General features: G+C 36.6%; 1 protein-coding gene across 1 annotated transcript; it reads left to right on the plus strand.

Annotated features, from left to right (window-relative positions):
- The first annotated feature begins 21,496 nt into the window (after positions 1–21,496).
- On the plus strand, positions 21,497–58,388 carry rad50 (RAD50 homolog, double strand break repair protein). Its single transcript, XM_030154023.1, has 28 exons — positions 21,497–21,563; positions 22,964–23,101; positions 23,362–23,445; positions 25,446–25,597; positions 25,752–25,937; positions 26,980–27,184; positions 27,677–27,805; positions 28,614–28,779; positions 29,169–29,227; positions 30,158–30,292; positions 30,877–31,083; positions 31,279–31,461; positions 32,617–32,774; positions 32,861–33,036; positions 34,015–34,252; positions 35,930–36,119; positions 37,000–37,126; positions 38,517–38,710; positions 38,942–39,052; positions 39,479–39,571; positions 39,814–39,927; positions 40,300–40,427; positions 43,431–43,532; positions 43,721–43,843; positions 53,928–54,013; positions 54,128–54,270; positions 54,644–54,777; positions 57,887–58,388. Exons 2-28 carry the CDS (start codon positions 22,973–22,975, stop codon positions 58,071–58,073), a joined length of 3,939 nt encoding a protein of 1,312 aa, XP_030009883.1. The 5' UTR covers positions 21,497–21,563; positions 22,964–22,972; the 3' UTR covers positions 58,074–58,388.
- The last annotated feature ends 2,560 nt before the right edge of the window (positions 58,389–60,948 follow it).

Genomic DNA, 60,948 nt, shown 5'->3' on the forward strand with positions numbered 1-60,948 from the left:
ACCAGTAATGTCTAAGTCAGGAACACCCAAGCTAATTAGCAGGCTAGCTGACAGAATGTAATTCAGTGAGTTAATGCTAGCTAACATCTACAATGCTATTGATGCTAATATTGCACTTACTACTGTAGTTAAGTACAGTTGAACTTAAAGGCAGAATCCTCAGACAGTCTTGTTAGTGTAACTCCTTAAAGACAGCTACAGCTGACCAAATTGAAAAAAATAAATTTAATTCAACAAATAAGAGCTTTCTTTCCTATACCACAGTTTTGTATGTAAAAGGTCATTGTCTCTCCATTCCTTTCTGTGTTTTAACTTTTCATAAAAGCCCATCTAGGGACCGGTGCTGCAAATTAGCTTTTGCTATAAGCACTATGATGCATGCATGGGATTGCTGTGTTGCAGTTGGTCTATGTCTTTTGTATCTGTCCCTATTAAATAAACCAAATAAATAAATAAGTGTCTGACTCAGCAGCCAAGCTAGCGCTAGTAGGCTAAAGGTCACTTCCTGAATGTACACCGTTTTGGTTTCAGATCATTTGAACAGTCACGTTATATCAACATTTACAGCTGCCGCAAATGGAAATTAACTTTCCTAAACCAAAAACTTTCTTTGCACCAGGCTGTAAATAGATTTATTTTTTTATTTAGAATTTTTTGCTCTAATGTAGGCCATTTTAACAAGATGGTATACTCAGTGCCAATGAAAACGCAACACTTGAAGATTCTTACATTTTTTTAAATCGATGAGGATTTTTATTCCATAAGCTCTTTGGAATTAATCATAGGCCATTTCTATACAGTAAAAATAAAAAATCACATCCAAATTTGTTGACAAAAAATAAGGATAAAGAAAGAAACTCAAGAATCCCCAAAACCAAAAGTCACAAAGTGGTCCCAGAGGTGCTGCAGCTCAATGTAGCGATCCTGCTGTGGCATGGTCACACGTGCTCGTCCAGGGCGAGGTCTGTCTGCAGCTGAGCCAGTTTCTTCATGCCTCTGTTGCATCCTGACTATGGTGGACACATTGCATCCAAAACGGCGCGCCACCTGCCGAGCAGAGATTTCGGCCTCCAGGAGCCCCATAGCATGGCATCTTTGGTCACGTGTCAGTCTAGGCATAGCTGAGTTATTGCAAATGATTTTCGTGCTTTTCAGCTTGCCTTTATATACAGAACATGACCACTCCTTAACTGACCACAATTCCTTAAGCTGAGCAGTTCATTGCTGAGCAATGAGAAAAACAAGTCTTATGAATGCAGACAAGTTCATTCAAGCGTGACAGTAGCTCAACTCGTCTCAGGTTGTTAAGAAATTGTCAGGGATTATCTTATACAGGTGAAACTTAAACATATTAATGCAGCTCAGGAACAATAAAACACATTCAAGTTTTGTGTTTTCATTGACACTGAGTATATATATGTATTGTCTTTGTTTTGGAGCCAGTCCCCAGTGGACATTCAGTTTTTTGCATATTTCAGCTCTGGAAGTTGCCACTTTACAACGTGGTAAAGTGGACAGTCTGAATTGTCCAAGATACCTTATTCAATGTGCTTCAGTCAGCTTAACATTTTTGGAAAAATCACAAATAATAATCTTTAATTTAACGGAAATGTCAGCTTTGTAAAACCACCCAAAAACACAATGAGAAGCATTTGGGTAAACATCTGTCAAACACCAGAGAAGTTGTATTTCAAAGGCATATTGGGTCAATGTAGCACAAGATATCTCATTTAAAAGGAGCTGATAAAACACATGTTCTGAAAAAAACAAGGCTTCTGTCAATGTGATTGCTGCAAGAGAACACTGTTTTTCAAGTTTTTCAAAGTGTGTTAGATATTTATTTGACACTGACCTGTCATTAATGAGTCATCCTCTGCAAAACTCTCACCATGTAGCAAGCCAGTACTGTGTGTGTGTGTGTGTGTGTGTGTGTCTGTTGTGTGACAGTTGAGAGACAGAGAGGGCAGAGATGAATCAGAGATTAATCCACAACAAAGATGTCCCACTTCCACAAAAATGGGGACCCAGCTTATAGCCTCCCTCTCCCTAAGGCTCACACATACGTACACACACACACACTTGTTTCTCTTCTAAATCCTCTTTGTCATTGTGGCATCTATCAGGTCCCAGGTTGTTGTTGTTGTTGTAAGAACCTCACTCACTAGACTCTGGATGAGGGAAATGCTCTGTACTAATTCCACCACTAAGATTCATTACACCCATAGAGCAACTCTCATGATATTTACCAATGCTGAGATGATTGTGACAATTTGAAGCACTGTTATCAAAACCAATGATCTGCATCATCCCTTGTATTTACTAACAGAATTGTCCTTAAATGGAGAATCCCCTACAAACCTAAAGCATGTTTATTTACGCTTATTAATAAAATGAAGTGAATTAATGTAAAGTAGAGGGTGAGATGACTTTGTAGGCAAGGTAAGTAAAAGGAAATACACATACTGTATATGCACAGACACAATCCACTCTTCTTCTCAATGTCTCTTATTACTGAGGATAAAATGATTTAGTTTTATGATATTTGAACCATCTGCCACAGGCTTCATTTGATAAAGTAGTTTTACAAAGAAATGGGAGCTGCAGTCATGCAAAAAAGGTTAATCTCTATCTATCTATCTATCTATCTATCTATCTATCTATCTATCTATCTATCTATCTATCTATCTATCTATCTATCTATCTATCTATCTATCTATCTAGATTATAGTGCCTTGAAGAGAGATATTCACATTTTTGAGCTATTTTTCCTATTTTATTTTGAGACAGAGCAGGTTTTTTTAAACATTAAAAAAATGCTCCTTAATATTACAACAATTTCAATATTCCTGTCACATTTTATTTCTTATCACCAAAATTGTTTTGGTGAGAGCATATTTCCCCCAAAAGTATGATCGTGCCTGTATTGTAAATACACTTGACGTGCATTGTATAATCAATAATGGTCCTCAGTCAGTTTGTCTGAGAGGTGTCCTAAGGCACGCCATATGCTGGTAGATTATACCAAAGGATCTGACTACTAAGTAAAACCTTTTTCCTTGATCTCACTGTGGCAGTCGGGCAGGACAGCGACATCTGTTTTGAAACTGTTTCATGGCCTTCCTCTGAATTTTAATTGCTAGAGGGAATTTATTATTCTACATATTTCATCTGTCCTTCAAACTTTTTGTAAGTGCAAACCAGCAGACACTTCATATAACACTGCATGCTTTGTTTTTATAAGGCAGGCTTTGTAGTTCATCTCAAATGCACACATCTTTAAATCATAGCCAGTGCGCCTTATATATTGAACACTAGAAGTGCAAACTCAAAACTGGAGATGGTCTTTTTATAGGTGGCGTGTGTGTGTGTGTGTGTGTGTGTGTAATAGTAGCTCTAATGAAGGAGACAACCATGGGATGATATGAAACAAGGCATTGCGCACAAAACGATGATAAATGAACACCCGCTTCTGTTGAAATTTTCTTCGTGGGCAAGCTTAATATTTTTTCTTTCTAAGAAATTGAGGAATCTTTACAGCGTGGCTTCTGGCTGTACACACTTGAATGTAATATGAAGTCTGTGCCTCTGAGCTGAGGAGATGCACCCTTGGGGTATAATCAGGCGTGAGCAATCAGAGAAGAAAAGACAACACTGGGCAGTCATTTAAAAAACAAGCAAACAAACAAACAAACAAACAAACAAACAAACAAACAAACGCCGAGTTGCAGAAGGTACAGGGTGAGAATAACTTTGATTATCGTCAATGGTACTTTATTACAATAACAAAACAGAAGGGACTTCAGCTGCAAGGAGCTGGAGGCCCACCAGAGAATAATTGCTCCATCAGAGATTCTAGGCCAGTGACATGAGGAGCAAATGAGCCTTAGAAAGAAGCAGCAGTCTGATGGTGGAGGATGACATCACTCATCTACGTGGATTCATCTCCAGGATTCAGAAAACAAAGATTCAGAAATAACACATAAACTTACACAGGAGATCTAAAACTAAACAAGACACAGTTCTCTGGAAAGCTTTGATGAATAATATACAATATTTACACTGAAATTATACTGTGTGGAAATATATCACCTGTAAGAACCGTTTGCAGTCATAGAATACGAAGTCAGAGATTTAAACGTACACCATCCGTCCAGACACCCTGCCATCCATTTGAATTAAGAAGCTTTAAATCTGTCACAATGATGGTGTTGTTTTTAATGTGGCGCAAATTGACTTGACAGAAGAGACTGAACCTGTCTAGGCGCTGAAGATCAAATCAAAACATCACTCAAAAAGACATCAGTCGTTGTTTTCATCTTCTGTTATATAAAAGCTAGACTTTCATCAATGCTGCTGTCACTCTCTTGCAAGAAATCTGACACTGCCCATGACAGTATGTCCTGCAGTATTGTATTTAATATAGCTTCAGGGACCTTTTAATACCTGTGTGTCCAGTAGAACAGTAATCAATAGTTAATGAATATTAATGACATAAGTTAACAGATGTCAATAAGGTGCAGAATAAAATCACAACACACTCATTGTACCACATTATGATGGTAAATGTGAATGATATGTCTCTTTGGGGTCACAAATTATCTATATTATAAAAGCTTAAGTGGCCTCTGTATGCATGCGTGTATGTGTGTCTGGGGATTCAAACAAAATCTGGAAAGAGCTGACTGCTGCAGTTTGGTATACTTATGTATTTTTGGTCAAGGAACAGACTAATGAAAACAGCAAGTTGATAGGACCAATATTTTGGGAGATATTAGTAATTTTGGAATGCAATAGCCTTAGCCAATCACGTTGCTTTGGCTAGAACGCTTTGGCGGTGACTGCTGGACAAATGCGGTACAGCATGCACAAATACACAACAGCATAAAAACTACCACATCAAGAACCCGTGGATTCTGACGGGTCAACACGCTAGTAATACTATAATGTCCACTTCACAAAAAAAATAAGTCGCATATATGCTCAGTAACTGAAATAGGAAAAAAAAAAAGCGCTTTATCAATTGGGAAAAATTTGAAAATCTAAATGACAAATATAGAAAATGATAAATGATAAGAAATAGACACATTTAATCTTAGGGTGGAAAAGTAGAAGCTGATATATTAAAAAGTGTAATGAAATCCAAGCTGGGTTCAATATGTGAGACTGTGCATGCTTTCGTACACAGAGTTTGTGTTGGTGTCTGTGTTGTGCGGGTTGTTAATTTGTTAGTGTTATCCGACTCCACTGCGAACATAATGGAGGCCAGTGCTACACACAAAGGGCAACAGCTGCAGCTCCAAAGTGCAACTGATACAGAATTATCTTAAAATTAATTCACTCATTCCCATTTGTTTTCCAGGACTCATTCGCTTTATTTTCCTCCAATAATTATATTGATGGTCCTTTTATTGCTCTGTATAATTATTGCTCCGTCAATGAGATTTATGGACTAATAAAAGCAAAGGGGCAGAGTTGCAGGAGTGGAAGGGGTTAAAGTCATCTGTGAGCGTCATGGGTGAGCTAATGCTAAGTACCAGATTACTGACTCAGTTAAATGGTGAACTTCATCAAGCACTGTGTAGTGATGTAATTTCACAGTCCTGTTACCCACAGCTACTGTCAAGCTGTCTGTCAGCAAAAATGCATTTTATTTAAACGGAAACTCTAAAAGTCTGACTTGAGCTAGCTGTTCCAGTTTTTTCTCAGTTGCTTTGGTACATTTCTCAGATCAGATTTTAAATTCTCAAAACTACTCGTTCAGTCTTCACATCATTGTATCACTTGTGCACATCAAAAAAGCAGTTTCTCATTTCTTTGAACAAGTTACAAATGCTTTGGTACAGCCATGCAAATGATTATGTACAATTCTCTGTTGTATTCTACATTATCAATTGTTTACGTTGATCAAAATGTATTATAATGGGTCTGTGTCAGTGGCGGCTGCTCATCTTTCAGAGAGGGGAAGCTCATTGTCATCTTACATTAAAAAAAAAAAAAAGTCAAGCTATTTAAGCATAAATTCAGCCCTCCGTTCCTTTTTAAGAAAATGGTCAGTGACCTTATCATACCAAGTAAACAAGAAAACGTCAAAATTATGTTAAATTGAAACAACAAAGTCCAATGAGTGTGTTTTATTTACAGTGCAAGAAATGAACAAGTAATTTTGTAGTGGTTTCTCTCTCGATTTCACAGCAGAATGCAGGACGGTATTAAATTGAACTCTGTCAAGTGAAGGAGTAGAGCTCAAAATAGCTGTCAGTCAAATGGGATTCAGCCTTTCGACTGATCCTCCAATCAGCACGTGGAAGCCTGGTGTCCAGCCCGGCCGAGCTCCGCCCACAGCTCCATTCACCCCCAGAGATGCCAAGCGTCCGGGGGCGGGACAACATCGTGGCATTTATCCAATTACCGTCCAGTTTTGAGGCAGTGAAAAAAACTGTTCCACTCAGTCCCATTGCAGTCCATGGACGCTGGGCTTCTACAGGCAAATGCACTGAGCAGAGATCATATGAGAAAACAGCGCAACGGGAATGTATGAGAAGTGAACAACATCGAGTCCAATGATTTGTGATAAAGCTGATTCTGAACGAACTCGTTTGTCAGATGAACGTGTTCTAACACATTTGTAGTCAATGAAATGTCAACACAACCGAACATATTTAACCATTTAATTTTCGTAATTTTAGGTGAAGACAAGCTTCCCTTGCAGTCTATGAGAAATCGCCTCTGGTCTGTGTTGAATAGTCTCACTCCCCTCAACATTTAGGCATTAGTTCATCGCATAAGTCTTTACATTCCAAATGGTTGAACAAGTTATCATAATACGTCAAGTAAATTTATATACATTTCCACTAGCCTTTCTTTTTTTCTAAATCTGTCCTGAATTGAGAAAATTGCTCCCAGGTGAACCTTGACTTTGTCTAACGAAGAGAATATAGGCTCTAAATGAAATTTTAGACTGAAAGTCAATGTAAGTCTATGAGACCCAGGACTTATTCAAGCTACCCATAGTGGCCATCAGTAGCATTACAACTTTATCATATTTCCACATTTATTTCATACAGGAGCCAAGGTCCACATCCCTGACTTTTTTGTTTTGTCCACATATTTTTACTTCTAACCACAAAAAAAAGTAAGATGGTGAAATCCAAAATGCTAGTTTCTGACTGTAGCTGTGACATCACAGTAACCCCATCCACTACTTTTACAGTGTATTTACTGTTAGTGGTGTAGAGGAACAGAAGGGAAATGCTGAAGGACTTGGGAACAGCCTAAGAACTTTTGTGGAAATCCAGCCTCAATAGTTACAGAGAAATGGGTGAACAGGCTGTTATCATGGATGTGGGCAGAGACAATTATTAGCTTTGAAATTGAGTTAGTTTACGTCAACAAATTGTCAGCTGCTTGCACAACTCACACTCTGAGACACACTTCATAGAAACACATGAAAATGTGTAAATTTTAGATAATGAACAAAAGTTTTTTTTGTGCAGTCTAATACACTTAAAAAAAATTATGCTTGCCCAAAGTGTTAAAATATTGGAAAATATTTTGTGAAATTCAATCATTCATATGCAGTGTAGAATTTGTGCAGACTCAAACGTTATCATTAATTTCATAATGCTTAACTCAAACACAAAGCAGAAGTATGCTTGATATCGGTGACAGCCAGAGCCAGAGTAGTCACCTCTCTTGTTCAGAATAATTGCTCCCTCACTTGCTGGCTGTCTTGGCTGAGCTCACTTGGCAACTTTACCTCTGCTGATTTCATGCACCAGCTCACAGCTGAGATAAGATGGAAGGAACAAACCAAACACCTTGAAACTGTTAGTCAATTCGCCTATATCTCTGTTCAGTAAACCATGTTGAAAGGCATTTTTGCCGTCATGAGTCAAAACAAATGCGTTAAAAAAATAGCAACATAGCATCAACTCAACTGTTGTTCACTTTCACGTCTGATAGAATTGGACATTTTGAAGTAAAAGAAGTTTAGTAATAGGAATGCAGTGACTACTTATGTATCTGTATAAGATGAACATATTTTAAACCAAGAGCTGTTGTAGGTATTCTGTTTCTGTTTCTTTTCTTATGTATCTTTTAGGGTTTAACTTGCACTGCATTATCATACAGCTGAAACCATGATGACACAAAATAGGACGCTGAATGTGACAGTTTGCCTCCCTCAAGCAATGTCAGCGGCAACCAAGGTCAAAGAGACGTGCAGAAAAAAACAGGTCTTTGTAGTAAAAGTAATTTATATTAAATGATCTTTCGGTGCACATTCATACAGTCCACCATCCACTGCTGTCTCTCCTCCTCTCTTCCTTCCAGTGGCCCTGCCTTTGTTGTGTTGGTCCAGTTTCTCTCTGATGTGCCATCGATGCTGTATATCTCTTGAAACCACTGTGCTCCAGCATTGGGAGGTTAATTTATCTCCTGTTACCAGGTCCGGCACATGTTCCCACCCCTCATTGTCTTTGTGAGCCTGTGTCTGAACCTGCACTATCTCTGTCTGCAGTGGACTCTCCCTGCATTTTTCAGGTATTCAGAGCCATACAGACTCAGAGAGGCTTATGTGTGTGTTAGCCTGGGTTAGTTTGGCAATATGTATATTTACATCATTTATTAAACAAGATATATATATATATATATATATATATATATATATATATATATATATATATATATATATATATATATATATATATATATATATATATATGAATTTTAGTTTGTCCTAGGACAAACTGAAATCCTATCTGTCCTAGGGTTAGGGTTAAGGTTAGGGGTTAGGGTTAGGGTTAGGGGGGGTTGGGGGGTTAGGGTTAGGGTTAATCTTCAGATCCTAATTTCTTGTAGGATTTCAGTTTGTCCTAGGACAAACTAAAATTTCAATCTGTCCTAGTAGGATTTGTAATCCTACTAGGACAGATAGGAATTGTCCTAGGACAAACAAAAATTCCTATCTGTCCTAGTAGGATTACGAATCCTACTGGATTTCAATCTCTACTCTACTCTCTCTCTCTCTCTCTCTCTCTCTCTATATATATATATATATATATTACAATAATTACATATCTGTTTTAGTTGTGGCAAATGCAAAAGGTTAATGCAGTCACATAAATACAGTGATGGCCAAATGTATTAGAGCACCAGACAGATCTGAAAATACTGACCTTTTTTTTTGCTTCCAAAACATAATTTAATTTCTTGATGTTGATGCAGATGTTTGCTCTGACCACAACAAATATCAGATAAAGTGAGTCCTACTGTTTTTGTCAACTTTCATCTTAAATATTTATCTATAGAGCAGGATAGGCATTCTACATTAAATAGAATCACACATCTGTGTCCTAAAACTGTTGTATCACCATCTATTTAACCACAATCACACATGACAATGATCACACAGGGAATTTGGCTTCTTCTATGAAGGAACATGATTGTGTGACATTGACAGTGAAATAGGCGTAGCTTGTTTTTTGGAAGGAAAATGTTCTAAATCTCCTAACGATGGCTCTATTTTGTGGTTTATATAGCATAATGATGACTTTTTAAATATTTAACCCATAATACCCAAAGCTAATTTAATGGCAATTCCCTAATTAATTTTTCTCTGTATTTAACTGTATTTAAGTGATTTATCACCTTTTTTTGTAATATTGTATTGTGGGTTTTATTTTGGTGTAAATTATGTATTTCTCTATATGTAATTCACTTGTATCATGTAGATTTTCATAAAAACTCAGAGTAAATTCAAAGGTTATTATATCAAAACAAAGCCATTCATTCATTAACCCAGAAAGACCCAGTGTTACTTTTCTGGCAGTTTCCAAATGAGTTTTTATCTATATTTAACCTTTTCTTAAGTGATTTATCACCATTTATTGTAATATTATCTTCTTTATTTTGTGTTTCTTCAGTGAAAATCAGGAGCTTTCCTTCAGTTTAATTCACTGATCATGCAGATGTTCAGAAAAGCTCAGAGTAAAGTTGAAAGTTATTATATCAAAAACATAGAAAACTGAAGGAAAAGTGACTTTTTCAGTCAAATCTACCATTAACTGAACATAAACCCAGTGTCTCCATCCACTGTCATTGATCCAACTCCATGGGTTTTACTGGTGAATCAATGTTGTAGAAGATGAAGGTGTTTCCATGGTAACTACAGAGCCTCTGAACATCCAAATGGATCAAATTTGATGACCATGAAAAGATGAAAAACTGTATTTTACCTTAATTATTTAAACATATTGGTAGGATTTGTGGATTGACAGGTATTAAACATCATAGATCAGTAGATGCTTTTGGTCGCCAGTTGATGTTTGGGTCTTTACAGGTTAATTAATTGTATGAGTATTTTAAAAATCAATAAAAAAAAAAAACAACATACAGATGAACCTAATTTGACCACCACTGGATAAGTAATATTGTCATAAATACTCTAACATTGTTTTTGTTTTATCATAGAAAAGCTATGTTTGCAGATTTTGTTTGTTGGCTGTCTGTGAATGTATTACATACGACATCCACTTTTAGTTCTTGATTTCAGGTGATGTTACATACAGTATGGTATATCCCAGTAGGATTAAACTTGCATGTGATGAACTGGCGGCTAAAGACATTTAAGGAATTATTGTTGCTCTGGAGGTTTTCATAATTCACAGATATCATTGCATAATCAAGAATGGGCTTCCTAAACTATGTGCTATGAGCTGATTAGTGACTTCTGTTATTGTTAACGTTTAAAAATAGGTTAAATACTTTTAAATGAAGATAGTCAAAGTAAATAGAGTTAGAGCAACAATACCACATCTATTAGCTATGACGTCAAATTTTCAGCCTTTAAGTTGTTCCCTGTAAAGAATATAACACTGTCCTGTTTTGCATAGATTTGTCATAAAAGAGTCAGTACAGCTGCAGCCCATCAGGTAATACATGGATTCATATTGGGGTGTACAAACACTGACAATAGACAATTGTCAAGCAAATATATTTAATTGCAACACTTAAATGAAGGACACCTATTATTATTTATGGGTTGCAGCTGTGATATCCTGCCTAATATCCGAGTTAAATAGACTCATTATACAAATCATGTGAATTTGAGATTATGTCTACTAATTTACACAAAGAACACACACACACACACACACACACACATACACACACAGGGACAAAGGACACCTAAGTGACTTCATTATTACTGTTAAAAGCCACAGTACACTAATTATTACTCTTCATCTTTTTCTTCATCTTTTTTACTTGTTTTCATCCACTATGCTCTCTCTCTTTGTCTCTGGATTCTTTGTCATAATTGCTAGGTTCAAAATCAATAGCCACTTGTCTTTGTGATAGGAAAGTCACCCGCAAAGTGGAAATACACTCAAGGGCACAGTTGGGAGCAGACTCGCTTCTCAGTCATTTAATAAGAAGTGTGTAATTGTCATGCAGACACAGGAACACAGATACTTAAACAGTGCCATACATGCTGAATTATGGATTTGACCTTATTTGGAAGCAAAGGGCGTCTTTGTAGCACAGTGATGAAATAAAATCAAATTTTCACTGATAGAGATGCCATCAGTTGATGATTGTTACACCACACAGGTTTTGTCTACGCCTTTTGTTGTATGTGTGCAACAAACACACTTTTTTTTTTTTTTTTCATTTAATTTAACCTTTATTTAACCAGGCAAGACAGAGGGTGAAGGAAAGCAGAGCTGTGGTTTATATTCATGGACTCCTCTGTGTGCTACTTACTCCTATTTTCAGCAGTGCTTAATAAACTTAGAGGTCGTCTTGCAGAAACATTACAAGAAACATTTTTTGTAATAGCTTTTTTAATCCATAAAGACCCAAACATCTATAACTTACCAAAAGCACCTACTGAATTAAAATGTTTAATTCCTGTTGATCCATTAATCTTATCAATCCATGTAAATAATTGGTGTAAAATGCGGTTTGTCATCTTTTCATGGTCATCAGATAGATATGATCCATTTGGATGTTCAGAGACTCTGTAGTGAACATGGAAACGCCGTCATCTTCTACAACATTGATTCACCAGTAAAACCCATGGAGCTGGATCAATGACAGTGGATGGAGACACTGGGCTTTATGTTCAGTTAATGATAGATTTGCTCAACTTTACTCTGAGCTTTTATGAACATCTACGTGATCAGCGAATTAAATTGAAGGAAAGTTCCTGATTTTCACTGAAAATACGCAAAATAAAAATACAATAACTGGTGATAAATCACTTAAGAAAGGTTAAATATGGATAAAAACTCATTTGGAAACTGCCACAAAAGTAACAGTTGTCAATTTTCTGTTGGCCCTCAAATTGCACAAATATAACTTGCACATTAAAATTTACCTGCTGGAAAAACAACAGTTTCGCCCAAACTCATTTTTTGACGAAAAGTTTTTGTGCTGGCAAGAGATGGTTTTTCGGGCATAGCGCAATTGGTATATCACACAAAACTGCGATGGAAAGACCATTTTCCTCAACTAGAGTCATGTGAATAAATAAAACGGATGTTGACAAACATTACAACAAGTGAAGAAGAAGAGTTTTAAAAGAAACATGGCACAGTATGTGTGTACACACCAGGAAATAGACTATTTTTTTTTAAATTTAGTGCAGGGTAGAGGGGTAATATATAATAATAATGAATATATGTATAAATCAACATGATATTTACATTCGTCACCATGTTTATGGAATAACTTCTCATGTCATCTTACGATAATAAATAAACAAATCATTGCATTTTTGATTTAATGGAAAAACTGACATTACGCACTTCTGTGTTTTTTGACATTTAGTAAATATTGGTAAAGTTTTGCACAAATGTCCAGTGGAAAAGCCACTACTGGGTCTTTTTGGGTTAAGTAATGAATGTTCCACATGACCATTCAAACTTCTGGACTTCCTTTTATTCTTTAACACAGAATGAAAAAACTAACATTACTTTGTACTGAGTTATATAGTATGGTGTTTTACTCCAAATTTCTGTGGTATAAAGTGTGCAATTTTTGGAAATAAAGGGCACAATCCTTAAAGAATGAAGAAAGTGTGGCCACTGCAGGGAATGGCAGTGTTTTGCAGAAGTATGGATGTATTCACAAGAGATTTTGTGCATGTGATTTGCTGGTCCAAACATTTCCATAGTGTTTTGTAGGTGTTTCACTACATTTCAGCATACAGACTGGTCCATAATGAAGACTGCAGAAAATGCAAAAAGCCTCACATATTTCATGTATTTCATGTACACACAGAGCTCTCCACAATCACAAACCAGCTAGCATGGTTCTACTTCACATCTATAACAAAAGTCACTTTTCCATTGACCCTCAAATTGTGCAAATATAACTTGCACATACAAATTTACATAATGGAAAAACGTCAATTTCGGCAAAAGTCTCATTTTTAGCTTAAAAGTTTTTGCGCTGGCAAGAGGTGGTTTTTTGGGTATAGCTCAAATGGTATATCACGCAAAACTGCAATGGAAAGACCTTTTTTCGCAAGTAGAGTCAAGTAAATTAAAAAAAAAAAAACGGATGTGGACGGATGTTACAAAATACGAAGAAGAAACATGTCGGAGTATGTGTGGACACACCAGGAAACAGAATAATTTTTATATTTAGTATGGGATAGAGGGGTAATATATAGTAACAATGAATATATCTGTAAATCAACACTATATTTACATTCATTGCCATGTTTATGGAATGACTTCTCGTGTCATCTTGCAATAATAAACAAATCATCACATTTGTGATTTAATGGAAAAACCGACATTACGCAATTCTGTTGTTTTTTTTTACTTTTAGTAAATATCAGTAAAGTTTTGTGCAGATGTCCAATGGAAAAGCGACTAATATATACCAAACTATTGAAAGGTTTGTCAAGACTCTGGCAGGCAGTTCTGAAAAAAGTTTTATAAATGTCTGACTCTTAAAATAATGCTATATGTGGCTGACTCGGCACAACTGAACAGACTGGTGAGGAGGGCTGGCTCTGTTGTGGGCACAGAGCTAGACTCACTGACTACAGTGGCAGAGAGGAGGACCCTGGAGAAACTTCACTCCATCCTGAACAACACCCAACATGTTCTGCACAGCACAGTCACAAAGCAGAGTGTGTTCAGTGATAGGCTTCTGTCCCTATCGAGCCACACAAACACACTTTTAAACTCTTTTGTCCCCTTGGCCATAAGACTACACAACACTGCCCAGTCAAAAAGTAGGAAAGAATAACAATGATAACACAGACTGTCCTTTCTTTTCAAGGAGCCCCATATTTTATTTTTCATTTTATTTCAGCAGTATATGAACTTGAAGTTCTTTTTAGTCTTTTATATATGGGTGCTTAAACTGGTCCCTAAAAACAGGACATGGGGGCTAACCATTCAAACCAGATGTAGACTAACGTTATGAAGCAAGTTTGGAAGCACTTTGGGTCTATTTTAAAAATAAATATTAACTGAGATAAAAGAGAAACTATTTTTCAGATAAAACACATTTTTTATACTTTTTAAATATTATTTTTTTATACAAAAATCTGCATGTAACACAATAAAAAGGACACAAAAATTACACTATACTGTTGTTTCAATTATCTTTTTATTCGTTCACAGGAATGTTTCTGGAATCAAACTAATTATGCAAGGCAGAGTGTTTCACAAAAATGACCACTGTTGCAAAATAACTCACGATTTATTTGCATTTAAATGGGCTGGTTCTGCATGTAACATGAGTGGACACGATGGGTTGCGTGCAAAACCTGTAATGAGACTGAGATTCATGAAAAACCCACATGTCTGGATTGGAAAAACCACTAGGTTCATCAAATTTAACACAGTGTCTTTATTTATAGCACTATATAAGACCATTTCAAGCCATATTTTCCAGATCAAATGCACTGACACCTACTTTTGTCCCAATTCTGGTCCTATTTTTACCCCAGTATTTGATTTAAAATTCATTCATTTTGGGATGACTCAGAGCAAGAGTATCATTCTTTTGCATTTATCTGGGGTCATCTTGAGGTCCATCCTGGGGGGAAATATGTCTACATTTCTCTTTTATTATTGGGTCTAAAAAGCTGGCAAAGTGTCAGATACCAAAAAAAAAAAACAGTTTCATAGAAGCACCCATATATAGACTTAGGAGTAAGAGGGTATATTTCTATCTTATATATTTGCCTTTTATTTATTGTACTTTGTGTATTTAGTGTGTGTACTGCTGCTGGATGCTTGAATTTCCAATCAATATATAAATCAATAAAGTATATATAAATCAATAAAGTATATCTAACTAACTAACTAACTAACTTGTATATCATATTTCGCAGAAATACTGGTACTGATGCTCTGTTTTGCTGATAGAGTTGGATGTGTATCAGAATGACACCAGATCAGTAAGGAACTATACATGAACATTTGTAGTCTGTTCATGGTCATAGTCTGTTTTGGACTATAATAATGTAATTAATGTTTCCTGCCTTAAACCTCTGTATAGGTTCATTATACAGTACAAAACACATCATTTTCTCTTCCATATGAATGTTTGGCTGGCCACCATTTAGTTTTGTTTATTTACAAGCCACTGCTTGGCAAACGACTGGATATCTTACACATCTCTTTAATTAAAGGTCAAGTTTGTAGTGAACCAGGTCCCAAGACATTTTATCCCCTAAAGGTCAACATACTAAAACCAAGATTGCAAAACAGGCTTTTAAATTTTATTCTCCACAGAAACTGAACAATTTACATAAATTTGTGAGATTGCACAGAATTACGCATATGCTTGGCTTAAATTACTCCTTGCTGACTTACTTGGAGCAGTGTGGGTGTACGGCTGACTGATCATAATATTCTTATATATTGTATGAATTATTTAGTATGTTTGAATTGCTTTTGTGTATGTATTTATTAGCTTATGGTCCTGTTTATACTGGTTCCCTAAAAACGAATGAGGTGCCCCCCCCCGCCTGCATAAATGAAGGTTATATGAAATTATGAATGAAAAATAGCAGCAACAGTCAGTACAGATAAACGAGTCTAGATGTGTCCTGTCTATATGTTCTTATTTTTATAAAATCATCAGGTGTATAGGAGATTATCAAAACTATTGTAAGACTATTACTTTTTCTTTATTCATTCATTCATTTTCCATAACCGCATAATCCTCTACAGCAAGGGTGTCAAACTCATTTTAGTTCAGGGGCCACATTCAGCTAAATTTGATCTGAAGCGGGCCGAACCAGTAAAATAATAACATAATAATATAGAAATACTGTCAACTCCAAACTTTTTCTCTGTTTTAGAGTGAAAAAAAGTACATTTACATTATGAAAAGGTTTACATCTACAAACTATCCTTTCAAAAGATGTGAATAACATGAACAAACTGAAAAAAATAAGTGTTATTTTAACAATATTCTGCCTCAGTTTATCATTTCCACATGTACATTATTTCTTACAGATCACAGCGGGTCTACAAACACAAAATATTTAGTAACAGGCAGAATCTTGTTAAAATTGTACTTAGTTGTCTTAAGACATTTCAGGTTGTTCATATTTGTTGCAAAATTATACTTTATTTTAGTGTAAATACATGACAATATTTACATTTGCAAAGAGAGAAATTTGGAGTTGTCATTATTTGTATGTTATTATGATAGTATTTTATTGAATCCTGCCCACTTGAGACTGAAATGGTCTGAATGTGGAACCTGAACTAAAAGGATTGCTAATATCTTAGTGTAATTTTTGCATTTCACAAATTCATTCAGAAATATTGAATTGAGATGGTAGATGTGTTTTTGTTGTTGACTTTTTTTTTTTTAAATTTTGTTATTATTATGGTGTGAATGCTCGAGGTTGTACACATTTAAGTTGATGTAAGCAGTGTATTAGTTGAAAAGGACAGGCAAAAAAATAAGCTTTTGCTTCTAGCCTATTCCTTTTTTGTTTTTTTTTATGTTCATTACAATTGATGTACTGAGTACAATGATTGATGTAAAACCAAAAATAAATTCATTCATTCATTCATTCCAAGGGCCAGACTGGACCCGGATTTGGCCCCCGGGCCGCATGTTTGACACCTGTGCTCTAGAGGGTCATGGGAGGGGCTGGACTCTATACCGGCTGGATAATACACCCCGAGTGTGTCACTACTTCATCGCAGGGCGGACATATAAAAACAAATAATCATTCACTGTCATATTCACACCCACAGCCAATTCACACCGACCTATTAACCTATTACCTTTTAGTCTGTGTACAGAAAGTAAACATATAGCTATCTGATCTATCTAATGCTGTATTTCATTGAACTGAAACATATCAAGTAACTTCACCTCCCCAACTGAAATGCAGTTTGACAATTCCTGAGTGTGTGGGAGGTGCTCTACTAGACAGGTACAACAAGCAATGAGACTCAAAAAGACCTAAACATCGACCACTGAAAAAAAATCATCTGCTGATATAAACTTTTTAATACCTGTTGATCCTCAAATCCTATCAATACATGTGAATAACTGGTGTAAAATGTAGTTTGTCATCTTTTCATGGTCATCAGATATGACCCATTCGGATGTTCAGAGGCTCCGTAGTTACCATGGAAACACTGTCATCTTCTACAACGTTGATTCACCAGTAAAACCAATGTAGTTTGACAAATGACAGTGGATGGAGACACTTGTTTTATGTTCAGTTATTGATAGATTTGCTGAAAATGTCACTTTTTCTTCAGTTTTTTCTGTTTCTGATATATTAACCCTCAACTTTAATCTGAGCTTTAATGAACATTTAAACGATCAGTAATTTAAATGTAGGGAAATACGTGATTTTCACTTAAAAAATGCAAAACACACAGTATAATATTCTAATAAATAGTGATAAATCATTTAAGAAAAGTTAAATAGAGAGCAAAAATCACTTGGGAACTGCCACAATAGAAGTACTGGGGCTTTATTAGTTAAAAATCTAAAAGAAGGAGATGTGCTAACATTAAAGCCCTGAGCACATTATACATGTGAACTCAGTAAGTTGGAAATGTAACTTTTTTGCCAGATTATTTTCTTGTTAGCTTTGAACCAAAAACCACACAAAAGCAAAAATGTAATATTTGTTGTGAGTTTAAAATAAGCATAAAGCCATTTTGAATAAATAGCAGGGTCTCATACTGAGATATTGTGATGCTAATTAATGGGCCGGTAGTTGGTGCATTAGATGTGGCAGTTATCGCAACGGAATTGTGTTAAATCTTCAGTTCTTCCATACTTGTGTGGCTCAGAGAATAACAGCCTCATACATTATGACTCAGGAAGCGGATGTATAAAGAAACAGCAGAGAAAGCAATACTTAGGGTGGCAAGAAAAAGACAAGACACTTTTAGTCAAATGAAGGAGTGGTGAGAGGGGAAAGCTGCATTTAATAATAATAATAATAATAATAATAATAATAATAAATTGCATTTATAAAGCACTTTTCATTCAGCGGAATCTCAAAGGTTCTGTGATCAATCAGTCTCTTTTTGTGGCTTAAACCCATTTTAAGGCACACTGGCCAAAATGGGAGCTTTTCAGAGCAGTCAGAGGTGGATAAGTCCAGTTCTTTGAATAACAAAAGATGGTTAAAATGAATAAATAAATAAATAAATAAAATGCTCCAAAAAGCATCATTTTTGGGTTACATTGCTATATTTTCAGTGAAATGTATCATTTCAGTTCTTTATAAAATTCTCTGCACCATGTAACGCTGATGCACCGTCAAAGCCTTTCTGGTCTTTGGGTTGTATACTTCTTTTTCTCAACCAGCTCTTTCTTTTCCAAAAATATCACTGAGGCTTTCTACTGAGCGAGCAGCACCAGTGTCGATTTGCCATCCAAACAGTCCCTCAGGATTAAATAAAGTATTGGCTGCACAATTTTTCTGAAAGGAGTTTATAAAACGTCAAAAACTAGACAGTTCAATGAAAGGTAAGTCTGTCAGCTTCTGTCCCTTCACCTGATGATTGCTGTTGACTGTCATGGCAAAAAATGTTCCTTTATTTATTCAGAGGAAAAAAAACAGCTTTTTCTGACAACTTCATGTGCTGTTATTTTGTATGCACTCACTGTCCACTTTTGTTGCTGCTTCATAGTGTGTACGGTCTTTGTTTGTTGAATGTATGTAAGTCTTTGACCATTTTTGTATTTTCTGTCATTTGAACAATAAACCTGTGGAGAACACCAAGTAAACTGTTTCATTAGCCAGTGAGACAAAGGGTGACCGTGGGCATGTTGGAATAAGTGTTCACACCCAAAATATACACATAACAATGTAGACATCCACATTTACCTCCAGTGGTCCAACAAAAGACACAAGGTCACGGCATTTTCATGTCAGGACAGGATGAAAATAGAAAGAGGGCCATGAGCTGGACAGACTGAGGCACAATGAGTCAGTGCGCTGATACAGACAGACTGATTCAGTGGGCTGAAAGCAAAAGGCAGTTTGTGGTGTGTGTGTTTGTGTTTGTGTGTATGTGTGGTGAGAACAGAGAGATGATGCTCTCTGGTTCTTAGGGGGATGGCTGCAGGTAGTTAACACCAGGCCTGCAGGTCCCTGTCGACGCCCACAAACTGTTCTTCAACCCCAAACACATGCTCTGAATAACTCCTGTCCCTTTATCTCAATTAGATTCATCCTCCCCCTCTCTCTCTGTTTCCCACATATACAACACATACACGCACACACACATTTCCCTTTAGTCTTAGAAGCAGTCTGTTCTTACTCATGCCATCTGTACCCACTCTTTTTTTTTTTTTTTTTCAATACAACCACATGGAAGAAATGGGCCTGCAGAAAATAAGATATTCTGTTATAAAATTAAATGTTCCAGCATGTTTTTTCTTCATCAAGTTAGGAATAAGTGTTTATTGGTCCTGCTATCTTTAATTCATATTAAATTCTGTTTGCTGCTTTGTCATTGCTGAACATTGACTTAAAGGAGTGGATGATGAGAATTAGCAGGAAATGCTTTCCCACAGACAAACACTGTCCTCTAGTGGTAGGTTACAGGTTGGATAATAAATGTGTTTACAACATGCAAGAAGAGCACAAACACAATCAGAGATGTTTGTCTTGGAGATGGAGGACTTAAATATCTTAAAATATGCTTGAGATATTGCAGCTGGTCATGATCATGATCATGAGCATTGTAATATAGAGAATGTATTTGTCAGAATCATAAAACTGTCAACTTGGTATAATTCAACAAAGAGTCAGAGAGTTTGTTGTAGTTTATTCAAACTAGTGATGCTGATGACCTCCTACATAATGCTTATGTAATGATTTGTAATTTTGTAGTGCCAAGAACAGTTAACACGGGCAGATCATGGACTATATGTAAAGTATAATTATAGTTTATAAAGTATAATAAAAAAAGTATGGTACTGTATAAAATCTGCACAAATAGTTAAGTTAAAATTTGCCAAAATAATTGATCACAGAAACAGTCAAATAGAAAAGATTTACATATTCACAGATATTATATAATATAATATCTATTTCTCAGTGTCGTTATTAAAGCACACCCACAAAAATATAGATGACATGGCTTCTACAGGAAACAGTATTTATGATCTCTGTTCTCATGACAAAAAGCAGCCAAACAATAAGGAACATTGGACATATGTTGAATTAAACTTGGAGTTATGATGTCTACAAATATGAAAAATGGAAAGTCACATTAAAATATTAGATACTTCACTGGATTGTTTTTTGTTTTTTTCTTTTTAGCTGAAATTAATGTTTTTATTGCGGTTCTAAATTTTAGTTGTATCTGTGACTAAAATAATGCTTTTGTGCACTATAATATAATCATGATTCTCTCACCAAAAGAACAAACCTACATGTGGCCTAAAACGTTTGCAGATCATTGTATATGAACATTAATTTCACTAAGGTGATTAAACAGACGTAGATAATAATAAAAATTAAGTGGTTATTTTCTTTGTGTCTTTTTTTTTTTTCGCTTTGCTTTTTTTTTTTTTGTTTTTGTTTTCCAACTTTATTAACAACGTTTGAGTATACAGTACAACATTTTAAACACACAACAAGATGTCAAAAGGGAAAAAGCATTTGAACATATAAGTTTAAGAAAATAATGCATAGATTTAAAAATACAAAGCATAATATATAAATAATAGTAAAAAAAAAAAAAAAAGATTCTGACAAATATAAATAAATAGATAAATGTAACAGAGAGTTCAGTCAGTATTTAAAAAAAATGTTTATAAATAGCCAAGGTGTTAGTGCTTTTTTTATTATAAATGAGTTCTAAAGATTTAATATAATTTCCAAATTCTAATAGGAAGATTTTAAAATTTGGGAGTGTTTTAGTATATTTGTTTTTATGTATATGAAATTTTCCAAATAATATTTTCTTTGTATGTCTGCCGATACCGGAACTTACGAGATGACGTCATTATGTCACGTATCCCACAGCGCGAAAGCGACTCGTTTGGTTTCATGTCTGAGCTGTACATGATAACAACACTGTAGGGTGAGTTAAACTGCGTCACATTTCTCACAGTTGAACATAGGTTTTATTATGCATTTTAGTCCACGTGTTCGACAGCAGTGCGATGCTAACGGACGTTCACTATTCTATACTATAAATGTAGCACGAGAGCGAAACTTAAGTGGTTAGCTAGTTAGCTGTTGAGTTGCCAGGTAGTTAGCCCAGATAACAGGTAGACCTGCACGAGTCAAGTGATGTGAAGAGGTATTAGCTTGGTACACAGTGGCTATAGTAGCTAACTCTGAATCCTATGGGCAAAACACGGTCACTTAAAAATGTAGACTACTCGTAAAGTCTTTATTTACCCGTTCTAGAGAAGTTAAAAAGCTTAGACATAGCTTTACAAGTTATTTTAGGACAATAAACTTTAGCTTAACTCTCAAGAAACGAGTTTTTTTAAGGAGTTTTGTGATCCTATTGAACTAGACCAGACCTGGAAAGGTAAATAGGTAGTCCTAAAAGGGTATAACCACATAAATGAACTGTCTGAACAATTATGACTTGCTTGCAGAAATATTAATTTGAAGAGTAGTGATAATTGGACATAAGGCTTCCTGTATGTAGTATAACTTACAGATCAAGTTGGAGTCAGTTTCCTACCTTTCTCCTTGTTGTGTTGCATCACTGTTGATAGAAAAGCCCATCAATACTAGATTTTACATTCAGCAGCTGTTAGTCTTATATTGATCCTATTTTTCTAGCGTATGTTCACATGTTTTTCTGAAACTGTAGCTTTTACATACAAATAAGATGTTTCTCATGTTATCTCTTTGAGACAAGAAAGTACATTTGGCTATAATTGATTATACACAGTTTTTTTTTATTTTCAACACTCGCTGCATTGACATTATTTAATTATACAGTGTTATCTTGTTATGGTCAGTGACTTCTCAGTGTAAGAACTTACAAATATAAAGCAAACAGATGACACCACAAAGCTCAAAGATGTATTCAACAGATAAAGTGATACTGCACCAACCACCATTGTGTGAAGTTCACCTTTATTGCCCCTCACTGTTCATTTTGTCCATTCTAATACACACACAAGGAACAGTGGGCTGCAACAGATGGCACACTGGGGCTATCTCCAGATTTATTCCAGCATCTTAGTCGAGAGTACGGCAGGAGAATTAACCTAATATACATGTTTTTGATTACAAGGGAAAAGGAGAATGACCTACATGCAGAAAGCTGTGTTATGGCTTGTTTTGCTCAGGGTGACACACTAAAAGTATTATGATAGTATTTCTCTTTTGAGACCAATAATTTATGTCTCAATCAGTGTTTGTTGTTTAATCTGTGTTGGCACTTCCTCTTGGTGTCTTGGTGTCACTTTGCTGCCAGCTGTTGATTTAATATATCTTCTTCTCTCTTTCTCTCAGCAAGCAAACATGTCAAAAATAGACAAGATGAGCATCCTGGGGGTGAGGAGCTTTGGGATTGAAGATAAAGATAAACAAGTCATCTCTTTTTTCACTCCTCTGACAGTACTAGTTGGACCCAATGGAGCAGGGAAAACGGTATGAAAACTTTTGTGTGAGGCCAAAGGTTAATTCTGAAGCATGACCCATATTGAATGAACAAGAGCACTGACATTTTGCCTTTGACACACTAAATATATTTTGGGTTCAGACTGACATATGTGTGTGTGCTCTTTCTTTTTGTAATGTATTCTGGAAGTGCACATGGTAAAAGTTGATAAAGTGTACATCTTAATTTGGAAATATAGTTCTAATGTTTTGTATATTAACACACATGACCATTTTTTCTTTGCTTCTAGACTATTATTGAGTGCCTAAAATATGTAACAACAGGTGAATTTCCCCCTGGTTCTAAAGGAAGTGCTTTTGTCCATGATCCAAAGGTGAGCATCACTGTAAAAATTTGCCTTCTACATACAAGTTATATCTTTTAACAATAATATTTTTGTTTCAGTTTGTAAGTTTATGTATTTGAAATCAACATCTCCACTTCCTGGTTACTGGTCTGTGTCAACTTCTGGTGGCACTTAGATTTTTTACTACCCTCTAAAGTAGTAGCTGACCAGTTACTGGAACGGGTTTTCATTTCTGGCCCACCTTTATGACCCACAGTCAGTCATGTCTCATTTCTCTAAGTGTTCTGTGTATCACTACTTATCTCTGGCATACAAATCTTTCTGTAGCTCATTGTAGAAGGGTCCAGTCTTTTAGCTCAAACATTGGGTACAATCCTCCTTCAAGGTGCTGTCCTATTGGCTGAATCCATACATGTGGCAACAAGCTTTTGGTTTTGTGCAGATTGGTCATTGACATCAGTGTGTGTTTTACTTGAACTCTATAGTAGGGATTCAGACATATGACCTCTAACCTCACACATATATGAATTGAAATCAATTGAGTCACCACAAACCTATGACTTCATTTAACAGGGGCTATAAAAGTGCTTTATGACACTGAATTACTTGATCAGATTCTCAGCAAATCAACATTCACATGGATGGAGAGAAAAGAAATTAAAAATAAAAGACAAATGTCTCAGTTTAGAGGATGGATTAGCATATACCTCATTCCCAGTCCAGCTGTCCTGGAACTTAAAATGCTATGTATTGACATTAACAGTTATAAACAGCATTATATACACTCAGTTTAAGAAAATCTCACTTATGTTGTAGCTTTCACCTGATCGAGCTGATTGCTTATAGTTTGCTCATAAATGTTTGTTTTTTAAAAAAAATCTGTGAGATATAAAATCTTGTATGCGGTTTTTCTTGGGACCATTTTGTTTCACTTTAGGTCTGGTACAGATTTATGATTTGGTTTGACTTATTTATTCCATTAGTAGTGCTTGTTTTTTTCATGTCTAATGGTTTTGTTTTCTTCATAAAATTCACAAAAACAAAGAAAAAAAAAGTCATTTGAAAAATCATCTCATTAAGCTTAGCACTTGCACAATATGTAGCAGTAACTAACCTTTCAGTCTGAGTGCAACTTCTATGAAATCAGGATTCTCATCACTAAAAATTTTTCCTCTCATTTGGAGTCCACCTAAGTCAAATTTATGTAAAATAAATACGAGGACACCAGTAAGGTTGTTTTTTTTAGCTCACTGGCCAATAAGCCATGAGCTATTGTGAAGGCGCTGTCTTTGTTAGCAATTTCTTTGAACATTTTCCCCGACAAAGCTACTGGTTAGATTCATTGTGAATTTTATATGTTGCTCCCTCGGGACAATTTCTCAAAATTTGTTCATAGTTTTGAGAAATGTTGATTTTTGAAATATGAAAAATTTGCTTTTACTTATAATGCACCATATTTTGATGGGTTATAACATGAAAATGCTTAAAGCTGTCAATATAGTTACTATTGAGCTCTGATAGGAAGTCATATGGACTTTCATTTGGTACCATGACCTGTGACCTCCAAGTGTCAAAATTCAAGGTCACTAATGTCTAGATTTCAACAACCTTCTTTGAAACTACTGGTTGGATTCATTTCAGTTCTTTTTAATGTAGCTTCCTTGGGACAATGTCTAAAAATTTGTTCACAGTTTAGAGAAATTTAGATTTTAAATTTTTTGTAGAAGGATCTCCACAGTCCACAACTATTCACTATACAGCATGTCTTCCACTAACTTAGGGAGAATGCCAGAAATGTAACAGCACCTAAGCCTGAAAACAAAGGGATAATTTTTATCCCGACATTGTGACAGACTTATCATGCAAAATCTGCCCTCTTCATTACAAGTGAAACTGAGTATCGCTGAAAACTCTTCAAAACTCAGCAGTTTCTGTACTTGCTTGATGATCCTGTCAGAAAGCATTAACAAGGAATATTACTGCAGCTACATTTCTTCGTTAATTAAAAATATGCTTTTCCATATCAGGATGCCCACGAGACAGATGTGCGAGCACAAATTCGACTTTTATTCACTGATGTCAATGGAGTGAAAACGACCATTCATCGCTCCATGTCCTGTACTCAGAAGGCAAAGAACTACTCCTTTAAAAGCTTAGAGCAGGTCATCAGCAGAGTGATGTAAGTCTGAAGTCTCAAGTCTTGTGCCATTGAAAACCCACTTTCACATAATGCATTAAATGTGTGGTGGGTTTTACATGTTTCAGTGGATGGATATTTATGAAAAATTACCACCTTGGTTTAAAGTGAGTTCTTTTTGTAATCTCTCATGTAGAGACGGTGAGAAGGTGAGCTTGTCAGCTAAGTGTGCTGACGTGGATCGGGAGATGATTTCTGCACTGGGCGTATCTAAGCCTGTGCTGAACCATGTTATCTTCTGCCACCAAGAGGAGTCCAACTGGCCACTGAGTGAGGGCAAAGCTCTCAAAGAGAAGTTTGACTCCATCTTCGCTGCAACCAAGTATAGCCAACACATACATTTTTCTGTCTTTAAGAATCAGAAGTCAAAAATGTACAGCTCTGGAAAAAAATAAGAGACCAGTGCAAAATTATCACTTTCTGTGATTTTACCATTTATGGGTATGTGTTTGAGTAAAATGAACATTTTTGTTTTATTATCTAAACTATCGTCAACATTTCTCCCAAATTCCAAAAAAATACTGTTATTTAGAGCATGTATTTGCAGAACACAACACATGATTGAAATAACAAAAAGATGCATGTTTTCAGACCTCAAATAATGCAAAGAAAACCAGTTCATATTCATTTCTAAACAACACAATACTAATGTTGTAACTTGGTAGAAGTTCAGACATCAATATTTAGTGGAATAACCCTGATTTTCAATGACAGCTTTCATGTGTCTTAGCTCTCCTCCATTGCTGTTGGATGACTTTATGCAGCTCCTGGCATAGAAATTCAAGAAGGTCAGCAATGTTCCATGGCTTGTGTCCATCCATCTACCTCCAGAAGTTTTCAAAGTGGGTTCAGGTCTGGAGATTGGGCTGGCCATGACAGGGTCTTCATCTGGTGGTCCGTCATCCACACCTTTATTGACCTAGCTGAGACCAGGAGTGTTGTCCTGTTTAAAAAAAAACAGTCCTCAGAGTTTAAGAACATTGTCAGAGCAGAAGTCCAGTAGTTTTCAGTAGTTATTTTTGGATTTCAATTACTTTTACGGTACTAATAGCACTGTTTTTACCTAATGTAAGAAGATAGTGATGGCCACAGTAGTGGTTTTTATACTTCTCCTTCTTAAATAAGACATGGATCAGGTGTTTATTTAGTAGAATAAGGTGTGCTTGTGTTGGAATTCAACAGACACAGGAATGGAATAACTGTCATACATGCACACATGCTGATGTAACAGGAAATTCCATTCCAATGGTCTCTTAATTTTTTCCAGTGCTGTACATCAATAAATACAGACATGGACATTCAGTTTCAGTCGTTCACTATTATTTGGGAGACACTGAGGTTTTCTTCTTTTGTTCTTTTCCCAGGTACATTAAAGCTCTGGAAACAATGCGTCAGCAGCGTCTAAAACAAGCCCAGACGGTCAAAGAGTGTCAGGTGGAGCTGCGTTACCTGAAGCAGAACAAGGAGAAAGCTCAGCAGATTAGAGAAACAGTGGCCACCAAAGAGGCTCAGCTGATGGCCTCTAAAGATAACGTCCAGCAGATAGAGGGCCAGATTGATCCTCTGGAGGTATGTCGGTGATGTGTTCTAATGCTATACAAACATTTTTCAATTCTTCCCAAGGAAAGAGACACTTTTTACACATGATTAAAGTACTTTATGAATGGGAAGGTGTGACCAAAAGTATGGGTTTTGCATCCTCCCTTTTGTGCTAAAACTGTTACAGAAATGCATATTGGGAAGTGGGGAAAAAACAGGTGATGTAGGAAGAGTTGCTACATTTTACTGCTAATTAATCAAGTTAGCAGTTATGTCACACAAATGAGTTTACTAACACAACCCACATGAAGCTCATCTCAGGGTTTTGTTCATCTTGATTACTGAATAAAATTTTGCTGAACAAATGTTTTTAGGCATTAAAATTTCAACATTTAATTTACAATGGATGAATTCAGTGTTCTACATATTTTATTATTATTTGGTCAACTTCGGTCAAGGCTGATCCACAAGTACAGACATTTGGACTATGAGAATATGACTCCTTGATCATTTAATCTTCAGAATCGAGTGACAGACATTGATATGAAACTAAGCAAAGTGATGAAGCTGGACAACGACATTAAAGCCTTGGACAGCAGAAAGAAACAGATGGAGGAAGACAACAAGGAGCTTGAGGAAACAATGGAACAGGTGCCAGAATTTTTTTTTTTACCTTTTTTAGAAAACAATCTTCAGTCTTACAGAGATCTTCATTGGAAATGAAGGACAAAAATGAGTAATTATAGATGTTCAACTGCGCATGTTTTTCAGCACAAAATGTCCCTGCATGCCTTCAAAAGAAGAAAAACTGCCTGTCAGTCCATTTGTCTTTTGTTTGTGGGTTTATTTAGGTAAACACCTGCTTAATGGTACTCCAGACTCCACTCTGTACTAAGAGTAATTGCCCAAAACGAGGAATGGGATTTGTGCAGATGGTGAATGAGGCTGTAATGACAAGCCTGTTGATAACTGGCCGGTACTGATATCAGTGTCATTTACAATTGTTGGATGTTTCTGCTGCTTCAGAGGGGCTTGGAATATCCTTCCTTCCATCTGTTTGGTGTTTTCTAGTCATGTTTGTTTTGAGTTCTGGTCATTTTTGTGGTACTCAGTGTGTGTGTGTGTGTGTGTGTGTGTATTGGAGGGGGTTGTTTCTTTTTTGTGAATCATGTGTGTAGATTATAGCTTGAATACAATGTTTGATGTAATTAATATATTTGTGTTTAGAAATTAGTTATCGGTTATACATGTGAATGTATATAAATCCACACATATAGTCGGTGTGTAGTGTGTGATGTGTTCTTCCAGATCATTTGCATATTGCCACTTCTCCCATCATTGCTGACATTTCTATGACTAGAGGCCCCATTGGACCTGGAGCCTCTGACCCTTCACATATGCTGAGCCGTTCTCACTGAGCCCAGAGCCACGTTTAACCAGTGAACTGTAAATACTGCAGGTGTTCCAGGGTTCAGATGAGCAGCTGCAGGACCTTTACCAAAACCACCAGAGGACGGTGAAGGAGAAGGAGAGGAGGCTGACAGACTGCCAGAAGGAGCTCGAGAGGGCTGGCCGAGAGTGTCAGAGGCTGACCAGAGTCAAGGCTGATCTCCTGGTAGAACAAGGTACACTGACACCTGTACTCATCAGTATGATAGCACCTCTCTTTTTTTTAATGTGAAATGAAGCACAGTTCAACCCTGTATGGCCATGCAGGTGCATGTGTTATGTTTGTCCTTATCTTACTGCAGAGTAGGACTGTATGATACAGTGAAAAAGTCATATTAGGATTATTGTGGATAATATTGGGATCTGGAATTCTGATTTAGGTGTACATGCTTGGTTAACTTAAATGATCACTTTGTCCTAATTCTACAGTTAACTCACTCTAAATCCTCCAGCATCTGGACTTCAACTTTTTAATCTTTTTTTAATCTCAAGTAAATAATTGAAGACAAAGGAATATTTAAATTTTTCTTAAATAAGTGACTGCAACCCCAGTTTTCTCCTCCAGGTCGTCTTCAACTTGAGGCTGATCATCACACTCAGAACATCAAAAATCGGGATACACAGGTGACTTTTATCACAACAAGCAAAAGAGTAATTGAGTTGAATAATTGAATGTCTTTATATGGTTTATGGAAACTTTTATTAAGTCGATATCAAAAAGTGACAAAAGAAGGCAGTGTCTGTAATGCATGATTTCTAATTTATGGTTTATGGTGTGGAAGAACATTTTCACATGAAAACTTCTACCGAATTCATGGAGCTTCAAGTCCCATGAAATTGATTTCAAGTCCTACAGCTCTACTCTTACAGGGTTCCCAAAGGTTCTTTAAAAGTCTTGAATTTACAAATCTGCATTTAATACCTTAAAAAAGTCTTTAAAAAGTATTAAATTTGATATGGTTGGTCTTAAGTTAAGTAGGCATAACTTGTTTGCTGTCTGGGAAATGTCCAAACTGCAAAGAAAGTAATGTAAGACTACTCAATTCTACCATTCCAACCCAACAATTTATATTGAAATTAGGAACCAATTATTGCTAACTTTGCAGAAATGATCACAGAACGTTCAGCCCAACACATGTGCAGCCGTTAGTCACACTGCATCACCTGAGAAAGCTGACCTTGGGGACTTTAAGGGATGGCTCGCAAGAGAAAAGTAGCACGAGGAAGTGCAAATTTAATAATAAGGCCTGGCTGGAGAAAAGATCATTCTCGACCTGGTTGACACAACTGGAGGGGAATGGCTGTGAAATGGGCATTAAATTCAGTTCTAAGTAGTCTTAAAAAGGTCTTAAAAAGTCTTAAATTTAACTTGTAGAAACCTGTAAGAACCTTGTCTTTATACCTTTCTCCATTTGTACATTTTTTTTCAGTACAAATAAGGTTCTAATAAGGAGGAAAATCCTTAACATAATGAAGAAAAGTTTGGAATTAAAGGTGAGATGTCATCAGATGACCCATCTAACCTGAAATGGTGTTTATTTATCTTCCTCCCAGGTCCGCTCCTTGTCATCTTATCTGGAGATGGAGGGTTACGACCGACCGCCCTTCACCACTCTTCAGCTTCAAAGCTTTCATCGCCACGTCACACAGAGACTGGAGCAGGAAAAAGAGACTGTCAGTCAGGTTATGGTAAGAAACTGGGCTTAAAAAAGACCCTGCACCACATTTTATTTTTGTGACCCAGTATTTTGTATCACAACATGAAAGGGTGGAATAATCAGGAGTCTGTCAGCAGTTCTTTAGATCCTAAAGACTCAAATCAAGTCTTATAGATTAGACTATAAATTTAAAGAAACTTGTCTATTAAGATGTTGCATAAGAATGTGCTATCATTATGCAAATGGTTTCTCATCTGCCTTCAGGCTGCAATATAATCCATTCAGGCCAAGTGACAGTTTCTAATTGGATATTTTTTTTAATTAAAGTGTTTACAGATAAAAAAGCAGTTTTTAAATAATGACGAGCTTGAATGTCATAATGCAACCCTATTGATGTTAATATTGATTGATACATAAAGCTTTAATGGCCTTTCTGAGTTGAACTAATACGTAAAATTTTAATGAAAATTTGATCTCACAGTGATGTGTATTAACTTGTGCAGAAAATGCATTTTATGGTGTTATGTCTGGGAAAAATGTCTTGAACTCAAATGAAATATGAAATTCATACTCCTAATTTTTTTCACTCTAAATCTCATTTTTCTGTTCACTCAGTCTGACCTGCAGGAACGGGAGCATCAGAAGCAACAATCTATTGATGAGATGAGAGACAAGAAGACTGGCCTGGAGAGGACAGTGGAGCTGAAGAGGGATCTACAGGGGAAGAAACAACAAGAACTGAGGAATGTCAGAACAGAGCTGCAGAGGCTGGAGGGTTCATCTAGCCGACTGCAGGAACTGGAGAGTGAATTAGCTAAAGTGGTGAGTTTCGCAAATATTCCCACAACAAAGTTCTTTTATGGTGCGAATTTACATATTGTCCACTATTGCCTACAGTTAAGTTGTACCGTATGTGTTTCATGTACAAGCACCTTTCATTCTTTGTGATGAAGTACCATCTTCCTTGCGCGGTTCAGTAATTAGTAATTAGTTTTGGGTGTGTGTTTTCCTCCTCAGGAGCGTGAGCTACAGAGTGCCTTGCAGAGCTCTAACGTGGATGAACTGAAGGCTGAAGTTGTGGAACTTCAAAAGGAAAAAGCTGAGCTTGACCGCATACAAAGACAACTTGACCAGGAGATGGAGACCCTCAACACACACACCACTGCACGTACGCAGATGGACATGCTGAAAAAGGACAAGGTCATATAACACATTGTATCAACACTGCTTAATATTTTTGACCTTTTCAAAACATAACATAAATAAAGAAAACTTAATCATATCCTTTATCTGGTTTACCACTAATCTAATGTCAAATTTACTGCTAGAAGTTGACACCGTAAATGTTCTGTTACAGTGTATACCCTTTTGTTGGAAACTTTTGATGTTGCTAAATCTAATCTAATGAAAGCAGCTAATTTTATTGCACTTTACCATTGTGGAGAGTGAAAACATTATTTTCTTACATAAACAGACACAAGTTGCTTTTCCATTGACCCTGAAATTGCGGGAATATAACTTGCGCGTAAAAATGTACCTAATGGAAAATGACGATTTCGCCAAAACTCTCATTTTTCAATTTAAAGTTTTTGCGCTGGCAAGAGGTGGTTTTTCAGGTATAGTGCAATTAGTATATCACCCAAAACTGCAATGGAAAGACCTTTTTCAGTAACTAGAGTCATGTGAATAAAAAAAAAAAAAAAAAAAACAGATGTTGACGGATGTTACAACAAGTGAAGAAGAGTTTTAAAAGAAACATGACGCAGTATGTGTGGACACATCAGGAAAGCCAGTCGTTTTTTATTTTAGTACGGGATAGAGAAGTAATATATAATTATATTAATATATCTGTAAATTAGCACATTTATGTTCGTTGCCATGTTTATGGAATGACTTCTCATATCATCTCATGATAATAAACAAATCATCGCATTTGAGATTTAATGAAAAAACTGACATTACGCACTTGTTTTTTCCACATTTAGTAAATATCGGTACAGTTCTGCGCAGATGTCCAATGGAAAAGCGACTACTGATGAGAGATACATGAAGAACTTGTAATCTTGAAACCTCATCAATAGAAATCTCAAGTAAAGCTGTTTTTCTACCACCTCCTGACATAAAATCACAAACTAAGTAATTAGATTTATCACAATATTCTAGTGAATTATAGATTATTAGAGTTGTGATTTACCAGATTGCACACTTACTCTGTGTGTCTCTGACTTATTAAAACTACATCATTGATCCTTGTTTAAGGTAATACAACCTACTCACCTCCTCTCTTTTTTCCTTACTGTCATCTTTCCTTTCTCTTTTGGCTGTCCTCTCTTCTTGCCTCTTCCATTTCTCCAGACCGAGAAGGAAGAGCAGGTTCGTAAGATCAAATCTCGTCACAGTGAAGATCTGGTGTCATTGCTGGGTCACTTTCCCAACAAGAGAGAACTGGAGGACTGGATCTATGCCAAGTCAAAGGAAATCAACAGTACCAGGGACAAACTTGCCAAACTGAAGTCAGTGACATATATTTACATTATAAATGCAATACTAGAAGTTGGCTTGATACTAATCAATATTTTCTTGTTCATGTTTTCCCCAGTAAGGATTTGGCTTCAAGTGAGCAGAATAAGAGCCACATTGCTGCTGAGCTGCGTAAGAAAGAACAACAGTTGGCCAATGATGAAGAGAAGTTTTTCAATGTGTGCGGGAGTCAGGATCTGGAGCAGGACCTAAGCAAACTGCAAGACGACCTGGAGAAGATATCAAAGCAAAGAGGTGAATCAAGCTTAAGGATGAGAGGACATGTTTTATTTTCAGAGGTTCTGAGGGCATGGCATAGATGTAAGACAAAAGAAATTACTGCAACAAAATAAGAAGACATTTGGACTGAATGGAAAAAAAAAAGCTAAACTAAAACCATGCACTTAAAAAGCTACAGCATTCATCACAGGTAGATACAGAATAAACCTGCTGTTGACCACATTGTTGCTAATTATCATAAATAAAACCAAATGTTGGGCAAATAACCTTACACATATTATGTTTATTTCATGCGTGACAGGATTCCCACAGGGTCTTCAAAATTCTTAAAAGTCTTGAATTTACAAATCTGCACTTGATACCTTAAAAAAGTCTTTAAAAGGGATTACATTTGATATGGTAGGTCTTAAATTATGTTTCCATAAACTTGTTCACTGTATTGTGTTTAAATGTATCTGGTAAATGTCCAAGCTGCAAAGAGAGTAACATTAGTCTACTCAGTTCCACCCGTTGCAACCTGACAATTTATGTTGAAATTAGGAACCAATTATTGCTATCTTTGCAGCCCCTGGTGGGAAATGATCACAGAACCTTCAGCCCAACACATGCAGCCATTAGTCAGTTGCACGCGTTGATCCAGAAAGCTGACTTTGGGAACTTTAAGGTTCAGTTTGGTCATGAAATGGGCATTAAATTCTGTTCTAAATAGTCTTATAATGGTTTTAGTAAGTCTTCTATTTAACTTTTACAAACGTGTAGGAACTCTGCATGTAGATTAGTTCACATTCAGGTTAAAGTGGTTGTGATGATAGACATAGATTCATTGTAGATTTGTAGATTCATTGCTAATTATCATAAAAAAAACAAATGTAGGTCAAACAACATTACATATATTTTGTTTATTTCAAGCATGCAGATTAGTTCACACTCAGGTTAAAGTGGTTGTAATGATAGACATAGCATAATTTAACATGGTGTCCTGACTTTGTATAGCCATGCTAGCTGGAGCCACAGCAGTTTATACCCAGTTCATCAGCCAGTTGACAGAAGACAGGGAGCCCTGCTGCCCTGTGTGCCAGCGGACTTTCCCATCAGAGTCCGATCTGCAGGAGGTGATCAGTGACATGCAGTCGAAACTACGCCTGGTGCCAGACAAGCTGAAAAACACAGAGGGAGAGCTGAAGCGGAAGGAGAAGAAGAAAGAAGAGATGATGGCTCTCAGACCTGTCAGGTATGAGTCACAGAAGGCATGATGGATTTTCTGAAGTATGATAAAAATAAGATGAATGTATAGAAATTAGGGCTGTCAAAATTAACACATTAACGCAGATTAATCCATTGCCATGATTAATCTGATTAAAAATTTTAATGCAATTAACCCATCTGCAGCACAGAATGACTCTGAATGTCTCTGGCAACACATTTGGGTCAGTTTGTCCAAGTAGAGGTACCATTGCACATGCGCAAATGGGCAGTTGATCCAACTGATAACGACGGAAGACGATAAAGAGTGCAGTGGCCCTCTCGATGGGAAATTTGAACATTCAACCGACATAAAGTATTATACACACTCTGCAGGAAGAAGTTGTCTTTTCACTGAAGCACTTCAGCTTAAAATACCACATCAATGCGAAGCATACATTAGTCGGGTATGCTGCTAGCACTTTGGCTAACGTGTCACCCAGCTTGTGACAAACATGTTAAGTGCATATATATTCCCTTCTTTCGTGAGTATGTTTGCTCATGCAAAAAAGAAATGCAATTAATATAAATTAAAAAGGAATGTTATTGAATCATGATTAATCAAAATTAATACACAGTTACCTTGTGATTAATCCGATTAAGAATTTTTATCGTTTGACAGCACTAATAGAAATATTGAAAAAATGTATTTTATACAAATTCACCTGGCCCTCCCACTTCATGTCATGGATTTTAGAACTTTGCATAAAGCTTTACTCCAAATACTTTTCTGGTTGGGAAAAAGGATGTGTCAACTGCTTCCAATTGTTTTGAAGAAGAGTCATCTGCATCATGCTTTCAAGTAATTCATGTTGTTGCTTAAAACAATATAACAAATACAGATTATATTACCTGAATAAAGACATTGACTAAATTAATTAATATCACCACTTTACTTGCAACCAATATTTTGATTCTGTGGAGAATTTTTTGAAGTTTTTTTTGTATCCGCAGTGAATATTAGCACATATTTAAAAGATTCATTAATATTTAAATGAAACAATGTGGGTTTATTGGCTTTGAAGCTATGCAATATATAGCAAGATCTGTGGTTGTTTTTAATGCAGGACCAAACTTTTTCTGCACACGATAGAGCTACTGTTGATTCTAAAACACCATTCATTCAGGTAACTAATTATTTATGTCAATTAATTTGATTTCAGCAGCAACTGCTTACATGAATCCATGTTACAGATGAACCTTAAGGTTTCTTGAATGTTCAGTACAAATTTTAATCAAGTTACTGAAAAATGAGCAGAAGGCTAGAATATTATATAATATTCATGCAGTACTCTTGGTTTCACATATATTTCATATATATGAGGGAAAACCAGTGTACAGTCTCAATTGACCAAAAAATGCTTTTAGTTTAGTTTTAATTGTTGATTTCCATGGAAGGATATTTCTTTCTTGTCTGTGTTCCCACCATCTTGAACGAAGAGCAGAATTTATAAAGTCATTCCACCAGATGGAGCTAAAGTCATATAACTTTGTAAACGTGGTGATTTTTCCAGCATCTTCTCAGGTTGTGATCAGACACAGTATTCAGAATTGAGCAGCCAAAAGTCAAATAGCTCATTGTATTTACCCCTTCATTTATCCACATGTACAGTGTTTGAATACATATAAAGATGCCCCATAAATCCCTTCTTTTTGTGTCTCCCAGGCAATCCATTTCACAGTTTCAGGAAAAGGAACTACCCGAGTTAAGGAACCGTCTGCAGGCTGTGAACAGAGAGATTGAAAAGCTGAAGGGTGATGTGGAGGAACAGGAGACTCTGTTGGCAACTCTAATGTCAGAGGAGGAGACGGCCAAGGCCTGTCTGCAGGACATATCTCTCATGGACAGATATCTGGTACCATCCTGACCAACACTAACTCTTTTCCATTTGTCTGTTTATGTATACTGGTCCTCAGTAAAGACATGGCCTGTCCCTTCTCATGGCCCTGCTGCTCTTATCTGCCGCTCTTTCTTTACCTCTAACTCTTCCTTTTTGCTGTCTCCATCATTCTTATATCCCCAAGTTAAAATTTTTTCTTCGTATTTTCCTTGTTTACCTGACATTCTTCCTCATGTTTTTGCAATATTGAAGTTTAAAAACATGTCTGAACAAGTTTCAAGTCAACTAATTAACAGAAACCATTAACAAGTATTGTCTGGAATATTAATCACAATCCCTCTCTTTTAATAACCAGATTTTTATACTCCCATGGTGGAGGTATATGTACCAGGAATTTCATCCATTCAAGATTTTTGTTCAACCCATTTCTCGAACACTATTCACTATTCTTTTCAAATTTCACACACATGTTCTTTACCACTAGGAAACATGTAGTGAACAGTTTGATGGCTGAATTAAAATTTTTTGATTTTTTTTTTTTTTTGTTTTTTTGTTTTTTTTGTTTTTTACAAAATTTTTGATAATTTCAATTTAGAACATTTGTCCAATTGATTTCTCTGACACGTTTAACCTGACTCTTTTCAGATTTGACACACATGTTCTTTCCATGTGCCTTTCTCACACTTTTTGCATTTTTTACAAATGTATGAAAAGTTTTAGAAAAAATAAAATTTAAGACTCAAAATCAATCCCTAGGGAGGTATAGCATCAGTAAGCAGGGGGAGCAAAGTTTTGTGTGATTGTGCGAAGTGTTTAGCAGGGGTATTAGTAAGCACTGCCAACTTTTTCACTTGTTTCTTTTACTTTATTGTAAATATTTTTATTGTGATTCCAGTTGGACCTGAAAGAGGTGGAGAGGAAAATAGCTCAGCAGACTGCCAAACTCCAGGGAGTGGATCTGACCAGAACCATTCAGCAAGTCAGTCAGGAAAAACAAGAGACTCAGCACAAGCTCGATACCAGTAAGATGATGTCACACAAGTACATTCTTGAAGTGAAATTCAGCTCCAAATTCAACTGGATGTGAAATTTTAACCTTAAAATGTGGTGTGGTTTATGGCCTAACTTGGCAATTTTAAAATGTCTAAAGTCTAGAAGTAATAAGTGAAAGTATTTTCTGTTAATATTATAATGCTTTGTGTGGAATTTCAGCAAGGTCTGGTTTGACAGCAGCACAGTTATTGCTAAGTTGTGGCGTGTTGTACCTTGTACAAAAGGCTTAAATCCAGGCGTAAAGGTATTACAGTGAAATGAACAGTTAGAATAAAATGAAGTCAACGGAAAAGCTACCAGCAAATACCTGCTGTCATACATTAATTACTGTTAACTTTTTGTCTTGCAAGTTTTGTAAGGGAATCTGGCTATCATTTGAGTGTATTTTTCATTTCACCTTCCCCTTTATTGTTCATATTTTTTGCCAGTATGAATAATACAGCACGGTAACACAGTGATGCAGTGGTTAGCACTGTCGCCTCACAGCGGGTCCTTGGTTTGATTCCAACTAGAGCTGCAGCCGATTAATCGATTAGGTGCTTGAAGTAAATGCAAAAATTCACACTTCGATAAATCGACTCGAATTGATTGAAGGGAAATATTCTATTGCAGTTTTCCTGAATTGAACCTTCTTTGTGCATCACAATAAGCGTCCGTGTGAAACACAACAGTGGAATCAATGTTTAACAGCAGAGAAATGAAGGAAACAAAGCTTTGATTCAGGGGAATTGTAGTTGAATGATTTTTTTTTGGATCACTTTGAGTCGATTAATCGGTTGCAGCTCTAATTCCAACACAAGTTGATGGGGGAGGGGATGTTTCTGTGTGGGGTTTGCATGGTCTCCCCGTGTCTGCGTGGGTTCTCTCCGGGTACTCCGGCTTCCTCCCACCATCCAGACAATAGGTTAATTGGTTAATCTAAATTGCCCATAAATGTGAATGTGAGAGTGACTGGTGGTTTGTCTCTATATGTCAGAGATGAACTGGCAACACATCCAGGGTGAGCCCGCCTCTGCCCATAGGTAGCTGGGATAGGCTCCCACACCCTGTGACTTTCTCAAGGACTAAGCGGTTCAGAAGATGAATGAATGAATGAATGAATAATACAATTGTAGTTATAAAGTTACTTATCGTCTCAACATTAGATGTCAGTGGTGTCGAGCAGTTATGCAGCTTAATGCAAAAGGGGCAACCACAAAAATGCATCATACATTAGACTTCAGTTTTTATTCATTCAACTCTTCTCCTGTGTTCACAGTGGTACCCACATTGGGAAGAGACACATGGAAGTGGTAACTGAGTTAAAGCTATTGTACATCCTTTTAGTCTCCCTGTTTGTCTCTCTCTCTTTCTGTGCAGCTTCCAGCAAGATGGATCTAAAACGTAAGCTGATCCAGGATCAGCAAGAGCAGATTCAAATGCTAAAAAGTACAGTTAATGAGACAAAGGCAGAGAAACTCCAGTTGAGCAGTGATATGCAGAAGCAGCAGCAGCTGGAGGAGCAGTGTGTCGAGTTCACCACTGAGATACAGGCGTTGACCAGGGACATCAGGGTACCGCTCCTGTTTTTTGCAGTTACACAGTACATGAAAACACAACAAGTCATTGAACATCCTTACAAACTCCTGTCATGTATTTGATAATAGTTCACTGTTTTTTTTTTAGGGGATGACCCTTAATTTATGTAAAACAATACCATGCAGATCTACTTTTTACATTTTCATTTTACATATTTACAAATAAGAATAAAAATTCTCCTGGTTTGTGTATTTATGTCCAACCAGGACGCTAAGGAACAGCTTTCCCCGTTGTCTGCTACACTGGAGAAGCTTCAGCAGGAAAAGCAGGAGCTGGTGGAGCGCAAAAGGCAGAAGCAGGAGGAAGGGCAGGAGAAGGTGGACGAATTGTCCATTGTGGCTTTTTTGATATTAAAAACTCCTTGAAGAAAGCAGCAATTGTGTAGCTATTCATCATTCTGTTTTATTAGTGGAATCTCCTCTGCTATTATAGCTGTTTGTTGTGTGTTCTATACTTTTATGCCTCTTTTAATGGTCACATGACCTCAGCATATTTTTAGGAGAATTTAAAAAAAATCCTTGACAGTTTTAAAACATTTATGCGATGATTTATGAAAGATACTTTATCAACAATTATGATGTAATTTCAACAGCAAATGGAGCAAATCAAAGGGGTATGGATTAACTGATCAACTTTAGCGTTTGGTACAAATGAAGAGTCATCAAGATACCATGATTCTTTTAATGTCAACAACTTAGACACTCTTCTAAGAGAAACTCAGACTTTTTGTTTCTTGCTCGCAGATCAGTGCCATTAAAGAGAGAGTGAAGGTGATCACCACTTTGGAAAGAGATATCACCAAATACACTGATGAAGGAAAAGAAGAATACAAAGAGGTTTGGCTTTTATTATACATATATTAATACTTAAATCAAACTGTTTTTCCTAATACACATCACACTGAACTAAAGCTTTGAAGTAATTATTAACTTATTGTTTTTTCATTCAATAGAATAGTCTTTGCTTTCATAAAATAGTTGTAATTCTTTTCATATTAGCAGTAAAAAGTCAAATGTATTTCTGATTGATACATCATAAAACTATTGAATGGTTTCAGTGATGTTGATGCCTGTTGCAGCAAAAAGAATCAGAGCTTCAAGAAACCGGTGCACAGCTGCATGAGGCTGACAAGCAAAAAGAGAAGATCAATAAAGAGATGGGAAACATCCGTCAGGATATAGACACTCAAAAGGTACAGCCTCCTGAGTCATTATTACCTGGATTCTCATCGATGTCAGTATTGGTTGATTTTTGTGGAGTGACTGAGGGGCTGGAACCCCACGGTATGAGAAAGCAAAAGTGGAAAGCAGGCTTAATTAAGTTACTACTTGTATTATAAGAAACAACTTTATTATCAGAACAACAGCTTATAAAGGGTTTGACCCTGAACACCTAACTCATCTATTAAACTTATTTTGCAGCCTACATTTTTTGGCCTTTATGTCACATGACTTTATCTGTAAACCGTACACTTCTGCATTCTCTCCAGTTGGCAAACAGTCTTGTCTGTAATAAAATGATTGTTATGTTGAAACCAACAGTTAGATTGACTTTTGTTTTTTAGGTTCAGGAGCGCTGGCTGCAGGATAACCTGACCTTGAGGAAGCGTGTTGAGGAGTTGAAGGAGGTTGTAGCCAAACGTGAGGCTCTTATGAAAGACATGGGCAACATGCAAGTCTTACAGCTACGCCAGTAAGAGCAGCACACTAAGCTCACACTCAGCAGTGTCACATCTAAATGAGGTTGAAAGGGGTGAATACCTTTTTAAGTAAGGTCATGTTTGTTGCAGTTGTCCAGGTATTACGTAATCACCTGACTGTGATCATTTTATGTAGTTTTTAGAATTGCTGCTATTCAACAATTATAAAAGCACAGTTGGATGAAACAACAGAGTTGTCACGTTTCAGTATCAATCAATCAGTCAATCTTTATTACCTCCGCCAGGAGGTATTGTGATCGCTTTGCTTTGTGTGTTTGTTTGTTTGCGTGCTTGTTTGTTGTTAGCAACTTTATGGGAAAACTATTTTAACCATCTTTACCAAATTTTACCCACAGATAGGCCTAGGCCCTGGGATGAACCCATTAAATTTTGGGCCAAGTAGGCCAAAGTTCAAGGTCACAGCAAGGTCACAAAATCTCAAATTTTCCTATCATCAGTGAGCAATTTTCGAAAATTCATAAAAAATTCAAAACGACTCCGATTAGCCTCCAATTTGAGACACACGTAGCTTATAGTAATATCTTGTATCTGGCACAAAATTGTCCACATCCACTGTGGAATGTGGACTCTGTGGACATTTCACTTTAACATTGAAAATCCCATTTACGGCACATTTTTCATTATAACTCAACAAATATTGATTGGAATTTAATATAATTTGACATACAGATGACTGGTACCAAGTTTCAAATTTTTCTGCTGTATGGAACAACCTTGAAACTGTTTAATTTAAAAAGAAATAGTCGATCCACACATGCACTCCGGTAGGGTGCTTGGCGGAGGTTTGCGTTCTCCAAACTCTTGTATATATTGCACTTTTTCATACAGTGAAATGTAGCACAAAGTGTTTTACATATAAAATTCGTGCACCCCACCACCACCACACACACACATATACACACACACACACCCCACCACCCATGTACGTAATGTTAATACCCATAAATAATAAAACAAATTCATATCTCACCTAGGGTGGTGCCAAAGTGGCTAGAACCGACTGACTATGATTGTTTGCTTGTTTGATCAGCTCTACATGACATGAAATTATGATCGCAAATGCAAAAAAACATCAACTTTCAGGAGTGCTGCCTTGGAGCACTTTTGTGCCCCCACCAACGTCAGAATCAAACCGACTCCCTTGCATAACGCTACATACAGACCGGTGAGGGAGGGCCGAAATGCCACTACATTGCTTACAGTACTGTATGAGATTTGACTGGCACTTTATTAGTGATGTTATCTCGTAGCATTCTGAGAACCAGCAAGTGCTTGCCTCATGCTCAAATAGATTTCCACCCACCCAGCCAAAACCCAGATAAACATGCCTTTTAAGCTAATAAGGAGCTGGTTTGATGTAACCCATAAGGACCCAGTGTGACTTTTGTGACAGGTCCCAAATGATTTTTTCTCTATTTACCCTTTCCTAAGTGATTTATCACCATTTATTACAATATTGTCCTCTGAATTTTGCTTTTTTCCAGTGAAAATTATTTATATTCCTGTGTTTGATTGATCATGAAAATGTCCATAAAGGCTCAGAGTAAAGTTAAAGGTTATTATAAAACAAAACAGAAAAAAACTGAAGAAAAGGTGACTTTTTTGGTAAAATATAGCATTAACTGGACGTAAAGTCAGTGTCTTCATCCACTGTTATTGATCCAACTCCATGGGTTTTACTGGTGAATCAGTGTTGTAGAAGATGATGGTGTTTGCACGGTAACTATGGAGCCTCTGAACGTCCAAATGGGTCATATATGATGACCATGAAAAGACGACAAATTGCATTTTACACCAATTATTTACATCACTTGATAGGATTAGTGGATTTAACAGTATGGATCTGTAGATGCTGTTGGTTGATGGTGGATGTTTGGGTCTTTATGGGTTAATGACTTGAAGGGGGGAGTGATGTTGAAGCACTTTGCTCAAACATGGTAGCCACACATGTAATGGTCATTTGAATCTGCTTTTGTGTTAATATTAAATGAATTGGTCAGTAGATATTCTCTAAAAGAATGAACAACTACACCTGAAGCCTTTGTTTATAAGAAAGTGCTTTTCAGTTGGGCTGGGTAAAAAAAATTGATTTGATCGATCTTAGATTGATTTAGTTTTAATTTTGCATGATCGAATAATAGTGGATGAGATCGATTTTTCAGAGCAGGACCAGGAGTACGCGGAAGCGCGGCCGGCTCCGTCTTACGAACCCCTGGGGAAGACTCTGGTCTCGTTTGCAATGGCTCTGGTGCAGAAAAGATGCGGAGGAAGGGTGAGGAAAACCCCTCTCGCTGGAGGTACTCCCAGCCTCAAACTCGAACCCGCAGAGTGAAGGAACTGGCCGCCCAGAGGTTCTCCAAGGCGAGTTGCGGAAGCCAGTCATTCTTGGAATATTAACTTGGATCCATACATACTATTATCTATGGCTGAGTATGGAGTTAGAGGAATAGTAAAGCGACAATGCCCGACTGCTAACCCCCCCCCCATCACCACCACCACCACCAGCCATAAAACAGAATAAAGATGATGACGAAATCCGTTCTGAGCCACTGTTGTCCTGTTCATTATTTAAGAGCAGATTCAGCTATTTACTGCTAAAATGTCATATTTATTTCCTTTCTAATATCAATATTGATACCAGTATTGATGTGTTGCATGACTGTGGTAGTCAAATAATCAGGTTACAACTCAAAATTGTACTTTGGTATCACTGAATCAATCAGTTAATACTGAATCATATCGATATTGGATATAATCAAGTCGAATCGTGATTAATCGATTCAGAACCTTATGAATTGAAATCGAATCGATTATGGAAATTGGCCATGATACCCAGCCCTACTTTTCAGATTGTCATGGTTTAGGGTTTTATTTCATGTATGTTTCACCCAAATGAACTGAAAGGTTAATTTGTTAATCTCAGTTTTATTCCATTATATCTTTATCTCAGTTGCTTCATTCTCTCTGTTTTCCAGAGAGCGTCGGGAAGCTGAACGCAAACTGGAGGATTTGAAGAAGAACCGCAGTATTGCACTGGGTCGTCAGAAGGGTTTTGAGGAGGAGATACTTCACTACAGGTAATACATGCTCATCCATTATGTGCATAATTGTACTGGTCTGATACCTCTGAATACCTTTTGCCAGTTAACTTTTTTTTCACCTTATGGCAGTAAAAAAGATCAAAAAGACTCCATGATTCCATTTTGTTGGCTCCTTAATGATTCAGTACCATTGATTCATATACGTTACCTTTTCATGTTTACAGAAAAGAGCTACGAGAGGACCAGTATGATAAAGCTGATGAGCGCTATAAAAACAAGATGATCATAATGAGGACCACAGAGCTGGTCATTAAAGACCTGGATCTCTACTACAAGGCCCTCGATCAGTAAGTGACACCCTGAATCATCTAGTCATTATCTGATGTATTTTCGAATCAAAAATGGGGCTATTAGCAAAATCAAAGATCAGACGCAGATACATGCTCTGGGAAATGGTACATGCTCATATTTAGTGAGTCAAAAAGGAAGAGATGAGAATGATTTCAGAGTGAAACCACAAATGCATGACTTGTGTTGTATTTCGCATTAGCAATTGCACACCAGAATCTTTCTGTTATGAGCAGTGTATTGCAAACATCAAAGTTGTGCAAGAGATAGTCAACAGACCAGCTCTTGAGGAAGGTAGAATGATACAGAGGGCAGCTGGAAGTACATAAGCAAAGTCTAGGGTTCAGCGTAAGGAATGACATAAATCTAATGCTCCAATCACACCTACTCAGCTCTACAAGGCTCCTGATGACCATTAACCTGATTTCAGTCACTGTTAAAGTCAGTTCATTAGAGTGGTTTATCACAATCAACTGTGGTGGTATGGTTACTTTGAACTGTAACATGGTCTTGTCTTGATGAGTAATCTTCCTGTCATGACACGTCAATACTTTTTATTCTTGTCAGACTCTTTGATGGATGGTAATGTAACCCCCCTCAAGTTTTTTTCAATTTTACAACTAACTGAAAGTCTGCTGTGAAGGAGGAACAATGTGGGATTTGCAAGTGCTCTCATGACGTCACTGATGTGATAAAGTCAGTAATTCAATTGACACCGTAACACATAGAATTCGCAGTAATTCTACTTTTCAGAGTTGAGACAAACTGCGTATTTACTTTGGCTCAAAAATCAAGGTCTGAACCAAATTGTAGGATAGGAATTTTTTTTTTTTTTTTTTAGTTAATTCTACACTTTGTCTTGCACAAAAATTAAAAAAAGGAGGGGGTTAATGTACAAAAAATATAAATATTACGAAATTGTAGGTCATATAAACAGGGTGTGACCACAAATGTTGAGCTGTTGTTTCGGTGTATTCAGTGGTTTGTTGAAGTACTGCATTACACTCTGTGGAGGCCATTTGAGTCCAGTGAACTCACTGCCATGTTTGACAAACCAGTTTTAAATGATGTGAGCTCTGTGGCCTGGTACATTATTCTGCTAGGAGCCTTGATGGGCAGGCACACTGTGGTCATAAAGAAATGTTCCTGTAGGGTACAGCATTTAAACAATGCTCTTACGGTACTAAGGAGTTCAAAGTAAGCCAAGAAAATATCCTTCACACATTTCACCAACACCGTCCTGAAGTGTTGGTTTAAGGCAGGATGGGTCCATGGGTCTTGTTGTTTGTGCCAAATTCTGTCAGAACCTATTCAATCTTCTGCCGTCCAAATTTGGTGAGCCTGTGCACACTGTAGCCTGAGTTTCCTGCCACCCTGTATGGTCTTCTGCTGCTGTCCTCTGTTTCAAGGTTCAACACACGTTTCAGTTAATGTTGATTTTCTATCAGTTCTCTCTGACCACTGACGTTTAAAAGGCATTTTCACCTGGAGAATTGCCACTTACCAGTTTTTTTCTTTTATTCAGACCATTCTCTATAAGCCTCGTAGATGCTTGTGCATGAAAATCCCAGTAGATCAGCAGTTTCTGAAATGCCAGCTCATCTGGCACAAACTATCATTTCAGGTTTAGAGACCCTAAATCACCTGTCATCCTCATTCTGATCCTGGGTTTGAGCTTTAACAGATAGTTTTGACCACTTCTACATACCTGCAATGTGATTGGCCTGTTAAAGTTCTGTGTTAAGCAGTTGAACGGATGTCCGTAATAAATTGGCCAGTGTGTATAGTATGAACAGCTAGTGTTTACTAATGAAATCAAGCAAATGATCACTCAGTGTTTTTTGAAAGGCAACACTTAATCATCCTCCACTTCTCAAAGGAATACAATGGGAGGACTCAGTTCATAGTGAAACTTGATAAACTTCGTAGTGAATGGATTCAGAGCCCACATAAAAAAGCAAAGCAGTCACAACACTTGTGGCAAAGGCTGAACTTTATTTGAAGTTTTTTTTTTTTCTCCACATCATTTTGAAACTTTAGATAAGTGGAAGAACAAGGTGGGGGTTTGGAGGGCTGTGATAAAATGTATATGCATACAGAGCCCCGGCCGTGCACTGCACCCAGCCCCTTTGGCTTGAATGCAAGTCGGATCCAGTTCCAACTAAAGGCTCATTTATGCTCTACATTAAAGACGCAGATGGATACGGACGGAGCGTTCTGTCCATCCTCTGCATACATTACATACGTAATTCTGTCCGTTTTCCGGGAGCTTGTGGATCCATTCCCAGACAGAGAATGCGGAGCAGTACCACCGGGAACAGTGGAGGCAGTGTTGAGATTTGAATAGAATAATTTCCATAAATAGAGGTTTTCAAATATTGACTGTGCTAGTTTGTGAAAAAATACTGACATATTTGTGACAACTTCCCCTCTGAATATTAACATTAGTATCCACATCAGTAAAACCTCCTCTGTCGTTGCCATGTTTGTTATTATTGACTTTCTTCTTCTTCTCAAAAAACTTTACTCTTCTTCGTGGTATTCCGCCAGTATGTTAATTAAGAGCGGCGCCCTATGGTGGATTGATTGAGAAACGATCATTCCAACGTACTGGACACACGTATGAAGACAGTGACTCATGACAACGTTAGAAATGGATGAACCGATTTTCATACGTAAAGCGAGAAAATGGGCCTTAAGGCTCTCCATCAGCTCCCAGCTATGTTTTAGCAAACAGCTGGGCTCCAGCCGGCCTCTGCATCCAAACCACACCATGAACCGTGACTCAAGAGCCACAATATGCACTGAACCGTGGATAACCTGTACCATTGCATCCCTAATATATATATTATTCTACATCATCTTAGAAGATGTCTAATATTGTGGACCAGCTACCATTTGACAAAGGGAAACTAATGGGATTAGTTTAGATTCTGTCCTCATTGATTTTACATGAACTTGAGTCAGATGGTGCTCAAAATGCTGTGGGTGCAATGTTAAAATCTTGATAAAGCAGACCACCAAAAACCATGATAAAACTGATGGATAACCCTAACCCACAGCTTAATTTTTTTTTGTGTAAGCAGGAAAACAAGAGTGCCAGTAAGGCATGTTATCACACTTGAATGTGAAGTCTTTATCGCCGTTATAAGCTGTAAAGTGTGATAAAGATCTGACTGGCATCAATTGTTAAGATATGGTTTAAGTTTAGATGGAGCATATCACCCTACCAACTTCTCAGAAAGAGAGGTTGTTTTTCTTCAAATTTGACTGCAATACTATCAGTGGCATCACTGTATTTTGGCACCAGTTCTACATTGCTGATTTTTGTGATACAAATGTGCAAATTAAGGCAATTCTTCAGTATAGCGAATATAAAAACAGAGTACATACAGATTCACATTCAAGTTCCAAGAATTAAATGCAAAAAGACAGGAGATTTTCTAGACTAGTTGAGTATTTTGTAAAGTATAACTTTTGTACAAGATCCCCTCCATCACCATCCCACTTTAGAATGTAAGGAATGACTTCCATTGAGTCCTACCAAGGAAAATGTATATTAGGTCAAAATTAGTCAATATAGTCATAACAGCATCAATCAGCCATAACATTCTGACCACTGAGAGGCAAAGTTTCCTAAATCAATGTGTTGAGGCTCCCACACACTGCGATTTTAAAAATCTTATAAGTTCACAGTAAGCCACACTGTACGACATAACGTTTGCTGCGTGCACAGTGCACGATGCTGTGTGCAAATTGCGTGATGAAAACGCAAGCTGAATCGCAGCCTACGACATATGTGAGTCCACGTGGATGCACAAGAATAAAACGTTATCAGCATGCACAATCTATCCATTAAAAAGTAAAATGCAAAGAAGTAAGGAACACTCGCCCTTGTGGCATTTATATGTGTGGACAAGAAGTCAAAAAAAGGAGGAGGAGGAGAATATGGATGCACTTGTGGTTCAAAAAGAGGCCAGTTTTGCCAAGAGCTTGAAATAAATACTTCTTAGCATCTGCTAGTATTTAACGTTATCATTTACTGTTATGGGCTGTCAATTTCAGTGTCGTGCTGATCAGTACGTCATTTCATACTGCATTTCTATTGGTCAGTTAGCGGACATAGGTCACGGCAGCAGTCACACTGTGAGATGATCACCCCAAATTTCTGAAGGTGTCAAGGTTGTCTTTGGTTACAAGACTGTGACGGCAGCCTTCCTTGAACCTGTCTCAGTGCAACGTAGGACCACCAATTTAGAGCCAAGACCAAAGATATCGCCTCAATTCCCTCACGATTGCTATCTTTCATCTGACATGGCCAAAAATCGCAGTGTGTGGGAGCCTTTAGAAACAGTCTAAAGGGCGAAAGAAGGGATCTGAGCAACTTTGACGGGAGAAATTGTGATGGTCAAATCACTGAGTCAGAGCATCTCCAGATCTTGTTCATTCTCAATTGAAGTGGTTTGTATCTACCACAAGTATCTAGAACAACAACCAGGTCTCAACCAGTAGAGCATCTATGGGATCAGAACATTATTACCACCTGTCTAACATGGTGTATGTTCCCTTTTTTCCACAAAAACAGCTCTGACCCAAGGCCTAGACTCCACAAGGCAATATTTTTTGTTTGTTTTGTTTCTTTTTTTTTTTAAAGAATATTTCATGGAAAAATTGAATTACACCTGAAATATGCACAAATACCAAATAAATATTAATTTGATCAGAACAGGATCAAATGCTATATCACAAAACTTTCCTCTGTAAGTGCAAGATTCGGAAAAATAAAGTTTTAACATCCAGCTTTACCAGCACAAAAAAACACACACAAAAAATAGATAAATAAGATTATATTTTCCCGACATTACAGTTTAAGATCCTGCTCAAATGTTCATATTTTATTAGTTGTGAAAAGAATGCATCATGTACAGTTCTGGAATCCTCCAACATGACATTATTTTGTGCAATCCCAACAAAGGAACTAACATCTGCTTCTCTCAGACAGTAAAAAGTGCTTTAAGGATGCTTGAAATAACCATTATTTATATCCCAGAAATGATGGAGTTTCTGTGATAAAATGATTTTACCCTGAACGCCGCCGCCGGATATCCTTTGTGTGAACGTGTTTACTAGGATAGATTTGGTTGGATTTCGTATTCCTTGGTAACCAACATAGGGGAACACTCATGGAAGAGCCCTATCAATTTCAGCTTCTCTATGAATATTATAAGTCATCCAAATGGGGGCACTTTAGTTGAAAATCAGTTTTTTGGACATAAAATCAAGCAATAATAGGCTAATTGAGACAAAATTTGGTTCATATTGATCGTCTTACAAATGTCCATTTTCTGGCTACCATCCAGAGTTCATATCATGTCATTTTCATTCATAGGCAGAGTTTTGTGGGGAAAAATTGGTTCTTTGACCATTATTCTGCCACTATCAGGCTGATGTAGCTCAAATTGAATTCATATCAATTGTCTAACAATTCCCTTTCTTCATGTCCCAACCTTAAGTTTACATGATGTCATATTTTGACACCAGGTGGTGTGTTTTTTCTAAATGGCTGTTGGAGCAGAGGACTGGGGGGATTTCGGGGATATACCCAAACAGCGTAACCCTCATTTAACAAAACAATGTTGTCAGTTTCAAAAAACTACATGCATGACCTGTAGTATCACAATACTACTTTTGTAGTATACAAACAACAGAGCAAAATACCCATGTAAATATATAAATACAAGAGTTTGCAGGATTCCCCAAAAATATAACCAAAAAAGAAAGCCAAAAAATACAAATGAACCTCTGCCATGTCTGCGATTGAATAAATACCTTAAAATACTGATGGTACTTTTTAATATTGATACAGTGTCGTGAAATTAAATATCACAATATATTGCGGAACCGATATGTTCTTACACCCCTATTCCTTAGTCCATTTTTGGTCAGTACTAACCACTGCAAACAAGACCTGCATATGTGGAGATGTTCTAACCTGATCATCACCATTGCAATATGGAGCTGGTCACTCAGTTAAATATACACATGGGGCCTAATGTATCCAACCCAGTGACAGGTACCATTTTAATGACATAATCAATATGATCTCCACTTCTCCTGTCAGTGCTCAGTGTTATGGCTGTGCAGTGTATATGGATAGCTTTGAGAGAGACTAGCTGAGAATGAAAGGAAGTGCGAGCTCACCAGCTTTGATACCATCTCGCTGCGGGTGCAGAAACATTACTTACTAAATGTGTGGGTTACTCAAGGCATGTGTGTCTGCACCGTTATCATCTGTGCAAACAGGCCTCAGCAGCCTCCCATCAGATGAAGCATCCAGGTCAGAGTTTCTATCTGAATACACAGAAAAGCTTTTCATGGTGAGATTTTTTTTTTTTGTTGTTTTTTTTTATCTGGGTGAGCTAATTGAAACTTACTGTGTCACTGACTTTACAACAAGTCGCTGTGTGCAGTGTTATTCAGCATTCGGAAGAAAAACTGTCAAATTTCACTGAGGTTATTGGCTGATATGCAGTAAAAGTCTAACAAATAAATAAGAAAAATATCTCAAAGCAATAATGCAAATACCTTCTTTGGGATACATTTGGTGCAGAAATCTGTCCAAGCAGGTTATTGTGATTTAGGTTACTGGGTCACACAGCAGGCTGGTAGTCACGTACACAAAACATTGTCACTGATGCTTTGACAACCACAAAAATATTTGTTCACACTTTACTTTCACATGATATAAAATTATATCACTGATGAGTCATTAAAAATGCTCCCATCTGGTTTGTAGTAAAAACCAGTTGATCCACTGTGGTTTAGAGCAGACAAATACCATTGATTAATTAATTAATTAAGTAATTGATACTGTCAGAAATTATACCTCTGGCTTCATTTGAAAGTCGAAGTAATTAATACGTAAGTAAAGGAATAAATGTGGTTAGATGGGTATTAAATTCAAGTAATTTAATCAATAAGAGCTGAATGTCAAATGAAAGGTAAAACATAGGTTGGCATGTAGTATCTATTCTCCAGAGTGGTATGGAAATCTAAGTCCTGAGAGGCGACAAGGCAGAGAGAAAGAAGAATGACCAAAAAACAGGTCACATGACTGAGACACACAGACGTAACATGGACTTATTAACCTCATCTAAATGAATCATATTGTGCAGATTTTCTCACACTCAGGGACAGGACCCACAACGGGTAGTTGAGCCTTTTTTATTAAGTCACTAATTTGAACTAATTTTATTGATTCACTGATTTTTTTTTTTTTTTCCACATAATACATCATTTTTATTATTCATTTTATTGATCATCGAGTGCATTTTTGGTAACTTTTTGTTCATTTTTGTGATTATTTTGTTCATTTTCATTTGTTTCTGTTATATATTTTTTTTTTAAATTTGTGTTCATTTTCGTGATCATTTTGTTCATTTCCGTGATTATTTTGTTCATTTCTCATTCAAACCACACAGTTTGTCTTTCACAGCAATAAATCAACATGAACATCTTTATACATGTTATCTTTTACATTTAAATTTGACAAAAAAAAAAAATGCTTTGAATTTTCTGAAATGTGGCTCCCAGAGGAGTTACTACTGTAAAATTCTGTTTTTTGTCTTAAGCTGAAAAAATCTGGTAACCAGTGATTCAGAGGAATGTAGAAAACCGGGTTGTGGAAGTTTCACTGACGAGCAGTGTCTGATAATAACCATGTATTATACCGCAAATGTGCGCCAAGAATCAAACAGTGCAAACAGGAATTACTTGGAAACCAATAGTTGAAGTCATTTTGGGTAGACATGACCTTACCAGGAATTACTATTACTATTATTATTTTATTTTGTTTTAAACATCGAAGCTTTTCCTTCTGCGGATCAGTGTACTAGTGTAATATTTATACATTTGAAAAGTCTAAGAAAGAAATTAAACATCTCGTTATCTTCACATCTTGGCCAAATCCTGTCATATTCTAATTTCTTAGAAGCTTAATAACATTGCATTAAACCCCATAAACCATGACTTCCTCCTGTTATGATGCTTTGCGCGGCTGCGTTAATTGAGACAGGCGACTCTTGTATGTTTACCAAATAAGGTTTTCAGAGAAAGCAATGCTGCGTTAATCTGCTGTCAATCTACTCTCTTCAAACCACCTCAGTTTCTCATTTTTTCCCCTTTTGCTAGATTAGACTGCTTCTACGTATGCAGCAAAGCCAGCCCGCTGCATTCCTATCTTCAGTATCGAAATACCTTTTTGCCATATATCAGCAATATTCAGATTCACTCAGCAAAATTGCTGTTGTGTCATTTTGTTGGTGGATATTGGCGAGAGAGTGTGTAATTAATTAACTGTATCAATGCGTGAATGCGCACAAACACTATATGCAGGTTTTTGTGTTCACACTTAATATAATTCAGCACCATATTGTAAAACTGCCTTCTCTAGTTTAACCCATAAAGACCCAGAGCTACTTTTGTGGCAGTTCCCAAATTAATTTTTCTATGTTCAACTTTTTTAAGTGATGTATCACTATTATAACCCTCTGTATTTTTCATTTTGCAGTGTAAATCATGTATTTTTCAATATTTATTTCCCCCATCATGTAGATTTTTATGAAAACTTAGAGTAAATTCAAAGGTTGTTATATCAGAAACAAAAGAAACAGAAGGAAAAGTGACTTTTTTTTAGCAAAGAAATCAGTAATTGAATGTAAAAACAAGTGTCTCCATCCAACTCTTTGAACTTCTAAATGTTTCTGTATTTCTATTTCAAGACCCATCAGTTGTGCACGTATAAATACAACTGCTGTGATATCACTGTTATAACCTGTGTTATTTAAGTCTTGTTTAGTACAGACTTTTTTTTTTTAGAAGAAAAGGAGGTCAGTGGTTGAAGATGTATTCAACCCATAAAGACCCAGAGCTACTTTTATGGCAGTTCCCAAATGAGTTTTCCTCTATATTTAAACTTTCTTAAGTGATTTTCAACATTTTTTGTAATATTATCCTCTATATTTTGCATTTTTTCAGTTAAAATTTGATATTTTTCTATATTTAATTCACTGATCATGGAGATGTTCATACAAGCTCAGAGTAAATTCAAAGGTTATATCAGAGACAGAGAAAACAGATGGAAAAAGTGACTTTTTCCAGCAAAATATATCCTTAACTGAACATAAACCAAGTGTCTCTGTCCACTGTCATTGATCCAACTCCATGGGTTTTACTGGTGAATCAGTGTTGTAGAAGGTGACAGTGTTTCCATGTTCACTACGGAGCCTCTGAACGTCCAAATGGGTCATATCTGATGATGATCTAAAGCTTAGAAGGTACATTTTACACCAATTATTTACATGTATTGATAGGGTTAGTGGATCGACAGGTATTAAACATTTTAGGTCAGCAGATGCTTTTGGTTGCCGATGGCTGTTTGGGTCTTTATGGGTTTATAAATAAATGTGAATGTGAGTGAGAGAAATATGCTATTATTGAAAAGTCTAGTAGCTGCCAGACAACAAGACCATATTATGTAGTACAGGGAGCTTGTGCAGGTCGTGAAAGTTTTAAAAAATGTGGAATTTTGAAACGCTGTTTTCCAAAACTTAAAATCTGGAATTTTATGTGAAAGTCTTAACAAAGTATGAAAAAAAGTTTCTGTCATAGTCGAATTTTAGAGTGTGATCAAAGGCACATAATTTTGTAAGATAAGAAATACATGAGGAATTATATAAAAAGCCTGGTATGATTTCACTAACTGGCCGATAATGGAATGATTCTAGTGAAACTTGTATGTGATATCCATGCACGTCTGTGATTTTCATATGTTTTGAAATAGTTTGTCAGTAAAACATAATTTACTTCAAATTATGCATTCCTTCATTCATACATTTATTAAAATGAACTTTTCTACTACACACAACTGGTACAATATCAGCCAAAAAAGTAGGTATGCAAGTATTAAAGTGCATAAAGTCAAGGCCTTTATAAAAAAGTTTTAAAGGTTTACTTGGATAAAGAGCAAGCACCGTGGCAGTATCTAGTTTACTGTTGATAACATGTCTTCTCCCTCTTTCTCAGAACCATCATGAAATTCCACAGCATGAAGATGGATGAGATCAATAAGATCATCAGAGACTTATGGCGCAGCACCTACAGAGGTCAAGGTATGTTTGACATTAATGGATAAAAGCTTTACATTTTAGTAATTGATTTGTATGTAGAACCCAGTTTTCCTCCTTCACTCAGTGTTTGTCCACTTCCTGTTGCCCACACTCCAGATATCGAGTACGTGGAGATCAGGTCTGACATGGATGAGAACTCGTCTGCCGGAGTGAAGCGCAGGGTTTACAACTACAGGGTGGTTATGGTGAAAGGAGACACGGCTTTGGACATGAGAGGACGCTGCAGCGCTGGTCAGAAGGTACAAGACGCTGCTTTCAACTCGTATTTGTCCAAGTTTACTTCATTACACAGGTTGTGTTATTGTGCAAGTTCACCAATAGGGGGCGCCATACTTTAATATTAGTATACAATACAATACATTAGCCTTATTGTCATTGTGTGTACAATGTAATTAGGAGTGTTACTCCCGTCAGTGCAATATATAAAATTTTACAAAAACTAAAATAGAATAGAACTAAAAGTAGAATAAACATTATTAGTTATTTAATAACTGCGGTTTGTATTTGTTGTGATGCTGTCGTTCCATGAGTTTGTTTTATTTGTATACCACATATGTTGCATTCACGTTTTGCTTATGTGTGGGGGTTTTTTTTCTCCGTCTCCTTGTGTAGGTGTTGGCATCTCTGATCATCCGTCTTGCTCTGGCAGAGACCTTCTGTCTCAACTGTGGGATTTTGGCCTTGGATGAACCCACCACCAACTTAGACCGAGAGAACATCGAGTCACTGGCGCATGCCCTTGTAGAGTCAGTACAAACTCAGAGAAGTACATTAAAACTTCTAAACTTCTGAGGACTGCATTTAAACAGCTGACCTCTAAATGTGACCTTAACATTAAAACAACATTATAGCCCACAAGCAGAAGTGAGGATGGACTAAAAACAAACAAAAAGCAACTATTAAACCGAGGAGCACTGTCCTTATTCCTTAAATTCCACATTTTTAAGAAAAGAGGTGAAATGTTTGGATAGCAAGAGTGTTTTCTTTTTTAGTGTTAACTAAACATTCAGAGAAGTGTTTAAGTCCATACAATAATATCCACAGATGTGCATTAAATGTCATATAATGAAGACAAATGTAGAGCAGTTAATTACAGATTAATATTAATCCCCAAGGAGAAATTCACTTTTTCAGATCAATAAAAGTATATATGTATCATATGTTAATATCATCTACATCAAAAGTCATCAATTACAATGGTTATGTCATCAAGTACTAACTCCTATTTGTATCATGTGACTAAAACAGACAGAAAAGAAAACACGGAATGCCTAAAAGCACTGTTTTTGGCAGTACAATGCCATAGATATTGATCAGAGAGCTCAAGTGATTTTGGTTATTATCAAGAAAACATGAAAAATGGCTAGATATCAGCTCGGAAATTAAACTTTTATGAGCTATTTTTGTTATCATTATATTTGTCCAAACAAATGTACCTGTAGTTGTACCAGGCATTAAAATGAACAAGAAATTGAAGAAAATAAGGGTGAACTAATCATTTTTTTCCATGACTGTATTTTGACTGTTTGGGTTTACATCTGTAGTTGTCTTCAGTTCTGTTAGTAAAACCGTGCTTCCTACAACTAGACTTTGCATCCATGTAGTATTATAACTACATTAATTAGATGTGAATGCAACTCTGTCGCAGTCACAGGTTTATCACAGTAACCCTGAGCCCAAGTGTTTCTGTCAGTTATGGATGTTATAGCTGAAAGATGGTTTTCAGTCAGGTTAAATCTGAGGGATTAAATGTGTTCAAGTGTTCAGATTAGGTTTGTGCGCAGGTGTCAAACATATGGCCCATGGGTCAAAACCAGCCCACTGAAGGCTCCAATCAGGCCTGGGGGAGGAATTTGTGAAGTGCAAAAATTATATTTACGATATTAACAATCATTTTAGTTCAGGTTCCACATACAGACTAATATTACCTCAATTGGGTCAGACCAGTAAAATACTTTACATTTACAACCTCCACTTTCAAAAAAAAAAAAGTGGATAACCTGAATAAATATGTACAATCTGAAATGTCTTAAGAGAAGTAAGTGTAAGTTGACCAACATTCTTCCTTTTTCTAAATGTTTTGTGTATTTGTAGATCCTCTGTGATCTGTAAGTTCTAATGCACATGTGTAAATGATGAACTTAGGTAGAATATTGTTAAGTTGCACTTATTTTTCAGGTTGTTCATGTTCTTCAGATCTTTAAGGAAACTTTGTAGATGTAAACATTTTCATAATGTAATTTGACTTTTTTTACTGTTATTATTTTACTGGTCCATCCCACTAGAGATCATACTGGGCTGAATGTGGAACCTGAACTAAAATGAGTTGGACACCCCTGCACTAAAGCATTAGAATACATCCTCATTCCTCCTTATTCTATTGTGTTCTGCTCTGTAGAGGAGGAAATATCCAAATCCCCTCCTATCTTTCTGCGTTTCAATATTTCAGTGCTCATCCCAGTCCCACTCAGAATATTTTGTTGAACTACCTTTAGCTCTAATGACAGGATGCATTTGCCGTGGCATCGTTAATGTTACATCACAATAAATGTCACCGAGTCCAGAGTTGAATTCGTTTCTGGCCAGAATCTTCTATCGATGATGAGGAGCGGATCGCTGTGTAAAGTCTTCTCCATCACATCCCACAGATTCTCCATAAGGTTCAGGTCTGGACTCTGAGACTTATGAATCCTGGCATCATCCAATCTTTACCTTTGTCTAGTAAAACGATAGTTGTTTAAGAAATGAGAAGCTACTCATGTGAACTATTTGCTTTGTTAAAGGGGTCATATTTTGCTAAACCCACTTTTGGTGACTATCTAACAAAGTTCATGTCGCCGAGCGGCTGAACTGGGGGAAATTGCCCGATGCGCCTCAGTCCAAAGAACAATCCATGGTTTAAACAAGATTCCTTTATTTTGTATCACAAAATTCTACATGCATCCAAGCATTAAAAACATCTTGCGATTTAGTTCATTGGTGTTAAATTAATCCATGACAAGAAAATATACTTAAAAGGACAAAACAAAGTGGTCAGCAAAAAGTGAGCTTCCCTCCATCACCCACTCGCTACCAAACATCACCTAAAGCGAACCAGTGATATATATCACGAATTGCAACCGTCACCACGTGATCCAATTAAAATATGTCATTACGTAGCTGCTACATCACCGAGCCTACATCTGTCTCCTATACCCACTTTTATTAGTCTTTGGTACATTTATTTGTGTATTTGGACCCTAATAGTTCAAAAAGTTTGAATCTGAACCCTCCAGGTGCTGCAAAGCTATCTTTATATTCATTTTGGCAAAAATCCAGTGGATTCCTACAACCTGTTTTAATTCCTGCTTAATTTGTTAATGTCATGACATTTGCACTTATAAGGTTAAGACTTCTGACGAACATTTCTCCGAGTACAACATAATTGTTTGTCAGCAGAGGCGGTTGTAGTCCATACTGAAAATATGAAAATATAACTCCTTTAAATCCCGGTGGGGATTTTGTAAATGTACAAATGTAGTGAAGTTCACCAGATAAAACATGAAATATGTTGGATTATATTGTGATTATTTTGTCCACAGTAAAATAGAAGACAAGTTACATTTCAGTATAACTTTCTGTTCTGGAATATAGAATGGTCCCTGTACTCTTTTGTATCTGGGGTTGTATTAGATAAAATAAGATAAAACACTGGTTGAACATTTCTCAACAATTTATGGATGAAAACAGTAAAAGGCCAAAAATATTAGTCTGTTCCCATAGTTAAAATTAACGAGTCAACAGTCGAGTCCAAGTTGAGTTTGGAACCGTAGGATTTAACAGTTTCATTCCTATTTCCTTTTTTGTTTTTCACAGAATCATTAAGAGCCGCTCTGGTCAACGCAACTTCCAGCTGCTCATCATCACCCACGATGAGGACTTTGTGGAACTGCTGGGCCGGTCCAGTTACATCGAACACTTCTACCGCATCCGCAAGAACCAGGACCAGAACTCTGAGATCACCAAGTGCAGTATCTCGTCACTGTCGTCATATCTGCACTGAGTCCACCACAGACTCTTTAACAGTTCTTTGGAAATAACTAGTTAATGTGGGTGGGAAAAGACTACGTTCATCCAGTTTCAGATGGTGGACCACAAACAATGACACAGAAGCTCGAGGGAAGCCCACAGTCAGTTCAAGAAATCCATGCCCACCCAGAATGCATTGCTCTGCTGTGTAGTTAAATCACAACTGAACATAAAGTGTGATTCCTGTTTTGTTTGAGCAAAATGGTTCGAAGTTTGTCATTACATTTCCGTGTTCGTAACTGCTACTGTGCAAGTTCATAACTTCATTAAATCACTTGAAAGAAGCTCACTCTGTCACTTATGACTTTTTCTTTTTGCTGGAGAAAATAAGACATTTTAAATGTATAGCTTCTTTTTTTTTTTTTTTTGGTACAGCAAGCGTCTCTACATCCTGTTCAGAGAACCATATCTGACTTTTGGTGAAGTTTGTGCTCATCAACCACATTTTATCTCACTGCTGACTGACTTTCTTTTTCATCAGGGGAATAACATAGAGGCGTGGGCAAAAGTGAGTATAAATTAGTTCACGGTTCACATCTCAGAATAAGTTGCAAACTGACACCTCAAGTGATCCATTCACAGTTAGAAAACCAAAAACAAACCAATCATGAAGATGTTGATGATCCTGCTGGTTTCTGCTGCGGCTGTTCTGGTCAGTTCGGTCAGTCTTCATAATCCACAGAATTATAAAAGTATAATTAACATTATCGACGTGTACAACAACACCCTCAACAAGGTAAGAAGACTTTTAATTTGTAATTTTTTGCACTGATTTATTAATGAAGGGAAAAACATGAAGTATTGAACCACCTTTTTTCTGCAGGAGTTGTACGTAGAGAGTGTGGCACATCTGTACAACAGCAATAACAAGTGCTCGGTAAGAAATTACTTTATCTTATTTTACTGTCCATTTCATTCTGGCAGCTTTGCACATGTTACATATTTGTCTCTGATAGTTTGCACACTTACTCATACATTGCACATTTATGTAAATATATATTTATCTTAATTATAGTAGTTTATATTTTATGCCCATTCCCTTTTATGCCTCTTGTTTTAATTTCCTTTTTCTATTTTTTTTTTTTTTTTAATTCTCTTGGCATTCAGTGTGGACAGCAAAGTAAAATTTTCATTGTGCATTGAAAATTTTTTTTTACTGGACATGACAATAAAATACTTAGAATCTTTGAATGTACAATGCAAAGGTATCCAGAAAAATACTTATGAGGAAAAGTAATTGTTAAAAGCCATTTTGCGCCTTATTTTCAAACGCTAATTCATTTTTATTTATCGGTTATAGAATGCATTCTTCTGTAAAGTGCATGAGATCCTGGTCAAACACAAAAACGAATCTGGAAACGATCAGGACGTGCGCCTCATCAGGAACCTGAAGCAGGTCATCCAGAAGGTGAGTATTTCCTTTGACTGCAAACGTTCAGTCTGTGTTTTAACCTTTGACCTTTACATGTGTAGAAGAACAGTAGAAAAGTAGTGATCAGAAGGAGCGAAGAACTGAACCAACAGGATTTGTTTTTTTTTTCGTCTTTCAGCATAACTGTGAGGAAACTCTGAAGACGGTGACATCAGTGAGCGAAAAGATTCTTTTCCCCGACTTTTTGGATTATTTGAAACAGTGCATCCAGTGCCGGAACACGAAACCCAGCGAACCAAACTGCTGAATGTCCACGTAGAGGCGGTGTTCAGGCAGTGGCTCATGTGAGGGATTGTATTTAGAAGAAGACAAAAGTAGATGTTTACAGTTGGTAAATGACAATTATTCAGGGACTAGAGATGATGTTATTGTTCTTTTAGGTTTTCATTTTCAGTTTTAAATAAGTGAAATATCATTTTTGTACAACAAATGTTGCATGTTAATCCATTTTCAAACAAATATAAAACAGTAACAGCTTAAGACGGCACAACAGTGATGGAAATCAAAAATATTTCAACCTACATAGTTTTCTATATATATATATTTAATTTTGATATCAAGATTTCAAAATACTGTTTCATTGAGTTCTGTTGCTTGCCGCAATATTGCAACTTTGGCACTTAAAGGGCTAATACATTTACTCTCCAGTTTCTTGTAGTTATCGCTGTTACAACTTAGTAAATGCCTTAAGTTAAAACAATTTTGACACAGCTTTGATGAGTACCATCCAATGCATCTGCATATTTATTGTCTTTGTATTTAACATAAATTAAGACTTGTGTGTTAGACTGATATATTTATTTTACAATGATCTTGCAGAATAATAAATTTAACTGCCTGTGAGTGGAATGTGTACAGGAGTGCTGGTTATTTTTTGTTTGGCATCCACTTTTTGGTTGATATACAGGGTGGGGAAGCAAAATTTACAATATTTTGAGGCAGGGATTGAAAGACAGTGTATGACCAATTAGTTTATTGAAAGTCATGAGAATTTATTTGCCACAAGAAAATTGACATAATAGAAAATGTTTTTATTCTATGTGTCCTCCTTCTTTCTCAATAACTGCCTTCACGCTTCCTGAAACTTGTGCAAGTGTTCCTCAAATATTCGGGTGACAACTTCTCCCATTCTTCTTTAATAGTATCGTCCAGACTTTCTCGTCATAGTTTTGCTCATAGTCATTCTCTTCTTTCCATTATAAACAGTCTTTATGGACACTCCAACTATTTTTGAAATCTCCTTTGGTGTGACGAGTGCATTCAGCAAATCACACACTCTTTGACGTTTGCTTTCCTGATTACTCATATGGGCAAAAGTTTCTGAAAAGGTATGGATAATAGTGTTAGGTATGATTATGACATCAATATATTTGGTTTCAAAACAATTGACGTAGTGGCTGCTGAGAAAAAACAACCA

The sequence above is a fragment of the Sphaeramia orbicularis genome, chromosome 14 (genome assembly GCF_902148855.1).
Source record: "Sphaeramia orbicularis chromosome 14, fSphaOr1.1, whole genome shotgun sequence".
Lineage (NCBI taxonomy): Eukaryota > Metazoa > Chordata > Actinopteri > Kurtiformes > Apogonidae > Sphaeramia > Sphaeramia orbicularis.

Coding starts and splice junctions, on each gene's coding strand:
- rad50 (XM_030154023.1), top strand. CDS start 22,973: ATGTCAAAAATAGACAAGATGAGCATCCTGGGGGTGAGGAGCTTTGGG. Junction 33,037..34,014: donor GAAGATATCAAAGCAAAGAG/GTGAATCAAGCT, acceptor GACTTTGTATAG/CCATGCTAGCTGGAGCCACA. Junction 43,533..43,720: donor GAGGAGATACTTCACTACAG/GTAATACATGCT, acceptor TCATGTTTACAG/AAAAGAGCTACGAGAGGACC.